Source organism: Leucoraja erinacea, chromosome 23, assembly GCF_028641065.1.
Source record: "Leucoraja erinacea ecotype New England chromosome 23, Leri_hhj_1, whole genome shotgun sequence".
NCBI classification, from domain to species: Eukaryota; Metazoa; Chordata; class Chondrichthyes; order Rajiformes; family Rajidae; genus Leucoraja; species Leucoraja erinaceus.
In genome coordinates, this window is record NC_073399.1 from 8787508 (window position 1) to 8859596 (window position 72089).

The 72089-nt window shown below is 45.4% G+C and overlaps 2 protein-coding genes across 3 annotated transcripts in view; one reads left to right on the forward strand and one right to left on the reverse strand.

Moving 5' to 3' along the window:
• Window positions 1–7798: 7798 nt before the first annotated feature.
• Window positions 7799–42440, forward strand: LOC129708182 (platelet endothelial cell adhesion molecule-like). Its single transcript, XM_055653797.1, has 14 exons — window positions 7799–9794; window positions 10634–10657; window positions 16679–16981; window positions 19139–19429; window positions 22024–22302; window positions 23558–23854; window positions 25495–25782; window positions 29719–29802; window positions 32278–32299; window positions 33585–33613; window positions 33726–33782; window positions 35945–35989; window positions 37291–37350; window positions 41136–42440. The coding sequence occupies exons 1-13, from the start codon at window positions 9755–9757 to the stop codon at window positions 37323–37325; spliced, it is 1794 nt and encodes a 597-aa protein (XP_055509772.1). The 5' UTR covers window positions 7799–9754; the 3' UTR covers window positions 37326–37350; window positions 41136–42440.
• Window positions 42441–61279: 18839 nt separating this feature from the next.
• Window positions 61280–72089, reverse strand: part of LOC129708181 (regulator of G-protein signaling 9-like) — a 77931-nt gene continuing 67121 nt past the window's right edge. The window contains exons 10-17 of one of the 2 annotated variants that reach the window (XM_055653796.1): window positions 71062–71091; window positions 70071–70132; window positions 68500–68613; window positions 67701–67816; window positions 66383–66470; window positions 63839–63977; window positions 62646–62731; window positions 61280–61480 (exon numbers count right to left, since the gene is read on the reverse strand). In XM_055653796.1, the coding sequence (XP_055509771.1) occupies window positions 61285–61480; window positions 62646–62731; window positions 63839–63977; window positions 66383–66470; window positions 67701–67816; window positions 68500–68613; window positions 70071–70132; window positions 71062–71091 (831 nt within the window). In that variant the 3' untranslated portion in view covers window positions 61280–61284. Of the gene's footprint in view, window positions 61481–62340; window positions 62732–63838; window positions 63978–66382; window positions 66471–67700; window positions 67817–68499; window positions 68614–70070; window positions 70133–71061; window positions 71092–72089 lie in introns of those variants that run through there. The other variant, XM_055653795.1, reaches the window with a different exon arrangement.

The following is a 72089-nucleotide window of genomic DNA, read 5'->3' on the forward strand; positions in this document are numbered from 1 at the left end:
ATGCGCTTACTTCCTGTTTGCACTGTATATTGATTTTAGATAAAACGCTACCACTTACGGCTGTGATTTTTGGCAATCTTACTCAGTCCCCCTCTGCTGAGCAGGTGCAGAGAATTCTTCCCATCAATGAAAAATAAAAGTGTTATTAGTTTAAAAAAAAATGTTGAGAATCTCTCTCCTGTCAATCACTCCATGAAAGCTACACCTTTTCCGGTGGGTGGGGGGGGGGGGGGGTTATAAAACCCGGAAATGTGTGTGTGGCTCAGTCTCTGCAAGATGGACGAGGGTGAGGTCACGACTCGCTGACTTTAGTGGCTTTGAATGGTACTTCAAATGGTAAGAAACTGCACTTTAATTTGGTGGCCTTATACCCTGCTTGAAATAGAATTTCAAGGATTAGCCGTGTCAACTACCAGCCCACCAGCCGTGCGTGAGTTGCCAGCACAACAGGCTTGACTGACTGAGACGCCAGCCCAAGAATCCATTTGGCGCACAATTTGCGTACTAGCCCTCTGGAAACCAGTCCCTTCAGCCCACAACACCCATACTAGTGCTCCAAGCCCCCCCCCCCCGCCCCCCCCCCCCCCCCCCCACCCCCCCCCCCCCCCCCAACTGGCCACCAATATTAGAATTGGTGGAGAGGTGGAATATTGTGTTGGATGACCAGCCCTCCTGTGTGATGCTGGGACCCAACGGGTCCCACTTAGTCTAGTGTTTCAATAAGATCCCCTCTCAACCTTCTAAACTCCAGAGTGTATAAGCCCAACCCCTCCATTCCCTCAGCATATGACAGTCCCGCCATCCCGGGAATTAACCTTGTAAACCTACGCTGCACTCTCTCAATAGCAAGAATGTCCTTCCTCAAATTAGTGGTCCAAAACTGCACACAATACTCCAGGTGTGGTCTCACGAGGACCCTGAACAACTGCAGAAGGACCTCTTTGCTCCTATACTCGACTCCTCTTGTTATAAAGGACAACATGCCATTTGCTTTCTTCACTGCCTGGTGTACCTGCATGCTTACTTTTATAGACTGATGAACAAGGACCCCCAGATCCCGTTGTACTTCCCCTTTTCCCAACTTGACGCCATTTAGATAGTAATCTGCCTTCCTGTTTTTGTTACCAAAGTGGATAACCTCACATTTATCCACATTAAACTTCTTCTGCCATTAATCTGCCCATTTCCCCAACCTGTCCAAGTCACCATGCATTCTCAAAGCATCCTCCTCACAGTTCACACTGCCATTCAGCTTTGTGTCATCTGCAAATTTACTAATTTGGAATGAATCTGATGAAGCGTCTCAACCCGAAACGTCACCCGTTCCTTTTCTCCAGAGATGCTGCCTGTCCCGTTGAGTTACTCCAGCATTTTGTGTCTGTCTTTGGAATCAATGCTGGGTGGTTCATGGTGTCCGCACTTGCAGTTAAGTCCTTGCAGAACTGACAGATCCTGATGGCTGTTCTCTTTGTCTCATTGAAGCGGGTGAACTGAAGAGCAATGCAGGGACCAAGGCCAGACCGACCTCGAGTGTCGTGGCTTGAGTATCATTTGAATAAACCACACGGTGTATAGCAACTTGAACAGACAAGTCGGGTCAGTGCCCTGTTGTGAATTTTCTGCAGCTTATTTAGTTTAGTTTAGTTTAGAGATACAGCGCAGAAACAGGCCCTTTGGCCCACTTACATGCGACCAGCGATCCCCGTTCATTAACACTATCAACCAAAGTTCTCGGAGAAAACCCACGCGGTCACGGGGAAAACGTACAAACTCCCTACAGTCAAGCATGGGTTATGAACCCGGGTCTCTGGCGCTGTAAGGAAGCAACTCTACCGCTCTACCAAAATGTGATGCTGATTATTAAACAAATCTGTTTCATGTACTGGGTGAGGTAGAAACTAATATATAAAAAAGGATTTGCATTTCAAAGGCACTTTTCCATTCATTTGCATTAATAGTTAATACACTTTATATTCTCCATAATCAGAGGATATAAAGTTTTTTAACAGAAAATCATTTGTAACATAGATTGCAGAAATAAATCCTTCAGAGAACACTTGTTTAATCAATGTAAGGATCATAAGAAAATGGGAGGATCTGATGAAGGGTCTCGAACCGAAACATCACCTATTCCTTTTCTCCAGAGATGCTGTTTGACCCGCTGAGTCACTCCAGCATGTTGTGACTATCTTCGGTGTTAGCCAGCATCTGTACTTCCTCCTTACACACAAGAACATGGGAGCAGGAGTTGGCTGTTCCCCAACAGTATTGAATGGTGGAGCAGGCTTAAAGGGGCCGAGTGGCCTCCACTTGCTCTACATTCTTCCAGTTCCTCCATTGTTTCAATCAAGCATTCTCTGGGGAAAATGTTTTTTGTGCCATCGATGCTACAGGCCAATTGTTGACAGCTCAGTAGAGTGTTTACTGCAACCATTTCCTGCCCCCACCACATTTTGGTTATTAGGTGGTGTTATGTGGGGGGGGGCTGAAACAGGACTTGCTGTCTCTCCCTTCGGGGGAATGCGACTTTTTTGTCGTATCCCCCCTTCCCCCGTCTGAGCTGAGGCCTAATGGCGGAGCTGGCGGCCTCCAACCTGCGACCGACCTCGAGGCTCCGGAGGTAGAGCCAGCCAGGACTTACCAACGTGAGGCTAGCCGTCTTCGAGCTGCGGCGACGTTCGGGTAACGGCACGACTCGGCGCTCCGTTGAGGGCGGACGGCGCGGGGCTGAGACACTCCTGTGTGGTCGGCCCGGCTACTGGCTGGAAGTGCTCCCGTGGGGGCGGCGCGGTGCGGGGCTGAGACGCTCCCGTGTGGCGGCCCGGTGCGGGGCGGAGACGGTGCTCCGGCGGCTGAGGCGGCGGCGACCTGAATCCGGGGCTCAGCCGTGGGCCAGTGGACGATATCGTCGGGAGCTCGCGGGTCACAGGTTGAAGCCTGTTTTCCAGAGCTCCCGTGGCAACAACTGCGTCCGCTGGACTGGAGGGCGGCAGCTTCGACCACCCCCGGGCCGCGGAGCTTGAACCGCGGGACTGACTTCCAATCGCCCGGTGGGGAATCGCCTCAGCGCAGAGGGAGAAGAGGAGGGAAGAGACAGTAACTCTAAGACTTTTGCCTCCATCACAGTGAAGAGGTGCTTGGTGAACTCACTGTGGTGGATGTTAATTTGTGTTTATTGTGTGTTGTTATTATTACATGTATGGCTGCAGGCAACAACATTTCGTTCAGACCGAAAGGTCTGAATGACAATAAAGGATTCAATTCAATTCAATTCAATCTTGGCTGCTTACACTGAGTTCAAATGAAACATTTATTTTCCAGACTTCGGTTGTATATGAAAACAAGTACGAGTAAATGAAGCCTAAAATAAAAGTATTTTATCTTGACTAAAAAAACATGTATATGTGGTTTGCTGCCTACATATGTGGCTTGATGTGAAAGTTGTCACCTTTGTGTGCATTTGGTGAATACATATTCAGTGTGAACTTCCTGTGAAGGCAAGGATGTTGACACCATTTGCAACAGAACATTTGCTACTTTGGAAAGGCGGTTCTACTTTTTTGCAGAACAAGTTTTATCAGCCATGATCACATTGAATGGTGGTGCTGGCTCGAAGGGCCGAATGACCTACTCCTGCACCTATTGTCTATTGTCTATCAGTTGGTCACCTGGACCACAACATTCAAGACATTTGTCATCTTCACAACCAAGGTCAGGTACAGTTGTAGTAGATGAGGCTGGAACTATCCCAACGTTTAGGAAACAGTTGCACAGGTACATGTGCAGGAAGGAACTGCAGATTCTGGTTTAAACCGAAGATAGACACAAAAAACTGGAGTAACTCAGCAGGACAGGCGGCATCTCTGGAGAGAAGGAACGGGTGACGTTTCGGGTCGAGGCCCTTTTTCTGCAGATGAAAATCTCGCTTGCAGCAGCATCTGAGGCACGTAGACTCAGACCAACACACAAACCACATATAAATGACAAAGATTGTGCAAGATGAGCTAAAAGAAAAAAAAGACTGTATAAAAGAAACTGAGCATTAGTGCAAAAACACAATTAGATAAAATCAAGTCTGCAAGAGAGACTGCAGAAGTTTTTGTTAGTTCTTTAGTAAAGATGTGCACAAACTCTTGTACATATTACATCAGAAAGACACCTGGACCATTGAATGTATCGACGGGTTAACAGGCGGCATGTTTCACTGTTTCCATATAAAAGTAGAAAGGTAAACTACAACATAACTGATATACACACATCCTTATATATAGAATGGGGTGGGAGATTGCAATCTTCACATGGTCCGCCCTGTTTCGACGGATGCAATCAACCCGGAAGGAACTGCAGATGTTGGATTAAACTGAAGATAGACACAAAATGTTGGAGTAATTCAGCGGGACAGGCAGCATCTCTGGAGGGAAGGAATGGGTGACGTATCCCTCTAAACCTGTCCTATCCATGTACCCGTCTAACTGTTTCTGGAATGTTCCACTAGTCCCAGCCTCAACTACCTCCTCTGGCAGCTTGTTCCATACGCCCACCACACATAAACCCATTCACCTCCTCTGGGCAAAGACTCTGTGAGTCTACCCGATCTATTCCTCTCATGATCTTATACACCTCTATAAGATCATCCCTCATTCTCCTGCGCTCCAAGGAATAGGGACCCAGCCTACTCAACCTCTCCCTATAGCTCGGACCCTCTAGTCCTGGCAGCATCCTCGTGAATCTTCTCTGTACCCTTTCCTGCTTGACAACATCTTTCCTATAACATGGTGCCCAGAACTGAACACAATACTCTAAATGAGGCCTCACCAACGACTTTTGCAACTGCGACATGACCTCCCGACCCAAAATCCATTTCCCTCCACAAATCCTGCCTGACCGGCTGAGTTCCTCCAGCAGTCGGATGTTTTCCTCAGGATTCCTGCATCTGCAGTTCCTTGTGTGTCTCTTTTTTTCTCATCCTTTAACACACACAGTATTGTTTTCTGGCTGAAATAACAAAGACGCCTTTGAGGATCATGCGTCTTATTTTAAGCAGCAGAAGATGCTGGAAATACCTGGCTGGTCAGAATGGAGACAGAAACAGAATCAACACTCTGTTCTTGACCTATCATCTGATGAACATCGACTATCTTTATCTCTGCACAGATGCTGCCTGATCTGATGAACTTTTCAGAAGGTGGACATAAAAAGCTGGAGTAACTCAGCGGGACAGGCAGCATCTCTGGAGAGAAGGAATGGGTGGCGTTTCGAGTCTTCAGACAGAATCAGGGGAGGAGGAGATACAGAGATAAGGTGAAGTAAGGTGTGAAAATGAGATAAAGAGGATGGTGATCCAGGACAATGTAGAATAGATCATTGTTAGCTAGGAGAAGTTAACAACAAAGCAAACAAATAAAATAAAATGTAAACGAGGACTGTTAGGCTAGTCGGAGAAGTGGGAAGGGGGAGGGATGGAAAGTTAGGGTTAGTTGAAGTTAGAGAAGTCAACGTTCATACCGCTGGGTTGTAAGCTGCCCAAGCGAAATATGAGGTGCTGTTCCTCCAATCTGCGCTGAGCCTGACAATGGAGGAGGGCGAGGACAGAAAGGTCAGTGTGGGAATGGCAGCGGGAGTTAAACGGCTTATATATGCAATCGCACAATGCTGCTCGGGAGTTTGCTGTTTGCAAAGTGGTTGTTGACAAATACTTCAACTGGGGAGCTCCTAAAAAGAGATGCCAAAAAGGCAATAGATGTACAGAAAGTAGACAAAAATGCTGGAGAAACTCAGAGGTTGAGGCAGCATCGTTGGGGCAAAGAAATAGACGATGTTTCGGGTCGAGACCCTTCTTCAGACTGATGTCGGGGGGAGTCAGTGGGTTTACTACAAATGCACTGACTCCCATGGCTATCTGGACTACACTTGTTCCCAACCTGCTTCCTGTAAGGACTCTATCCCCTACTCCCAATTCCTCCGTCTACCCCACATCTGCACCCAGGGTGAGGTGTTCCAAACCAGGGCATCGGAGATGTCCTCATTCTTTAGGGGACGGGGGTTCCCCTCTTTGACTAAAGAGGCTCTCACCAAGGTCTCCTCTATATCCCGTAGCTCCGCTCTCACTCCCCATCCCCCCACTCGTAACAAGGAGAGAGTCCCGCTTGTCCTCACCTTCCACCCTACTAGCTGTCGCATACAACATATAATCCTCCGACATTTTCACCACCTCCAACGGTATCCCACCACTGGCCACATCTTCACATCTTTTCCCGTTTCTGCTTTCTGCAGAGACCACTCCCTCCGTAACTCCCTGGTCAATTCGTCCCTTCCCAGCCAAACCACCCCCTCCCTGGAACTTTCCCTTGCAACCGCAGGAAATGCTACACTTGTCGCTTTACCTCCCCCCTTGACTCCATCCAAGGACCTAAGCAGTCTTTCCAGTTGAGGCAGAGGTTCACCTGCACCTCCTCCAAACTTATCTAATGCATCTACTGTTCCAGGTGTCAACTGCTCTACATCGGTGAAACCAATCGCAGGCTTCGCCCAACGCCTCCGCTTGGTTCGCAATAACCAACCTGATCTCCCGGTGGCTCAGCACTTCAACTCCCCCTCCCATTCCGAATCTGACCTTTCTGTCCTGGGCCTCCTCCATGGCCAGAGTGAGTCCCACCGCAAATTGCAGGAACAGCACCTCATATTTCATTTGGGTAGCTTACACCCCAGCGGTATGAACATTGACCTCTCCAATTTCAGGTAGTCCCTGCTTTCTCCTTCCTTCCCCTCCTCTTCCCAGCTCTCCCTCGGCCTACTGTCTCCTCCTCTTCCTGCCTTTCCCCCACCCCCCTGCCACATGAGTCTGAAGAAGGATCTTGACCCGAAACGTCACCTATACATGCGCTCCAGAGATGCTGCCTCATCTGCTGAGTTTCTCCAGCTTTTTTGTCTACCTTTGATTTTTCTAGCATCTGCAGTTCTTTTGTAAACATAGATATACAGAAGTATTTTTTTTGTCTCTGAGCAACTTGAGATTTGAACTAGTCCCTGGCAAATGGGTAAAGGTAAAACAGTTATAATGGGCGACTTCAATCTACATATAGAATGGGTGAATCAAATTGGCAGGGGTGCTGAGGAAGATGATTTCTTGGTTGTATGCGGGATAGTTTTCTAAACCAACATGTAGAGGAACCAACGAGAGAGCAGGCTGGGAATTGAGTAATGAGGAAGGGTTAGTTAGCAGTCTTGTTGTGCGTGGCCCCTTGGGCAAGTGTGACCATAATATGGTTGAGTTCTTCATTAGGATGGAGAGTGACATTGTTAATTCAGAATCAAGGGTGCTGAACTTAAAGAAAGGTAACTTTGAGGGTATGAGACGTGAATTGGCCAAGATTGACTGGAAATTGATTCTTAAAGGGTTGACGGTGGATATGCAATGGAAGGCATTTAAAGACTGCATGGATGAACTACAACAATTATTCATCCCAGTTTGGCAAAAGAATAAATCAGGGGAGGTAGTGCATCCGTGGATAACAAGGGGAATCAGGGATAGTATCAAAACAAAAGATGAAGCGTACAAATTAGCCAGAAAAAAAAGCCTACCAGAAGACTGGGAGAAATTCAGAGTCCAGCAGAGGAGGACAAAGGGGTTAATTAGGAAAGGGAAAATAGATTATGAAAGAAAACTAGCAGGGAACATAAAAACTGACTGCAAAAGTTTTTATAGGTATGTGAAGAGAAAGAGATTAGTTAAAACAAATGTAGTCCCGTGCAGTCAGAAACAGGTGAATTGATCATGGGGAACAAGGACAAGGCAGACCAATTGAATAACTACTTTGGTTCCGTCTTCACTAAGGAAGACATAAATAATCTACCGGAAATAGCAGGGGACCGCGTGTCAAATGAGATGGAGGAACTGAGTGAAATCCAGGTTAGCCGGGAAGTGGTGTTAGGTAAATTGAATGGATTAAAGGCCGATAAATCCCCAGGGCCAGATAGGCTGCATCCCAGAGTACTTAAGGAAGTAGCCCCAGAAATAGTGGATGCATTAGTGATAATTTTTCAAAACTCTTTAGATTCTGGAGTAGTTCCTGAGGATTGGAGGGTAGCTAATGTAACCCCACTTTTTAAGAAGGGAGGGAGAAAGAAAACGGGGAATTACAGACCAGTTAGTCTAACATCGGTGGTGGGGAAACTGCTAGAGTCAGTTATTAAAGATGGGATAGCAGCACATTTGGAAAGTGGTGAAATCATTGGACAAAGTCAGCATGGATTTACGAAAGGTAAATCATGTCTGACGAGTCTTATAGAATTTTTCGAGGATGTAACTAGTAGAGTGGATAAGGGAGAACCAGTGGATGTGATATATCTGGACTTTCAGAAGGCTTTCGACAATGTCCCACATAAGAGATTAATATACAAACTTAAAGCACACGGTATTGGGGGTTCAGTTTTGATGTGGATAGAGAACTGGCTGGCAAACAGGAAGCAAAGAGTAGGAGTAAACGGGTCCTTTTCAGAATGGCAGGCAGTGACTAGTGGGGTACCGCAAGGCTCAGTGCTGGGACCCCGGCTATTTACAATATATATTAATGATTTGGACGAGGGAATTGAATGCAACATCTCCAAGTTTGCGGATGACACGAAGCTGGGGGGGCAGTGTTAGCTGTGAGGAGGATGCTAGGAGGCTGCAAGGTAACTTGGATAGGCTGGGTGAGTGGGCAAATGCATGGGAGATGCAGTATAATGTGGATAAATGTGAGGTTATCCACTTTGGTGGCAAAAACAGGAAAGTAGACTATTATCTAAATGGTGGCCGATTAGGAAAAGAGGAGATGCAACGAAACCTGGGTGTCATGGTACACCAGTCATTGAAAGTAGGCATGCAGGTGCAGCAGGCAGTGAAGAAAGCAAATGGTATGTTAGCATTTATAGCAAAAGGATTTGAGTATAGGAGCAGGGAGGTTCTACTGCAGTTGTACAGGGTCTTGGTGAGACCACACATGGAGTATTGCGTACAGTTTTGGTCTCCAAATCTGAGGAAAGACATTCTTGCCATAGAGGGAGTACCAGACTGATTCCTGGGATGTCAGGACTTTCATATGAAGAAAGACTGGATAGACTCGGCTTGATTTCGCTAGAATTTAGGAGATTGAGGGAGGATCTTATAGAAACTTAAGGGGTTGGACAGGCTAGATGCAGGAAGATTGTTCCCGATGTTGGGGAAGTCCAGGACAAGGGGTCACAGTTTGAGGATAGAGGGGAAATCCTTTAGGACCGAGATGAGAAAAACATTTTTCACACAGAGAGTGGTGAATCTCTGGAACTCTCTGCCACAGAAGGTAGTTGAGGCCAGTTCATTGGCTATATTTAAGAGGGAGTTAGATGTGGCCCTTGTGGCTAAAGGGAGAGAAGGCAGGTACAGGATACTGAGTTGGATGATCAGCCATGATCATATTGAATGGCAGTGCAGGCTCAAAGGGCCGAAATCCTGCACCTATTTTCTATGTTTCTATGTTTCTATGAATAACAATATTTTTATATCATCACCGGTCTTCCTCAGCTCTATTTAACCTTAAGAAGTTAGCCGAGTGGAAACTGTGCTTGTTCTTCTAATTCTAAGAATCCCTTCAGCTGGACAGATATGGTATATTCCTGTTTTGTTTGATAATCTACGTTGCTTCCTTAAAGGCGCATTTATCAATCTCATTTTGAACCCTGCGACGAACTTTGGTAGCTTGAAAAACATTTCCTCTTTCAAAGCACTGGGAAGAACATGTCGAAAACCACCATCCTGTTTTTCACCCAGCTGCTATGTAAGTTAAATACTATTTTATTGTTTCAAAAAGTTGGACATGTGAAATTTGCTCCGTATACTGAACATAATATTACAAATCCTATTGCAGAAGACATTTAGAATATCTTAATACAGTGGGAAAATATAAAAATTGTTCCTTCTCCATGTTCGACATTGAGTAAAACAACACGGTGCCTGTAATTTACACAACACAACGTTGTGTTATATAATTCTGAACATGGACTTTTAACTGAGTGGTTGTAAAGACTTAGTTAAAATTCACTCAGAATTATATTAAACAAATAAATCCCTCAAAATGAACAAAATTCTGCAAATAACTTTGAACTGAAAATATCAACTCATGTCTTCTCATATCATAGTTCTTAGTTCTGCTATTCTTACAAAACACAGTGATTGATTGAAGTGTAGAAACTCATGAGAGGTTCAGATAGAGTGGACAGGGGGATTCTATGTCCTTTGACAGAGAGGTGAAAATCCACGGACATAAATGTAATTGTCAGAAGGGTGGTAGCAAGACATGGAATCATATTTTTAACTGGCGGGTGTTAGGGACGTGGAACGCACTGGCTGAAGGCAAGATAGTGGTGCAAATGCTTGTCACATTTAAACAGTATGGATGCACTTGAAGAGCAGTGACTTTAAAGGTCTGGACTTTGTGCTGAAAATTGACTGTCGTGGACTTTTTCAACCAACGTAGACATGATGGGCTAAATGGCTTCCACGCAAACTTTCAAAGGCTCTATAAAGCATGATTAATTGTCGCTATTCCCTGCATTTTGAACTGAAGTGAACACACATCTGAATTGTCTGAACAATATTTTATTTTTGTTATTTCAGGTGGGATTGGGCATGTCCAAACAGGTAAGAACTGTTTTCAATTAATTCTTAAATCTCTTCACGTGAGACAAACAAAAACTGCTTAACTTCAGAAATCGTGGCGTTGATCTTCGTAAAGGAAGTCTTTAAACTCCACTTTCAATCAATGTTGGTGGCAGAAGGAAACGTCTCGTGGATCCCACAACCTAAAATTGTTACTCCGATCCATTGATTAAATGGATACAAATAGCTGGAGTAACTCAGCGAGACAGACCCGAAACGTCACCCATTCCTTCTCTCCAGAGACGCTGCCTGTCCCACTGAGTTACTCCAACTTTATGTGTCTATCTTCGGGTTAAACCAGCATCTGCAGTTCTTTCCTACACACTCTGATCCATTAGATCAACAAATTAATTACAACAATAATTAATCATTGACGACGTATAATTTTGGTGACTGATCCGGTCACTCATTTCTGACGGCAGATCAAACTCCTGATGCCTTCTGGTGATTGCTCACGCTACAATCCCTCTGATTCAGTGAGGACTTTCTTTCAAAACTTTCCTTCAGTTGTCTCCCCAACATCCCCAGTAATCTCAATAGACAATAGGTGCAGGAATAGGCCATTCGGCTCCTCGAGCCAGCACCACCATTCAATGTGATCATCCACAATCAGTACTAAGTCAGTCTAAGGTTCACATTACCGCCCCCACTCCTGTGTCTTTGACAACGTAGGAAATCACCTTAAACTATCTTTGCCTCTCTTTTGTCAGTCTTACATTTTGCCTTAATACAATCTCAGTAGATCGCATATCTACAATTAAATTGCAGTTGATGCATGAATATATATTGATTCTACGTATGACTGAAACATTTTCAACTTGTTTGTCTTTTATCCATGATTTAAGCAGTCCACGATCATCATGGAAAATTAATTCAGTCTGACAATGACCATTATGATACAGAGATGTTGAGGTGGGAAAATACTGGGTTTATGGGCATATTGAAAAGAAGATTCATAGGATTTAAATCAAGAATAAGTTGATCATCTGTGGAATTCTTTGCCACAGAAGGCTGTGGAGGCAATGGATGTTTTTAAGGCAGAGATAGATGGATAGATTCTTGATTAGTATCGGCATCAGGGGTTATGGGGAGAAGGCAGGAGAATGGGGTTAGGAGGGAGAGATAGATCAGCCATGATTGAATGGGGGAGTAGACTTGATGGGCCGAAAGGGCTAATTCTGCTCCTATCACTTATGACCTTATGACCATTAACATTTCCAAAGACCTAGATGAATCTAGTCTGTTGGAGTCAAGGATATTACTTTGTGAATTACAGGGTTTTGTGAATAACAGGGTTTCACAAAGAACAGAGAGCCTACGACGCCCAGAGAATTGTGAAGCCGAGCTTGAAAATGCTGAAGGGGGAGGGGAGAGGAATATGTGTCTGGTAGTGGAATCTTGTTGGAGCGAAATTGTTGGTCGAAATTGCAAAAGACGATTTGTTGAAGTCTGAGGCAAGTGAGGAAATCTTTCCTTGCACTGTCTGGGAAAGTGGGTGTGTGCACGATCTTTCACAAAAGTTGTCTGCAGCTGCACTGAATGCAGCGGAGAATTAAGTGAAACGGCAGTGCATGACAATGTTGAGATAGACTGAGTCGGTTTTGTTGCTGGGAGAGGTGAAGTCCATGCGGGCTCGGAAGCATGACATTAAGTGTAAATCACAGAATGCAATGGAGATACATTAATGTACATCAAATTACCAGAGGCTTTGAGAGAGTGAATACATAAGAACTATTTCCCGCAGCAGGGACATTAATAACCAGAGGACATAGATTTTAATTAATTGTTTAAGAAGGAACTGCGGATGCTGGAAAATCGAAAGTACACAAAAGTGCTGGAGAAACTCAGCGGGTGCAGCAGCATCTATGCAGCGAAGGAAATAGGCAACGTTTCGTGCCAAAACCCTTCTTCAGACCCTTTAAATTAATTTAAATTAATTACCTGAAGGATTAGGAACTAAAATTTTTTACTCAACTAATGGTGGCATCTGGGACTGTCCTGAAAGGATGATGGTGGCAGAAAAACCTTCACCATATGTCAGTGAAACTTACAGAATAATGAAAGGCATAGATAGAGTGGATGTGGAAAGGATGTTTCCACTGGTGGGAGTGTCCAGGGCCAGAGGTCATAGACTCAGAATTAAAGGGCGCTCTTTTGGAAAGTAGGTGAGGAAGAACTTCTTTAGTCAGAGGGGAGTTAATCTGTGGAACTCATTGCCACAGTCAGTGGATATTTTTTTATTATTATTTATTTATTTAAAAAACTTTTTTTTTTTTTTAATTAGTACAGTAAATTACAATAGTACTTTTTTTTTTTTTTTTTTTTTATTTTTTATTTTTATTAGAAGTACGGTAAATTACAATCCTACACAACACATATATCTTAATACATTTTTTGTACCGCTTCATTTTTTTTGAGCTTTAAGAAAAAGGTAGAAGTAAGGAAAGTAAAGAAAGTGCAAGAGAGTCGTGCAGTGCAAGAGTGTTGGGAAAAGAAAGCCCCTTAGGAAAGAAGTTAGAGAAGGAAGTAAAGTGAGAAAATAGACCCTAGAAAAGAAAGAAAGAGAAAATAGAAACAATCGCTCTATTATAACATTAAACTCCGCAGAAAGGGGACTACCAACCAAGTCTGTTTTTGTTGTTTTACCTCCCGTTACCAGGTCCTGATACCACTTATTTATATATTTGTTTTTTTTTAAATTACTATTGCACCTCATACTTGTAATAGGTCCAGAAACATAGACCACGTCTTTTGGAATTGGTCTGCTTTACCTGCTAGGAGGAATCTCATCTCTTCTTCCAGATGTAATGTTTCAAACATATTTGATATCCACATTTTTATTGTTGGTGTCGGCGCATTTTTCCAGAATTTAAGTATAAGCTTTTTTCCCATTATTAGCCCGTAATTAAATAAATTCTTCTGAAACACGTTTAATTCAGGGTTACCTTCCGATATTCCGAAGATAATCCATTCTGGTTTTGGTACCAGTTTTATTTTGATCAATTTTGAAAAAATATCAAATATTTCATACCAGAATTTTTGGATTTTTGTACAAAAAACAAAAGAGTGCGCTATGGTAGCTTCTTGACACAGGCATTTATCACAGATTGGTGAAACATTAGGGAAGATTTTATTTAATTTAGTTTTTGAATAATATAATCTATGTAATGTTTTAAATTGGATGAGCGTATGTCGTACGTTGATCGAACATTTATGCACCTGTAGTAAATGATTATCCCAGGTCTCTTTTGAGATTTTTATAGCTAATTCTTGTTCCCAATCTTTTCTAATTCCATCTGTTGTGGGTATTTCTATGTTTGAAATGATATTATATAGGTACGATATTAAATTAGCTGATTCCGCCTTGGTCTTCATTGCTTCATCCAATAAGTCGGAAGGCATATTATGATTGTCTTTTGTGTGTTTTTTCAGATAATCACAAATTTGAAGATATTTAAAATATTGGTTATTTTTCAAATTATATTTCAGTTGTAGTTGTTGAAATGATAGTAAATTCCCCAATTCATACAGATCTTCGAGCGTTTTAATTCCCATTCTTTCCCATTGTATAAATGATTTGTCTATGATTGATGGTTTAAACGATGGATTATTGACTATTGGTATTAAAAGAGATAGGTTTCTTAATTTTAAATTCTGTTTTATTTGTTTCCATGTTCTTATTGTGTTATGTATAATTGGATTTTTATTATAATTTTTATTATTCAAATTTATTGGTGAGAGGATGGTCGCTCCTATATTACTCGGGGAGCAGTCCCCTTTTTCCATTACCATCCAGTCCGCCTGCTGTGCAGAATTGTCCAGCAGGTGAATCATATTTTTAATATTTACTGCCCAATTATAATACATAAAATTAGGGAGCGCTAGACCCCCCAGCTCTTTTCGTTTATTAAGGTGTGCTATTTGTATTCTATGGGATTTATAATCCCATATAAAATTTGTAATGTCTGAGTCCGATTTTTTGAAAAACTTTTTTGGGAGATATATAGGTATTGATTGAAATAGGTATAGAATTTGTAGTATGAAACCCATTTTAATAGCATTTATTCTGCCTATTAAGGACATCGGAAGTGTTTTCCAGAATTTAATCAGATTACAGCACGGAAACAGGCCATCTCGGCCCTATTCGTGATTATTCAATTGGAGTAAGGGATTATAATTGGCTTTAAACATATCCTGGTAATTTCTAGTAATTTCAATTCCCAAATATTTGAATTTTTCTGTAGCTATTTTAAAGGGAAATTTCCGAAGATGTGTTGAGTCTTTTAGTTTTATCGACATAATTTCACTTTTGTTCCAATTTATTCTATATCCCGAAAAGGATCCAAAGTCCTCAATTAAATTTAATATGTTTGGTATACTGATTTGTGGTTTTGTGATGTACAGTAGTACATCATCGGCATATAGGGATATTTTATTCTTTGAGTATTTTGTATTATAACCATAAATATCCGGATGTGTTCTTATTTTTTCAGCAAGGGGTTCAATTACCAAAGCAAATAACAGCGGTGATAATGAGCATCCTTGTCTATTGCCCCTTGATAGTTCAAATTTCGAGGATAAAATATTATTAGTTAATATTCTAGCCGTAGGTTTGTTATATAATAGTTTTATCCATGCGATAAAGTTTTCTCCCAATTGGAATTTTTGCAATACTTTAATCATATAATCCCATTCTACTTGATCAAACGCTTTTTCTGCGTCCAGTGAGATAATAGATAACTCTTGGTCGTGAGATTTATGTGAGTGCATTATGTTAAGCAAACGTCTCAAATTATTGAATGAGTGTCTCTTAGGTATATATAATTACAATAGTACAAGCCAGATATACCTTATTACATTTATTGTACCCCTTCATTTTTTAAGCTTTAAGGAAAGATATAGATAAAGTAGAGAAAGTGGGAGAAATAAAGATGTGTTCGTGTAAAAGAGTGACCAGTGAGAGAAAAACAAAGAGGCCCATTGGTTAGAGAAAAGAATTAAGAAATAGACCCTAGAAAAGAAAGGAGGAAAAAGGAAAAAAACCCCAAAGAAAAAAACAAAGCTCTATTATAAAAACCGCGCAAAAGGGATATACCAACTTCATATTTTTCCTCCACCCTTACCAGATCTGTCAGTGGATATTTTAAAGGAAGAGATAGACAAACTCTTGATTAGAACGGGTATCAAGGGTTATGGGTAGAAGGCAGGAAAATGGGATTAGGAGGCAGAGATCAGCCAGTGGACTTGTTGGGCCGAATGGGAGTGGACTCGTTGGGCCGAATGGCCTAATTCTATTCCTATCATTTGTGAACTAGTGAACTAGTATCGGAATGAGCACTTAAGTCATAACATGCCAAACATCTGTCCAAGAGCTAGAAAGTGAGATTAACGTAAAGTCCATTTTGACCAGCATTGAAATGGTTGATGGAATGATCCATTCTGTATCATCTCTGGGGGCAGGGAAAAGGAAATCTATGTAGAAACAAGGAACTGCAGTTGTTGGTTTACCAAGCAAGGACACAAAACACTGGATTAACTCAGCAGATCAGGCAGCATCCTTGGAGAACATGGACATTTGATCTTACGGGGTGGAATGGAACTGGAATGGAAATCTATGCTTGATCTGTATTTCTAGAATGTTTTGACATTACCAGTTTGGAGATACAGCTTGGAAACAGGCCCTTCGGCCCACTCAGTCCACAACAACCATCGATCAGTTCCATGTTATCCCCCTTTCACATCCACTCCCCACACATTAGGGGCACTTTACATAGGGCCAATTAACCTACAAACCTGCACTTCTATGGGATGTGGGAGGAAACCGGAGCACCCGGAGGAAACCCACGCGGTCACATGGGAGAACATGCAAACTCCACGCCGACGGCCGCCGCGGTCACGATCGAACCACGGGTCGCTGGCGCTGTGAGGCAGCGGCTCTACCCGCTGCGCCACTGTGCACATTATGTAGAATTAAAACTAATTTTCTGTTTTATGTTCTCCCAGATGTGACGATACAAAAGACAGAAATAAAATCCGACCCCGAGGCATCAGCACAAGCGGGAAGCTCCATTACTCTGACATGTTCAGTTAGTATCGTGGCAACGCCTGATCTCCTAAATCAAATTTCATACAGTTTATATAAAGGATCACAAAAGAACGTCCTGCTGAATACCTCCATGGCTCCTGAGCCAAAATACTCTTTTACAATACAATCTGCTCGAGCAACACATACTGGATACTATGTCTGTGTCGTGAACGTGGGAGATAAAACAGCTACGAGCGACACCTTATACATAGAAGTTACAGGTAATGTGAAACATGAAACATATTGCGACATCACATGAGGCATGAAAAATAAAACTCAGGACTTCCCAAAGTGCCAAACAGCCAATGTGAAGCCTAAAGACAGACACAAAGTGCTAGAATAACTCAGCGGGTCAGGCAGCATCTCTGGAAAAAGAGGATAGGTGACGTTTTCGAGTCGGGACACTTCTTCAGTCTCAAAAACATGGTGATGAAAGTTGGAAAGTAGTAGGAATCACAGAGGAGGAGCAGTGAGACCGGTGAGGAACTCTTTCCTGTTTCCGCCTGTTCCTTTCTTCTTAAGCCCCCCCCCCCCCCCCCCCCCCCCCCAACCTACTCCCACCAGTCTGAAGGAAGGTCCCGACCCGAAATGTCACCCATCCTTTGTCTCCGGTGACTTATCCCAGCACTTTGTGTCTATCGTTGATATGAACCAGCATGTGCACTTGTTTGTTTCGACCAGCCGATGAAGCATTCATGCAACCTAGCTCCAGAAATAAAGCCTCATGTTCATTTCAGAAAATCCCTTGAACACCATTATGGTGAGTACATGATCATCTATGGTCGACAAAAATGCTGGAGAAACTCAGCGGGTGAGGCAGCATCTATGGAGCGAAGGAATAGGTGACATTTCAAGTCGAGACCCTTCTTTAGACTGGTGGGAGTGGGGGGCTTTTAAGAAGGAAGGAAGAGGCGGAGACAGTGGGCTGTGGGAGAGCTAGGAAGGGGAGGGGAAGGAGGGAGAAAGCAAGGACTACCTAAAACTGGATGGTAGTCAATGTTCATACCGCTGGGGTGTAAAGTACCCGAGCAAAATATGAGGTGCTGCTCCTCCAATTTGCGCTGGGACTCACTCTGGCCATGGAGGAGGCCCAGGACTGAAAGGTCGGATTCGGAATGGGAGGGGGAGTTGAAGTGCTGAGCCACCGGGAGATCAGGTTGGTTATCGCGAACTGAGCGGAGGTATTGGGCGAAGCGATCGCCAAGCCTGCGCATGGTCTCACCGATGTAGAGCAGTTGACACCTAGAACAGCGGATGCAATAGATGAGGTAGGAGGAGGTGCAGGTGAACCTCTGCCTCACCTGGAAAGACTGCTTGGGTCCTTGGATGGAGCCTCACCTGGCCAAGCGTAGGCTTGGCGATCGCTTTGCCCAACACCTCCACTCAGTTTGCAATAACTAACCTGATCTCCTGGTGGCTCAGCACTTCAACTCCCCCTCCCATTTCGAATCCGACCTTTCTGTCCTGGGCCTCCTCCATGGCCAGAGTGAGTCCCTAGTTTGGAGAAGGGCAAGTTATCGTCAGATGGCCCAAGCAATATTTATCCTTTAATCACATTGCTGTTTGAGAAAGCTTGGTGTACACAACTCTCTGGCTGTATTTCCTCCATTACTTCTCCCCCTTCTGTTGTGGGGTAGACTGACCCCTTGCCGTGTCTCAGCTACTGTTGAAATCATTAACTAATTAGCACCCAACTCCATTTCAGTTTCCACCCCTCCATCTCCACTATTGGCGGCATGACTTCAGTTGTTTAGGTTCTCGCCTCTGAATTCCTTGACCAATTTAATATGCTCCTTCAAGATTACCTCTTGATCCCGACTTTTGTTCATCTGTTCTAATACCGGTTGTGTTTGGTTCCAATGCAAATGGTTACTAAATCACTCAACTGGAAAGAGAATTGATCGCTATGGTGTAGCATTGTGCTGCCAAGCAAATGATGTGTTGTCCAAAGTGACCCAACTGCAAATGAATCTAGGGGGGGGGAAGCATTGTTCACTGATGCAAGAACTATCAAGGCAGGATTGTACGAGGAGAAATGATAAACTGCGAATACCACAAGCTGAACAGGAACCAGGTGCAGAAAAACGCATTGGTTATGGTTTGTGAAAAGGATGTAGGCAGTCCCATGGCTGAATCATGAATAGAGTAACATCTATTAACTAGAGAAGCAGCAGAGAGATCTTTGTGGTGCAAAATATATGCCATTAGCAAACAGTACAAGTTGTACTAACCATGTGGTGAATTTGTGGTTGGAAGCTCTTGCCAAATGTCAAATTCATAACTATTTGCTTCAGAGAAATGGTGACAAAACCATAACGTTTATACCTTTATATGTACTTTTGTACCAAAACTATAAAATCCTATGCTTTTTACTTTAGGACAAATACAGAGGCCGCGACTTGCCATACAACCAATGACGGTGATAGTAGGAAGTCAAATTGAGTTGCGCTGCGATTCTGCTGAAGAAATTCCTCCTCTTGACTTTACGTTCTACAAATATAAAAATGGAAGACCTTCCCCTGCGGGACAAAAAGCATCCGATACAAACTTTGTAACACACACGCTTAAAGTTACAGAAACAACAGATCAAGTCTACAGCTGTAAGGTCAAAGGAAGAAGCTCGGCAACAACCTCAATCAACAGTGAACCTGTCACCATAACTGTGCAAGGTAGGTTAAACCGGCACAATCACATACCTGCAAATTATAGATATTGTCACAATGTCGTGCAACAAGGTATGTGGTATGTAGCAGCGGTGGAGTTGTTAAATTGCCAGATCAATAATCCCAGAATTTAAAATAATCGAGTCGAAGGTAGACAAAAATGCTGGAGAAACTCAGCGGGTGAAGCGGCATCTATGGAGGATAGGAATAGGTGACGTTTCGGGTCTCGACTGTCTACCCTATCTTAGGCCTCCTTCGGTCATGTCTGACCATGGATGTCTCCAGGGTGCTATTCCCTATATGGAGGACACCCGTGCGTGACTTTAAATTGCCAGATCAATAATCCCAGAATTTGGATTAATAATCAAGTGATTTGAATTCAAGTCCCGCCATAGTAACCATGAAATGTAAACTCAATCAATAATCTTTAAATAAAAACACTCATCTTGAGTAATCATGACTACAAAACTGTTGGAATGGCACATAAACCCATCTGGTTCACTATCACTCTTCAAGGAAGAAAACCTGCCCCTTATCTGGTTTGTCCTCGATGTAACTCCAGTCTCACCAATATGGTTGACCCTCCTCTACCCATTACGGACATAGGACTTTGTCTCTGGGACTGTTGTGCTATTTGCTGAGAACTTTATTCTGCACTCTGTATGTTCCCCTTTGCTCTACCTGTTGTACTTGCGTTTGGCTTGATTGTATTAATTTAATTTAATTTTTATTTAATAAACTTTATTTTGGACTCAAGGTCCAGACAAGGGGCAACATTACATAAAAATACATCTGTATACACAAAACTCTGATCTTGGTGGATGTATTTGTGTATTTGATGTGTGTGTGTGTGTATTTGTGTGTTTTTCTGTGATTCACATCTCCTCGAAAACACGATTCGCTAACGGTGAAATATTTACATAGTCCGATAGAGATTTACCTCATGATCTCAAAAATCGCCTCACCTGAAAATTTGATTCATTATTTCTTGAGTTTTTAATTAAAATTGTTCACAAATCTGAGATCTTTTTTTAAAGCTATCAAGTTGATGACATCACAATGGCTCTGCTCCTCGCACAGCTTGCTGGGCACTGTTTTCCACGAGCTGCGAGTTACGTAACATCCCCCCCCCACCCGACTCTGTCATTTTGTCGTCTCCCACTCGCAGTCGACTCGCATTCAGCCGGCCATCAACAGCGCCCTGCCCGCAGCCCAGCCGCCCTCCCCCCCAGGGCTCTGGATTGAAGCCGCCGAACACGCAGGTTGGGCTTCCGAGAGCTTCAAAGGTCCCATGAGCTGCCGAGGGCCCACCCGCTCGCCGAGTTCCAGTCCACCCTCTCCCTCTCTCTCCCCCTCCCTCCCCCTCTCTCCCCCACTGATCCCCCTCCTTCCCCTCCTCTCTCCCCCCCTTCCCCCCCCCCCCCCCCCCCCCCCTCTCTCCCTCTCCCCTCCCTCCCCCCCTTGGTCTAGTTGCACATAAAAACACATAAAATAGATATCAAATCTTAGTATATCACTTATAAAAGCATAATCAATTATATATTTTTTGCAAACACATGATTTAAAATTCAAAATAAAAAAGAAAGATCAATGTCCTACAACGAGACGGCGATACCAGTGTCTCCACAACTGGTATTTGTAGCGTCTAGTGATCAACCTTATGTTTGACAAAGCCACGATAATTACATTTTCAGTAATTTATCCTGCAAATGAATTTGTACATATGATGTCATGGGATAGCTTCTAAAGTACTGACTCCTGCAGCCACAGGAGTGTATGTATCGTATTATCTGGTTTGATGGAAGAGCATCTAATAAAAAGTTTTATCGCAGTACCTCGGTAAATGTGACACAAATAAACCGAAGCCAAACCCAAGGGCCTTCTGAAATGTATGGCAAGACACTTAGTTCAAGGACAAGTAGAAATGTACAATAAGCATCAGTTGATGAGTCCAAACTAGAGTATGGTGTGCAGTGCATTTATACAAGTTATAGGAGGAGAATTAGGCCATTCGGCCCATCTGGTCCATTCTGCCATTCAACCATGGCTGATCTCTGCCTCCTAATCCCATTTTCATGCCTTCTCCCCATAACCCTTGACACCCGTTCTAATCAAGAATTTGTCTATCTCTGCTTTAAAAATATTCACTGACTTGGCCTCCACAGCCCTCTGTGGCAATGAGTTCCTCAGATTAACTATCCTTTGACTAAAGAAGTTCCTCCTCACCTCCTTTCTAAAAGAGCATCCTTTAATTCTGAGGCTATGACCTCTGGTCCTAGACTCTCCCACCAGTAGAAACATCCTCTCCACGTCCACTCTATCTATGCCTTTCATTATTCTGTTAAGTTTCAATGAGGTCCCTCCTCAACCTTCTAAACTGCAGCGAGTTGAGGCCCAGTGCTGTCAAACACCAATCACACGCTAACCCGCTCAATCCTGGAATCATTCTTGTAAACCTCCTCTGGACCCTCTCCAGAGCCAACACGTCCTTGTTGTCTGCATTAGCACATATTTTGGAATTTAGAATGATCCAACAAGAAAAAATGAAATAAAAAATCAACTGTTCGCTTCATATTGTGATCAACTATTTCTCATTCCAGATCCATTTTCTAGTCACCTCTTTACGATTGAACCACAATCTAGAATATTTGAAGGCGATGACTTTACCATGAGGTGCACAGTTCAGATGTCATCATTAATTCCATCCTCTACAAAAGCTGAATTAACAATCACGAAAGGTACAACTTCGATAGCCAACAGCGTTACTGGCGAAGCTAAGATTTCTAAAAAAGCAACTGCTGATGATACGGGACAATACACTTGCCACGCAATGTGGAAGGAGACATTGAAAATTCTTGTAAAACAGGTGACTGTGGCAGGTAAGACTAACTCTGCTGGACAGCTGAAAACTAGGCAATGTTTCTTGGAGTAAGGAATTAAAATGTGCAGTAAAACCGGTTTACAGATGGTGAGGATACATTTCCTCAAGGTTTCTCCTGCTCCCCTGAGACCCCTGTCAAAGATACAACAGTGGGGCAGCAAAAGACTGAGGAATCACTCCAGTTATTTACTTACTTGTGCTAGATTTCTAGAAATCTGTAGATTACTTTCTACTTTTTACTGACATCCATCCAAAGACTTGGAGCCTTCAGTAATACCGCATATTGTGCTTTTTATCAACATCTAAATGATATTATAGGAACATAGGTTTGAATAAATATTTTCAGTAGATCTAAAGTAAGCTTTGCTGGTAATTGTTCTGGCTTAGAAGTACTGTGGCACTTGCAAAGACAAGTAAAAGGTGCAAGGTGACCAGTGAGCCAATAAATATTTGTTGGCAGGATCCATTACTACTATAAGTTTGTGGACATTGACCGAACGTCATGAGCCAGATTCCTTAGACCACATAATCCCCTGCAAGGAATGCCAAAGCAGGACTTGTCTCTTTTGTAAAGGCCTACTCCTGTATGAGGAGCCTTTCACACCTGTTATCAAAATTCATAGAATTTTTGTACTGTTTTGCACTACATGTGTACAATTGCACATCTGGGCACCTCTGTGAATTAGCATGTCACATGCACGGAAGATTCAGAAGAAAATTATTTATTTATTATCATATAAATTCTATGGTGGGATGACATAGAATTTAAAGACCAAAGTGGTAGAGCCGGCATCTGATATCAATAGGCTGGAAAGTCCGAGTGTACCCCTGTCTGGAGTGATGAGAGTTGGAGGCACAGTGGCGTATCTGGTGGAGTTCCTGCCTCACCTGTGCCAGGGACCTGGGTTCGATCCTGACCTTGGGTGCTCTCTGTGTGGAGTTTGCACATTTTCCCAGTGACCGCCTCAGTTTCCTCCAGGTGCTCTGGTTTCCTCCCACACCCCAAAGACAAGTAGGTCTGTAGGTTAATTGGCCTCTGAAATTGCCCCCAGTTTGTGAGAGAGTGGATGTGGAAGTGGGATAACAAAAAATGGGTGATCGATGGTCGGCATGGGCTCGGAGGGCCGAAGGGCCTGTTTCCATACTGGATCTTTCAATCAATCAATCAATCATTTTAATAACTGACCCCTCCCCCGATAATGTTTGGTAAAAGGACATATCTAATTATTTCATTTGTTCTTCTTTTAAAACAGTACCAGTTTCCAAACCAAGTCTAAATTCAACAGCCTTTAATAGTATTGTGGCTCAAGGTGATCGTTTGAATCTCACATGTGCTGTGGTGAGGGGATCTTGGCCAATAATTTACACATTTTACAAAGGAACACCAGAAAACTCTTTGCATCGGTCAATTTTAAATGCTACTGCCGGAGTCTATACTATTCCATCGGCTGACACTGCAGACAGTGGAGAGTATTTCTGTCAAGCAGAAAACAATGCAGGTGTAAAACATCGAAGTGAAAGAAGTCAGAACATTAATATAAATGTAAAAGGTAAGATCAATATATCTATATGTTTGCTTTGTGAGATATTCCAATTCACATTTTACCTAGAACCTATCAAAATGATTCCCATAGAAGCCTGCTGTGTAACACAGTTAAATCTAAGAATTGTATTTAAATCATTGCATTTCCATTTTTTATATAAATTCTGCTTCACTTGTTACATGCTTTTAGGTGTTAATGTTTTATATTGAAACGTCTTTAAATCTGACTGTTACTAAATGTATTAAGTGAAGGGCTGAGTTCAGAGAGTGTCTTATTACTAAACAGAATGTTCATTTAGCTATCAGATGGACCACTGCCTAAGCGGAACGTTTTGGAACAAAGATATGTTTGAAGAAATGGATAAGAAAAGATAATATTCCTGTCTCAATGGAGAGGCGTGTGTTGTTGGGAACTAACGGATTGTGCCACGTTTCAAAATACAAGCCTATCTACATCCACCCAAATAAATACTCATCATGTTTGATTTTTTTTTAAAGTTGGTAAATCTTTAGATTCAGAGGGATATCATATGCCCATATCCTAATCCCAATCCTAATGTCCACCTGTAGTATGCACAGTTAAAATCTGCCGCCGTAAACAGGAGGGTCTGACAAGGTGGTCTTAGACCCAAACATTAACTCTACTGCCGTTTCCATGATTGTTGTCGGCTCTGCTGAGCGCTTGCAGCATTTTCTGCACTGTGACGGGAGAAATGTAGAATCCCTTGTTTTATTGATTAGGTCTATTGAGGGAGACTCCACCGACACCACAAAATCTCTGGTTGAGATTGGCTAACCTAAGGAACGGCAGGAATCAAATCTGGAAATATTCTCAACTCTGACTCGGTTATATGTCTAACTACAAGCTAGCGGTGCAGTTCAGCGCAAAATTGTTTTGACTCGTCTTCTGCTGTGCAGCGACCTTGAGCAGAATCCCGGTTTCTGCTGGTGTCTGTTTGGAGTTTGCACGCTCTCCCTCAGACTGCCGATCTTTCCACAGTTGCTCCAGTTTCCGCACACATCTTCAAGGTGCATTGATAGGTTAATAAACTAGCATAAACCATCCCTAATGCAGCCCTAGTGGCAGAAGAAACAAGGTAGACATCAAAACATTTCTTCCATGCGTGGTTCTACAGGGATGAGCACTGATTCATCAGCTGAGGGTGAATGGCAGGTGGTAATCGTATTGCATTTCACAATCTATGTTAGACCTGGTCTATGAGATGTCAGAGAGTTTGGCCACAATGCTGAGGACTCTAAAGGCTCTCCCTCCTGTGCCACTGCCTGGCAAGTCTGTTCTGCCAGAGAATAATCAGGAATTGGGATGGTTGAATTTGTCACATTGCCTGCAAGATAAACTGTAATCCTGTGAGTACAATTGTGTCAGGCTGTTGCTTGCCACATGGCAAACAGCGCTATCAAATTAGACCTCAATCCCCAGAGTTTGGGACGAGCACATTGCAAGGTTGGTTGTGCTGCACTGTGCTGGATTTCATGCTTAATCGCGACTTGAGCCAACAAGTAATTAGTCAGGTAGCTGCTAACTTGACACGTTGTTCAGACTGACTGAGGCAGTTGACTTTATTTTAACCCCTATATTATAGATTTGTTACTCTTTCCAAAGTTTACCTGTTCTTTTGGTTTCAGTTCCAGTCTCAGAGCCAAAAGTAAATCTCCTCACTTCAGGAACCACATATGAAATAGGAAAACGCATATCCATTCGATGCCACTCAACAAATGGGAGCTCTCCTGTGACTTACTCGCTATTCTTAAACCAAAGATTCATCCACTCTGTCAAGAACTGTACTACAGAGCCTGCGGTTTTTAATATTCTCATAAATAATACCAAAGATGGCGGCGTGTACAAGTGCAAAGCTGAAAATGAAATTCCAAACTCATTCAAATTTAGTGAAGGAATCAACTTTACCATATTGGGTAAGATTTCTCGTTACTTAACTTAGCAGCATGAAGAGGATATTGCAGCATTTCTCTTTGATGAAGTCCACATTGAAACAGAATTCTGCAATCATTTCCTACTTATTGTTGCAATCATTTCCCCTCATCTATACATATAATCACCTTGGGTATTTTTTTAAATATAAGCACAAAATGTGATGCATGGGTTCAAGAGTTTATTGTCACGTGTCCCTTCGGGGACAATGACATTCTTGCTTTGCTTTAGCACACCAGAACACAGTAGGCATGGATACTGAACAGATCAGTGTGTCCATATACCATTGTATAAATATATACACACATGAATAAATAAACTGATAAAGTGTAAATAAACAGATTATGGGCTATTAATGTCCAGAGTTTTGTCCGAGCCGAGTTTAATAGCCTAATGGCTGTGGGGAAGTAGCTATTCCTGAACCTGGTCGTTGCAGTCTTCAGGCTCCTGTACCTTCTACCTGAAGGTAGTGGGGAGATGTGTGTATGTCCCGGATGGTGTGGGTCCTTGATGATGCTGCCAGACTTTTGGAGGCAGCGACTGTGATAGATCCCCTCGATGGAAGGGAGGTCAGAGCCGATGATGGACTGGGCAGTGTTTACTATTTTCTGTAGTCTTTTCCGCTCCTGGGCGCTCAGGTTTCCGAACAAAGCCACGATGCAACCAGTCAGCATGCTCTCTACTGTGCACCTGTAGAAGTTAGAGAGAGTCCTCCTTGACATACCGACTCTCCGTAATCTTCTCAGGAAGTAGAGGCGCTGATGTGCTTTCTTTATGATTGCATCAATGTTCTCGGACCAGGAAAGATCTTCGGAAATGTGCACGCCCAGGAATTTGAAGCTCTTGACCCTTTCCACCATCGACCCGTCAATTTAAACGGGACTGTGGGTCCCCATCCTCCCCCTTCCAAAGTCCACAATCAGTTCCTTGGTTTTGCTGGTGTTGAGGGCCAGGTTATTTTGCTGCCACCATTTGGTCAGTCAGTCTATTTCACTTCGGTACTCTGACTCGTCCCCATCAGTGATACGTCCCTCAACAGTGGTATCGTCAGCGAACCTGATGATGGAGTTCGCACTATGACCGGCTACGCAGTCATGAGTATAGAGTGAGTACAGCAAGGGGCCATGCACGCAGCCTTGAGGTGCTCCCGTGCTGATTGTTATCGAGGCTGACACTTTTCTACCAATACGAACTGACTGTGGTCTGTGAATGAGGAAGCCTAGGATCCAATTGCAGAGGGATGCGCAGAGACCCAGTTCTGCGAGTTTGGTAACCAGCTTGGAGGGGAAGATTGTATTAAATGCCGAGCTGTAATCAATGATTAACAGCCTGACATTTGAGTTTTTGTTGTCCAAGTGGTCCAGAGCGGAGTGGAGAGTCAGCGAGATCGCATCCACCGTTGATCTGTTATGGCGGTAAGCGAACTGCAGAGGGTCCAGGTTTTTGTCGAAGTAGGAGTTGATTTGTGCCATGATCAACCTCTCAAAGCACTTCATCACCACAGACGTTAGTGCTACTGGTCGATAGTCATTGAGGCACGTCACCTTGCTCTTCTTGGCCACTGGTATAATTGATGCCCTTTTAAAGCAGGTGGGAACCTCAGACCTCAGAAGTGAGAGGTTGAAAATGTCCGTAAAAACTCCAGCAAGTTGGTCCGCACAGGTTTTTAGAACACGACTGGGTATACCATCAGGTCCAGGCGCTTTTTGAGGGTTCACTGCTCTGAAGGATTTTCTGACCTCGGCCTCTTTGACTGTGACTGAAATAACATCACAGCAAATGGGGGCTCAAGAAGGCACATCAATGTTCTCCCTATCAAAGCGTGCGTAAAACGCATTGAGCTCGTCAGGGAGTGATGTTTCGCCGACATTCGAGCTGCCTCCTGACCTCGCCTTGTAGGAGGTGATTGCATTCAAGCCCAGCCACATCTGCCGAACATCTGTCTCATCCTCCAGTTTGGAACAGAAGTCCCTTTCGGCCTTTTAGATGACCTTACCAAGGTCGTATCATCAGACATGAATGCCCGGTGTCTGGTCTTCAGAAGAGTGCGGATCTCATTGTTCATCCAAGGCTTCTGATTGGGAAACACTCGGAAGGTTTTTGTAGGGATGCAGTCCTCCACACATTTCTTTATGAAGTCTGTAACGACTGTGGTGTACTCATTCAGGTCCGTTGCCGAGTCCCTGAACATTGCCCAGTCTACAAACTCCAAACAGTCCTGTAGTTGTTCCTCAGCCTCCCCCCCCCAGCTCTGCGCAGTCCTCACCTCGGGGGGTGCGCTCTTCAATTGCTGTAGGCAGGAAGAAGCAGCACCGCGGAATGGTCGGATTTAACAAAGTGAGGGCGAGGGATAGAGCGATAGGCATCCTTGATGGTGGAGTAGCAGTGGTCGAGGGTGTTTGGTCCTCTGGTGCAGCAGGAGACATGTTGGTGGAAGTTTGGGAGCTATTTCTTCAGGTTGGTTTTATTGAAGTCCCCAGCAATGGTGGTAAACGCCTCGGGGTAAGATGTCTGGTGCTTGTTGACCACGGCGTGCAGCTCCTCCAGTGCCAGACAGATGTCTGCCTGGGGTGGGATGTAGACCACGGTCAGGATGATGGAGGTGAATTCCCTTGGGAGGTAGAAGGGACGGCACTTAACTGCCAGATGTTCGAGGTGTGGAGAGCAGGAGTTTGACAGAACTGCCACATCTGAACACCACGCAGAGTTGACCATGAGGCGGACGCCCGCTCCTCTCCCTTTCCCAGATGCCAGTGTATGGTCCATACGGTGGATGGAGAACCCTTCAGGGTGGACCGCTGAGTCTGGGGAGCTGGGGGTGAGCCATGTCTCAGTGAAACAGAACACAGAGCATTCCCTCAGCTCCCTTTGATAAAGCAGCCTTGCCCTCAACTTTGTTTCCAAGGGACTGTACATTGGCCAGTAGGATAGTAGGGAGAGGGGGCCGAAGTCCCCTGCGCTTCAGTCTGACCGGAAGTCTTGCCCATCGACCACGTTTCCGGACACGGTGGAGGCCTCCTCTTTGTTTCCAGGTACTGAATTTACTGTACCTGCTGTTTCTGCGGACCTGCGCTGGAACGGGGATTCCTTCAAAGTCGGCAGCTCCAGCTCCATTGTTCCTGGAAGATCCAGCCCGTCAGCTCTGGAGGTCATCCCGGAGTTTCAGGTACCGTACCTGCGTTCCTCCGTCGGGTCGGATGTTTTACAGCGAGCTTGGGAAAGTTTAAAGTCCGGGGCTCCCGCAGCTGCGGGAGATCGCGAAATTGCAAGAGCCTTCAGTTGCCCAAGCAGCTTGTCCGAAACGGCACCGATTTCTGCTGTTTTCCAGATCCCGGTGAGTTGATGGGAGTTGTAGATAATCCTTTTCTGTTCTTGTGCATTGCACAATATATGACAATAAGCACTACTAGACACTTTGAACATTTTCAGGTCATCTGCACACAGTTTTCTTCCAAAAATTCTTTCAAAATATGGAAGATTGCCAGTTTCCTAGTCTACCTGAATGATCAAAGATTAAAGCTTTTTTTTCCAAATGATGTTCAAATGAATAAATAAATATTTCCAAATTGTTCCTGGATAGTGGTTGAAATACTATTTATAGAACCATGTTATTGGACACAGTGAGAAAATTATGATCTTCCTTATGAATACTGCAGCACCATTGTTCACCTGGCTTCATGATATTCCAGCATATGTGACTATTTTGAAATATCATTTTTTTCACAATTGTGTTATTAACAATACAAACAGTATCATAAAAATGTAACATAAATATTTCGGGAACTGTTATAAAAGTGAGTGAGAAAAAAACAATTTACAACAGATTTGTATTTGGTATTTTTATGAATGCAAAACAAAATGCAAAAAGCAATGCAAAAACTTTTAAAATCTTCTGAAATAAAACATTTATTTCCCTTCAGGTACCAAACCAATGTGGTTGGAATATCACATGCCACGTATACTTGCTTTTTTATTATTATTTCTCATATGTTGCTATGTTCATGGTAAGTATCAATTATATAAGACCATAAGACACAAAAGCAGAATTAGACCATTCGGCTCATCAAGTCTGCTCTGCCATTCGATCATGGCACATCTATTTTTCCCTCTCAATCTCATTTTCATGGCATCTTCCTGTAACCTTTGACGCCCCTACTAATCAATAATATATCTTGTCTATAGTGTGTGTGTGTGTGATTTTGCATGTGAAACGTATCTCCTCGAAAACCAGACAGCAAAAACGCAGAGACTTTTACAATTTCAGTAGGGATTTAACTTATGAGTTCAGAAATCCACTCGTTGGTCAATTATTTCCCCAGATTTTGAATAAAATTGATCACAAAACTAATTTTTTAAAATATAAACGCTGCTCACCAACTGCTGGTCACAATGTCCACATGCTCACCAATCCAGGCCCACCTACCTCCAGGCCCCGCCCCCCCGCCGCTTTGGATTATAGGCCCAGAAAGATCGAGAAAGTTCTACAGAGCAAACATTCTGCAGCTCCGTTCATCTATAGCTTCTTTGTTCTACAGATCTCGGGGCAGCGACTCCTCAAGCGCTGAATCTACTCCTCATAAGTTCTCCTCATACAGCTTCCTTCCCCTATAGGATCACGCGCTGAACCTTCTCATGACTGTTGGCGCAGCTCGTGAAGCCATGCGCGCTCATTCCAGCTGTGGGTTTCCAGAGTCAGAAGCTGCTTCTCTCTCTCTCTTCATTTGGCAGCCTGGCTCTCCTCCACCCCCCATCCCACCCACTCCTCTTCCCCTCTCCTTCCTCCCTATCTCCCCTCTCTTCCAAAAGATTCTGTACACGATCGTCTGTAACCCCCCTCGACCCGGCCAGGCTCTGTCACGCTGGCGGAAGCCACGATCGGCTGGTCCCCCCGCTGCTTTTCACCGTCCTCAGATCGCTCCGTGTCTCGCGCTCGGGCTGCCGCCCCGCCCCTCTCTTCTCTCTCACTCTTTTTCTCTCTCTCTATCTCTCTTTCTCTCCCTCTCTCGTTCCTCTTTTTCTCTCCCCTCTCTCCTTCTCCCTCTCTCTCTCTCCCCTCTCCTCCCCCTCCTCTCTCCCCCCCCCCCTTCTCTCTCTCCCCCCTCCCTCTCTCCCCTCCCCCCTCCCTCACTCCCCCCCTACCCCCCCCTCCCTCCCCTTACCCCCCCCCTCCCTTCCCCCCCCACCTCTCCCCCTCCCTTCCCATCCACTCTCCCCCTTCTCAGGCCCCCTCCCTATCTTCCCCTCTCCTCCCATCTCTCCCCTCCCCACCCACCCTCCCTCCCTTCTTCTCCCCTCCACCACCCCCTCTCCTGCCCTTCTGTCTCTGCCTCTCTCTCTGTTTCTCCCCCCATTCTCTCTCTGCCCTCACTCTCTACGCCCCCTCCCTCTCTAGACGCGCCTGCAAGTTGGGGGCTATGCGTCAGTGGATAGGGCGTTTATGGGGTAAAAGGTGCAAATTAATAATATTAATATAATATCAAGGGGGTAGTTAGTGTGTGTGTGTGAGTGGTTAGTGTGTATGTCGCCGGATGCCGCCCCGCCCCCTCCCCCCCCACATAAACACGCATTGGGGGAACAGACCCAATGGGTCTGCACTTGGTCTATTAACTATTAAAAGTCTGATCTTGGATGTGGGTGTGTGTGTATAATCATACTGCTCGAAAAAATGACGCTCTGACGGTAACATTTTTACAAAAATCCTGTAGTTTTATTCCGTGAAGTCAAAAATCGGCTTACATGAAAATTTCGCCTTTATTTCTTGAGTTATTTATGAAAATGTTCAAAAATTTCAAATAACTTAGGAAATAAACGAGCTGACGATGTCACAATGGGTCGGCTCGCGCAGCCTGCTTCGCACTATTTTCCACGCGCTGCGAGTGACATCATGCCCACACCCTCTCGACTCGCAGTCCTTTTATCACTCCCGCTCACCGTGGCCCCAGCAGCCCGCTCGCTCGCTCGCAGCTCACTCGCCTGCAGCCCGCTCGCCCGCCCACCCGGTTCTCCTACTCCTCTCCCCCCCCCCCCCTCCTCCTCCCCTCCCTCCCCCCCCTCTCTCTCCCCCCCCCCCTCCCCCTCCCTCCCCCCCCCCTTCCTCCCTCTCTGACCCTCCTCTCTCCCCTCCTCTCTCTCCCCCTCCTCTCCTCTCTCCCCCTCCCTCCCCCCTCCCTCTCTCTCCCCCTCTCTCTCTGTCTCCCCCTTCTCTCCCACATCCTCTCCCCCTCCACGCTCCCCTAACCCCTCCCCCTCCCCTCCCCTCACACACACACCACCACAGCCCCCCCACCCCCGAGGGGATGGGACGCAACGGATCCCACTTGGTCCAGTTAATCTTTAAAAATCCCAATGTTTTGTCTTGCACCACCATCTGTGGCAATAAATTCCCCAATTTTGTTACATTTATTGCTCTATTTTATTTTAATATTTTGCTAACATAGTGATTTAAAATTTATCTTTATTGCATTTTCTCCTTTCACCAGTTAAATACCGAAAGAATAAAAGGTACGATTTCTTAATCCGTCATTTATAAACTTGTTCCCCAATGATCTGTTGAACTTTTTTTCTTTTGTGAATGTAAATGTAAAGAGGTATTAATAGACTGGCACAATTATAGTGTTTCTTCATAATAAGTAAGTAGTCAGAGTGGAAACAGGCCCTTCGGCCCAACCTTCCCTCACCGGCCAACATATCCCAGCTACAATAGTCCCACCTGCCTGCGTTTGCTCCATATCTCTCCAAATCTGTGCTATCCATGTACCTGTCTGTTTCTTAAATGTTGGGATAGTCCCTGCCTCAACTACCCCATCTGGCAGCTTGTTCCGTACACCCACTACCCTCTGTGTGGAAAGGTTGCCGCTCAGATTCCTATTAAATCTTTTCCCCTTCACCTTAAACCTATGTGCTCTGGTCCTCGATTCACCTACTCTGGGCAAGAGACCTTGTGCATCCACCCGATCTATTCATCTCATGATTTTATACACCTCTATAAGTGTATTATCCCTCAAGTATCCAAGTAATTCTATGTCATTGCAGAGTTGCTTAAAGTCATTAAAGTTATTAAACACTCATGTTGTTAAAAAATGTTCCCATATTTTCTTATGACGTAGGAAGTTGCCATTCAGTCTCTCTCAGAGCAATCCCATCAATTCCATTCCCCCCTTTACTCCCCTTCAACAACTCCTTTCTCACATGACCATTGGTTTCCACTCTCCCCCAATTCTCCTTTCAACCATCTGCAGAAGTGGTAATTTACAGCAGCCAATTAACCTACCGACCAACGCGTGTCAGACTGAGGGAGGGAACCACAGCATCCAAGATAAACCCAAGGAATCTCAAAGAGTCATAGAGTGATACAGTGTGGAAACAGGCCCTTGGACCCAACTTGCCCACGCATGTCCCAGCTACATCCAACATGTCCCAACTACACAAGTGATCATCTAAATCCACCAGGCAGCACCCGAGGTCAGGATTGAAGCAGCAGCAGCTTTACTATCTGTGCCACTCTGTGAATGATGTTAAGAAATGGAACAGAAAGAGTGGACGAGCAGATGTACCAGTGATGACCATCTGTAAAGCAGTTCATTACCAGCAAGATCAAAATACTTTACAGAACAAAAATAGACTAGTTCCATGATCAATGTTAAGTTACTTGATCCATTCAAGTTATCTTTCCCTTAAATTTACACATGCCCATATTTAGATTTCACAGATAAGAAATAAAGATTTTCGTGAATGGCAGTCGTCTAAATCTCATCTCTTGTTATTCAATTTTAAAATCTGATTTCAGACGCAAAATAGTGAAACAACAAAATCAAGGTAAATTTACTTGCTTCTTATTATGTCATAGCTCAGAAATAATTCTAAATCATGTTATTGAGCTAAGACCTTTGATTTTGGAAATCTTAAAATTATTGCATTTTGTTTCCAGGATCTGTGAAAGATAATACTGTGCTTTACAGTAAAGTAAAAGGAACGGCACATCCAAGTAAGAATTACAACAAGCTCATTCTATTTTCCTCATTGTACTCAATTTAATAGAACATAGTGTGGCGGCTCCTAAGGGTCGTGCCATTATACTGCCGAACCCCTCGGCACAGGAGTGGCGCAGTCCAGAGGCGGTCCTTAGCCGGAGGGTATAAAAGGCAGGGTTTGGGTGCCATCTTTTCCTGGTTTCGTCTTCCCCTGATCCGGGAGGAATTAAAGTAAAGTGCTTCTCAAACTTCAGACTACTTGCCTCATTTTGAGACCCACGCACTACAATAGAACAGTATGGTCAAAGAAAAGGCCTTCGGCCTACAATGTCTGCCAAACATCACGTCAAGTTAAACTGATCTCCTCTGCCAGGTTAGACACAAAATGTTGGAGGAACTCAGCGGGACAGGCAGCATCTCTGGAGAGAAGGAATGGTCTTTCTTCGGTCTGAAGAAGGGTCTCGATCCAAAACGTCGCCCATTCCTTCTCTCCAGGGATGCTGCCTGTCCCCCTGAGTTACTCCAGCATTTTGTGTCTCTCTTTGGTTTAAACCAGCATCTGCAGTTCCTTCCTACACATTTCCTCTGCCTGAGTGACCCATATCCTCCATTCCCTGCATATCCATGCCTTTAGCTAAAGGCTTCCATCACATCAGCTCACACCAACCCTGGCAGCTGTTCCAATTCTCTGTGTAAAACACATGCCCGGCACATCTTCTTCAAACTTTCCCTTTCTGACTTTAAAGCTGTGGCCTTAGTCAGAGGGTGGTGTGGTGGAATTCAAAGTCAGTGGATATATTTAAGGCAGAGATAGATTCTCAATTAGTGAGGATGTCAGAGGTTATGGGGAGAAGGCAGGATAATGGGGCTTGGAGGGAGAGATAGATCAGACATGATAGAATGGCAGAGTAGACTTGATGGGTAAATTTGCCTAATTCTACTCCTATCACTTATGATCTTACAATATACATTAATCAACACCAATTCAAGGTTAACATTGTTATCATATTGCTCTACAAATCATCTAAAGAAGTATATATTTCTTGATCATGAAGTCAGCATCCTCCAATGGTGTACATTATTTAACATGCAATGCTGCTTCTATAGACAATAGGTGCAGGAGTAGGCCATTTGCCCCTTTGAGCCAACCCCAATCTGTACCCCGTTCCTGCCTTCTCCCCATATCCTCTGACTCCGCTATTTTAAAGAGTCCTATCTAGCTCTCTCTTGAAAGCATCCAGAGAACCTGCCTCCACTGCCCTCTGAGGCAGAGAATTCCACAGACTCACCACTCTCTGTGAGAAAAAGTGTTTCCTCGTCTCCGTTCTAAATGGCTTGCTCCTTATTCTTAAACTGCGGCCCCTGGTTCTGGACTCCCCCAACATCGGGAACATGTTTCCTGCCTCGAGTGTGTCCAAGCCCTGAACAATCTTATATGTTTCAATGAGATCCCCTCGCATCCTTCTAAACTCCACAGTGTACAAGCCCAGCTGCTCCATTCTCTCAGTGGCATCTGCAAGGACATGTTACCCAAATACAAGTATAATGGTTTGAATCAGATATATTAATTTTATCCATCTTCTGTATCAGGGAAGCTCAATTTCTTAAAATCCTGATTAGCCAAATACACATAGGTGACTCCATTCTGGTAGAACATAAAATGACCAGATTTGCAATGATTTGAACAACACCTTCCTTGGAGGATCTTGCAGCAAACCAGCCATGCAAAACATACACAGTGGTCACATTCTTTACCAAACATTCTCCAAAAAGGGTTTCATAAGATCATGTGATAGGAGTAGAATTAGGCCATTCAGCCCATCAAGTCTACTCTGCCATTCAATCATGGCTAATTTATCTCCCCCTCCTAACCCCATTCTCCTGCATTCTCCCCATAACCTCTGACACCCGTTTTGCAACTGTTGAATACTTCCAAGTACCAACATCACTCAAGAATTAAAAAAAACATTTAATGAATAGGTTTAATTAGCTGACACCATTTGACTATGTTATTTTAGTATAGGTTCTTTCACAATTTTATTATTAGTCAGTTAATAAATGACAGATGATTTTAACAAAGTGCTATAACTGCTTAATTACCCGAGTAGAAACAATTTTTTAAAAAACATTGTACTTGCTTATATCTGATAATTGGCTATATATTTGCAAACCACAGATGAGGAGAAGGACTACGTTAACATCCCATCATTAAAAGGAACCGGTAATATGTTTTACATTTGATTTGTCAATATAATTTAGAATGCTTAATTTGATTTACTTTTGATATATCAAAACTATCGTATTAGACTTTAAACTATATGTTAGTTTCATATTTTACTATTTCCTGAGAACTTAAGTGATTGTGATGCCGATCAAAATACTTTAATAAATATTTCAATGCAGTCTAAAGGTTGCCTACTTCAAATGGTGGGAACCATAAGATCAGCCAATCAGTTATGTGAGAGTTGATACTAGTCACCACTGCCCTGTTAAAAGTGCCGTATGGGTTATTTAAATATTGGATGAAAAGTTACCAAAATGAAATGAGATTTACTGTAATTATTCCCTTGTACAATCACCTGCTGACTATTAGATGAAGTGCTTAATTTTTTTCTGTTTTTATTTTTGCCATTCATAATCCCATGTCACATTCAGAGAGAGATGCAGCAAACAGCCCCTTCGGCCGACCAAGTCTGTGCCGACCGTCAGCCACACTTTTACACTAATTCCACATTAATACTTAAAAAAAAATTCTCCCCAAATTCATAGTGACTCCCCGCATGGTCTACCACTCACCTGCGCACTCGGGGCAATTTACAGTGACCAATTTACTTACCAACCCACAGTCTTTTGGATGCAGCAGGAAATTAGAACACATGGAGGAAACCCAAGTGACCCAAAGAAGAAAGTACAAACTCCATATAAACAACGTCCCAGGTCAGGATCGAACCAGGATCTCTGACACTATGAGGCAGCAGCTCCACTAGTTGCACCATTCGGCTGCCAAAATGATTTGGCTTTTATACAAAGTAAAGCATTTAACTGCATACATGGCGACATTTCACTAAATCTTAATCCAATCATTTTTTGGAGATGAAGAAATGTTATACATTTGTGATATTATATATTGCATTCATAAAAATCAAGACATTCAGCATTACAATTCCACATCATACAAACAAATGACAAGATATTAGAAAAATAAAAAATCCTTTAACATAAGGCTGCTTAGAAGAGACGCCAGCTATGTTAAATCCATGAGAACATCTATACCAAACCTGAAATCTTTTTAGGCAGCATCTCTGAAGAGAAGGAATGGGTGGTGTTTCGGGTCGAGACCCGTCTGAAGAAGGGTCTTGACCCGAGTAGTCACCCATTCCTTCTCTCCAGAGATGCTGCCTGTCCCACGGAGTAACTCCAGCTTTTTGTGTCTATCTTCAGTTTAAACCAGCATCTGCAGTTCCTTCTTACACAATGAAATCTTTTTAAGCATTTCTCATACATATCATGTTTTTTTTGCAGGAACTGATTCAGAGTGTGATTGTGAAATGAACTAAGTCAATATTGTAAGAAAAAAAGCAGGTAATATCTGTTATTTATTTTACTCACTCCAAGTTAACAGTGATCATAAGATGGACTCATTTAATTTATACAGGTCTGCCATTTATTGTCACAGAGGGAGCACACTGACCCTTTATATTTTATCTCTTGGATTTTATTAGAGAGTGGTGAGTGTGGAATTCTCCACCTCAGAGGGCGGTGGAGGCTGGTTCTCTGGATGTTTTCAAGGGAGAGCCAGATAGGGCTCTTAAAAATAGCGTAGTCAGGGGATATGGGGAGAAGGCGGGAACGGGATTCTGATTGGGGATGATCAGCCATGATCACTGAATGGCGGTGCTGGCTCAAAGGGCTGAATGGCCTACTCCTGCACCTATTGTCTATTGTCTATTTATTAAACATTATATTTAAAAACATATTTTTAAGCAAGAATCATACATATACTTTCATGTTGATTTCATGTTGTGCTGAAATGTTTGAATAGCCCAGTAAAGTTATTGAAGTATTCTAAAACCACCTGAATACTGTAGATCATTGGGTCAATTTGGATAACAACCCAGTGGTATGAATATTAATTTCACCAACTTCAAGTAACCCACTCTCACCATCCCTCCCCCACCCGTCACACCAGCTTCTCGTTTTCACCAACAAACATCTAACAAAGGCCTGTTTCCTTTATCATCATTACTTTTTTGCATATCTTTCATTCAATTGTTCTATATCTCTCCACATCTTCTATATTTCTCGTCTATCGTCTATATCTCTCGTTTCCCTTTCCCATGACTTTGAGTCTGAAAAAGGGTCTTGGCCTGAAACGTCATCCATTCCTTCTCTCCAGATATGCTGCCTGTCCCGCTGAGATACTCCAGCTTTTTGTGTCTACCTTCGGATAAATTGATCAATGTATCACCAAACTGTTCCTCCAAGATTATAACCTGCTGACATTGCACATTTACTTATCTGAACTTTTTAAAGAACTTCATAAATCAATGGTGAGGATTTGACTTTCAATCTTACCTTTGCCTATCCTCCCTGCTGGAACTGCTGGGATGTTTTGCCAAGGTATGGCCCTATAGCTCTAAATGGATGTCTACATAGTCACCGAGCTTGGAACTGTCTGATCTCCAAATATATCTCCAACTTGGTCCTTTTCATTAGACCATGTTTTAACTCTGTCAAGTCTGTGTACCAGCTGGCATGCAACATCCAACACTCTGGGCTCATCCTTAAACTTAAGGGACGGCCTAAATTGATTAATACAAGAGAAATAAAACAATCATTGAGTTATTCAGCACAGAAACAAGTCCTTTGGTCCATCATGTCCACACTGACCATCCAATACCCAACAACACCAAACCCATTCATCAGTATTTGGTCCAGAGGCATTTAACATCTTGACAATTCAAGTGACCATGCAAATACCTTTTAAATGCTTCAATGTCAGATTTTATAAAAGGGTATTTTTTATACATTTTGGTTTCACCATGTCAAAATTACAGCTATGTTTATACATAGTCCCTCCCATTTCAGGGCACCATAATGTTTGGGACACATTGCTTCACAGGCGTTTGTAATTGCTCAGGTGTGTTTAATTGCCTCCTTAATGCTCTCAGCACCTAGTCTTTCCTCCAATCTTTCCATCACCTTTGGAAACTTTTCTTGTTGTTTATCAACATGAGAACCAAAGTTGTGCCAATGAAAGTCAAATAAGCCATTATGAGACTGAGAAACAAGAATACAAATGCTAGAGACATCAGCCAAACCTTAGGCTTACCAAAATCAACGGTTTGGAACACCATTAAGAAGAAAGAGAGCACTGGTGTGCTTACTAATCGCAAAGGGACTGACAGACCAAGGAAGACATCCAAAGCTGATGACAGAAGAATTCTCTTTACAATAAAGACAAATCCCCAAACACCTGTCCGACAGATCAGAAACACTCGTCAGGAGTCATGTGTGGATTTGTCAATGACCACTGTCCGCAGAAGACTTCATGAACAGAAATACAGAAGCTACACTGCAAGATGTAAAGCACTGGTTAGCCGCAAAAATAGGATGGCCAGGTTAGTTTGCCAGGAAATACTTAAAATAGCAACCACAGTTCTAGATGAAGGTCTTGTGGACAGATGAGATGAAGATATCTTATATCAGAGTGATGGCAAGAGCAAAGTATGGAGGAGAGAAGTTAACTGCCCACGATCCAAAGCATACCACCTCATCTGTGAAACACTGTGGTGAGGGTGTTATGGCCTGGGCATGTATGGCTGCTGAAGGTACTGGCTCACTTACCTTCATTGATGATACAACTGCTGATGGTAGTAGCATAATTAAATCTGAAATGTATAGGCACATCCTATCTGCTCATGTTCAAACTAATGCCTCAAATCTCATTGGCCGACGGTTCATTCTACAGCAAGACAATGATCCCAAACATACTGCTAAAGCAACAAAGGAGTTTTTCAAAGCTAAAACATGGTCAATTCTTGAGTGGCCAAGTCAAACACCTGATCTGAACCCAATTAAGCATGCCTTTTATATGCTGAAGAGAAAACTGACTAGCCCCCAAAACAAGCATAATCTAAAGATGGTTGCAATACAGGCCTGGCAGAGCATCGCCAGAGAAGACACCAAACAACTGGTGATGTCCATGAATCACAGACTTCAAGCAGTCATTGCATGCAAAGGATATGCAACAAAATACTAAGCATGACTATTTTCATTTTCATGACATTGCTGTGTTCCAAACATTATGGTGCCCAGAAATGAGGGGACTATGTATAAACACTGCTGTAATTTCTGCATGGTGAAACCAAAATGTATAAAAATGGCCTTTATTGAAATCTGACAATGTGCACTTTAACCACGTGTGATTTTTTTCTATTACACATCTCAAATTGTGGAGTACAGAGGCAAATAAATAAATGAAGGGTCTTTGTCCCAAACATTATGGAGGGCACTGTATGTAAAAAGGAAAAGATATAAGTGAAGCTGAATTAAGCAGAATGAATGAAGATGAATTTACAGCAGCCCTTTAATCAACCGCACATCCTCAGGATGTGGGAAAGATTTAAAAGAGACTTGAGGGAGAACATTTTCACACAGAGTGTGGTGAGTGATGGAAACAAGCTACTAAAGGAAGTGGTAGAGGCAGGTACAATGAAAACATTTAAAAAAACATTGGACAGGTTGGAAAGGATGAGAGGGATGTGGGCTAAATGCTGGTAAATGAGACTAGCGCAAAGAGATATATTGGTCAGCATGGAGGAACTGGGCCAAAGGGCCTGTTTCTGTGCTGTATGACTCAATCGACAGATTGCTTGCGGTGCTGAATCTGTTCCCTGGCAAGAATCTGCCTTTACAGAGACAGACTAAGAAGAGGAATTTGAGGAGTAAATGGTTAATAAGCAAAACCCTCCAACACAGGGGCAGTCATGGTGGCGCAGCGGTAGAGTTGTTGCCTTACTGCGATTGTAGCGGAGACCCGGGTTCGATCCCGACTACGGGCGCTGTCTGTATGGAGTTTGTACATTCTCCCTTTGACCTGCGTGGGTTTTCTCCAAGATCTTCGGTTTCCTCGCACACTCCAAAGACGTACAGGTATGTAGGTTAATTGGCTTGGTAAATGTAAAAATTGTCCCTAGTGGGTGTAGGATAGTGTTAATGTGCGGGGATCGCTGGTCGGCGTGGGCCGAAGGGCCTGTTTCTGCTCTGTATCTCTAAACTAAACTAAACTAAACCAATAAACTTATCCTGAATGGGCTCTGGGGTATATCTCAAGCGTTTGTTCTCTCTGATTTCTGATCCTGCAGCTTTTTCCAAATAAAGGTAGACGGCCGGTCCGTTTGCAGAATTTATCCCATTGACTCGGAGGAGGAGGAGGAGGAGAAGGAGGAGAGCCAGCACAGCGGCAGTTACTCCACAAAGGAGCTTATCTGTCCTTGGGAGCAAGTGGTGGAGGAAAGCAAAGCTGTGTGAGGGGCGGTGGGCTTGAGGCCCATGGATCCCTGACATTCCCAAGATCTCCAGCGGCCTTCATGTTGGTAGAAGCAAGCCGAGTTCTGCAGCTTCATTGGTGACTAGTTCAAAGGACCAGCCAGGCACGGAGCATCATTTATGTCTCTAATCCTGCAGTCACCTCTTCGTTTAACAATTATAAACTTTCAAGTTTTATTCCGCTCGATAGAGCAGCTTCTGCTCCTAAATTTAGTTCACCTGGGATGACCAAACTGCAGGTCACACTCTCACTGAAATAAAACAGTTGTTAAACACTTTAACTCCCGTTCCCATTCCCACGCAGACCTTTCTGTCCTGGGCCTCCTCCATTGTCAGGGTGAGGCCCAGCGCAGATTGGAAGAACAGCACCACATATTTCGCTTGGGCAGCTTACACCCCAGCGGTATGAACATTGACTTCTCTAACTTCAAGTAACGCTTGCTTTACCCCTCTCCATCCCTCCCCCCTATCCAGTTCTCCGACTAGTCTAACTGTCCTCCTTTACATTTTATCTCTGTTTGCTTTGTTGTTACCTTCTCCTAGCTAACAATCGTCTATTGGTGCGTGTACAGATGTGGTGAAGATGTCGCTGTTTAGAGCATATTGCACACCACTCTATACTGTGCACCTGTGGTCGAACTATGGATAGACAAGTTTGCAGAGACTAAAGGTGGCCTATAACGATGCCATGAGAACACTGCTAAAGAAATCTAGATGGTGTAGTGCTAGTAACATGTTTGCGGCTGCAGGAGTCAGTACTTTAGAAGCTATCCTAAGAAATCATATGTATAAATTCATTTGCAGTATAAATGACTCAAAAAATTTAATTATTGTGGCCTTGTCAAACATAAGGTTTAGCACTACACGCTACGAATCCCAGCTGTGGAGACACTGGTATCGTTGTCTCATTGTAGGACATTGATCATTCTTTTTAAATTCTGGATTTTAATTCATGTATTGTGGGGTTTTTTAATATAACATTTATAATGCTTTTATAAGTGATATACTCAGATTTTATATGTACTTTATGATGTTTTTAATATGCAATGTATTTTTATGTAATGTTGTCCCTTGCCTGGACCTAGAATCCGAAATAAAGTTTACTGTTATTATTATGCTACATTTTCCTTGCTCACCACCCACTTTGTCTTGTTTTCACACCTTACTTTTCCTTATCTCTGTATCTCCCCCTCTCCTGATTCAGTCTGAAGACCCAAACTGTTACCCATTCCTTCTCTCCAGAGAAGTTGCCTGTCCCGCTGAGTTACTCCAGCTTTTTATGTCTACCTTCAGAAATACTCATCAGATCAGGCAGCATCTGTGGAGAGATAAAGAGAGTCTATGTTTCTTCAGATGATAGGTCAAGAACCTGAAGTGTTAATTCTGTTTCTGTCTCCATTCTGACCAGTCAGGTATTTCCAGCATCTTCTGCTGCTTAAAATAAGACACATGATCCTCAAAGGCGTCTTTGTTATTTCAGCCAGAAAACAATACTGTGTGTGTTAAAGGATGAGAAAATAGAGACACACAAGGAACTGCAGGTGCAGGAATCCTGAGGAAAACATCCGACTGCTGGAGGAACTCAGCCGGTCAGGCAGCATTTGTGGAGGGAATTGGATTTTGGGTCGGGAGGTCATGTCTCAGTTGTATAAGTCGTTGGTGAGGCCTCATTTAGAGTATTGTGTTCAGTTCTGGGCACCATGTTATAGGAAAGATGTTGTCAAGCAGGAAAGGGTACAGAGGATGATTCATGAAGGGTACATTCATGAGGATGCTGCCAGAACTAGAGGGTCTGAGCTATAGGGAGAGGTTGAGTAGGCTGGGTCCTTATTCCTTGGAGCGCAGGAGGATGAGGGGTGATCTTATAGAGGTGTATAAGATCATGAGAGGAATAGATCGGGTAGACTCACAGAGTCTCTTGCCCAAAGTAGGTGAATAGGTTTAAGGTGAAGGGAAAAAGATTTAATGGGAATATGAGCGGTAGCTTTTTCACACAGTTGTGAAGAGTGGTGGGCGTATGGAACAAGCTGCCAGAGGAGGTAGTTGAGGCAGGGACTATCCCAACATTCAAGAAACAGTTAGACAGGTACATGGATAGGACAGGTTTGGAGGGATAGGGGCCTAATGCTGGCAGGTGGGGCTAGTGGAGCTGAGACATGTTGGCTGGTGTGGGCAAGTTTGACTGAAGGGAATGTTTCCACGTTGTATCACTCTATGACTCTTCTTCAGTCTGATGCTGCCTGACTCACTGGGTTCCGCTAGCTGATGAAGGATGTTTCTACCCTGGGCTGTCTAACGCAGTCAATAGATCACCTCCATCTTTCAACAGAGTGGAGAACATGAACATATGCTGTTAATGACATTGTAACAATGCTTGGATTCTTATAACCTTTGTTTTAGCTAAACTGGGAACACTTGGATTTATAGACACAAAATGCTGGGGTAAATCAGCAGGACAGGCAGCATCTCTGGAGGGAAGGAATGGGTGAATGGGTCTCGACCCGAAACATCACCCAATCCTTCCCTGCAGAGATGCCGCCTGTCCCGCTAAGTTATTCCAGCTTTTTGTGTCTATCTCCGGTTTAACCCAGAATCTGCAGTTCCTTCCTGCACATGTACCTGTCTTGCTGTTTCTTAAACGCTGCGATAGTCCCAGCCTCAACTACTACAGCTGTACCTGGCCTTGGTTGTGAAGATGGCAAATGTCTTGAATGTTGTGATCCAGGTGTATGACTGATAAAGCGTGCTCTGCAAAAAAGTACCACTGCTTTTCCAAAATAGCAAATGTTCTGGAGCAAATGGTGACAACCAATCCTTGTCTTCACATGAAGACAACACTGAATATGCATTCATTAAATACACACAAAGGGACAACTTTCACATCAAACCACATATAAAATGACTAGGCAGCAAACCACATGTATATGTTTTTTAGTCAAGATAAAATACTTCTATTTTAGGTTTCATTTACTCATACTTGTTTTCATATACAACCGAAGTCTGGAAAATAAATGATTCAGCTGGAAGTAAATGACGATGGCACAAAAAACATTTTCCCCAGAGAATGCTTGATTGAAGCAATGGAGGAACTAGAAGAATGTAGAGCAAGTGGAGGCCACTCAGCCCCTTTAAGCGTGCTCCACCATTCAATACTGTTGGGGAACTCCTGCTCCCATGTTCATGTGTGTAAGGAGGAAGTGCAGATGCTTGCTAGCACCGTAGACTCAGCGGGACAGACAGCAACTCTGGAGAACAGGAATAGGTGACGTTTCGGTTCGAGACCCTTCATCAGCTTCTACCTCACCCAGTACATGAAACAGATTTGTTTAATAATCAGCATCACATTTTGGATATTTATTACATAAGCTGCACGGTGGCGCAGCAGTAGAGTTGCTCCCTTATAGCGCCAGAGTCCAGGGTTCATAACCCGTGCTTGACTGTAGGGAGTTTGTACGTTCTCCCCGTAACCACGTGGGTTTTCTCCGAGAACTTTGGTTTCCTCCTACACTCCAAACACCTACAGGTTCACAGCTTAATTGGCTTGATATAAATGGTTTAAAAAATTTGTCCCTAGTGGAGGATAGTGTTAATGAACAGGGATCGCTGGTCGGCTCGGATTCGGTGGGCCGAAGGGCCTGTTTCCGCGCTGTATCTCTAAATTAACAAGCTGCAGAAAGTTCACAGTAGAGCATTGACCCGACTTGTCTGTTCAAGTTGCTATTCATCGTGTGATTTGTTCAAATGATACTCAAGCCACGACACTTGAGGTCGGTCTGGCCTTGGTCCCTGCATTGCTCTTCAGTTCACCCGCTTCAATGAGGCAAAGACGACATCCATCAGGAGCTGTCAGTCCTGCAAGGGAGTCAAGGAAAGAGCGTTCACGTCGCGGCCCTGTTTTCACCAACCCCCCCGCCACCACGCACAAGAAGCAACAAGACAGACACCATTGTATGCAGATGCCGAGAAGTGTGTTCAGCTCTGGCTGAAGAACTTCTAATCTTGTGTGCGGACTTGATAAGAAGAAATTCTGCAAGGACTTAACTGCAAGTGCGGACACCATGAACCACCCAGCATTGATTCCAAAGACAGACACAAAAAGCTGGAGTAACTCAGCGGGACAGGCAGCATCTCTGGAGAGAAGGAATGGGTGACGTTTCGGGTCATAGAAACATAGGTACAGGAGGAGGCCATTTGGCCCTTCGTGCCAGCACCACCATTCAATCTGATCATGGCTGATCATAAAAAATCAGTTCCCTGTTTTCTCCCCATATCCCTTGATTCCATTAGCACTGAGAACGTCAGACTGAAGAAGGGTCTCGACCCGAAATGTCAGCTATTCCTTCTCTCCAGAGATGCTGCCTGCCCCGCTGAGTTACTCCAGCATTTTGTGTCTATCTTCGGTTGAAACCAGCATCTGCAGTTCCTTCCTCCACAGTATTTTAATACTAACAGACGACCCTGCGCCATCATGTGGGTCACGGTGGCGCAGTGGTATAGTTGCTGCCTAACAGCAAAATGCAGCGGCAGAGACCCTGGTTCAATCCCGACTACGGGCGCTGTCTGTATGGAGTTTGTACGTTCTCCCCGTGACCTGCGTGGGTTTTCTCCACACTTCAAAGCCGCTTGATTAATTGGCTTAGGTACACAACTGTGCTGGAGAAACTCAGCGGGTGCAGCAGCATCTATGGAGCGAAGAAAATAGGTAACGTTTCGGGCCGAAACCCTTCTTCAGGCTGATTAATTGGCTTGATGTGCAGTGCTGAGTGATGCTCTAGATCCAGGTTTCGGAAGGAGTTTGGAAACAACTTAAACTATGTTCACGTTTATGAGTTAGGTTTTTTATCTTTGTTTGACGAAATATGATAATCTATTTTCTTCTTTCACTTTTGTTCCTTGCGTATAGACGTATTGCGAAGTCTCTTTTTCAGCATAACAGTAAAACACACTCACTGGACTATATATCATCGTGTCAAAATGTTGAGAGCTATCACCATGATTTTAATGCTGCTGCTGCTGCTATGTAAGTTTATTGTAAAAGTCCTTTTAGTATTTTGACAATGTAAATGTGGGAAGTACTGCACAGAATACATCAGCAGAAGGCGTGAGGTCCTACATGCATTTCGGGAACTAGAAAAGAGTAAGAAAGCAGTTCATTGAACATACTACAAAAAGACAAAGTGCTGGAGGAACTCAGCAGGTCAGGCGGCATGTGGGGGAGTGAAATTAACTAAAATGCATAAATAATTAAACAGAACTCGAGTTTTCGTGTGGTGCTCACATGTCCTGTTCTGGTTTGCTCTTTCTCTTGCCGATCGCCTTATGTTTTTGAATTATTTATTTCAAGTGACTGTGGTTTCTTTACCATGTACCCCCCCCCCCCCCCCCCCCCCGTCATTGGATATTTAATTAGGCTATTTGATGGGAAACATTTGATAAGGTCCCACATAGGCGATTAGTGGGCAAAATTAGAGCACATGGTATTGGGGGTAGAGTGCTGGCATGGATAGAAAATGGGTTGGCAGACAGGAAACAAAGAGTAGGGACTAACGGGTCCCTTTCAGAATGGCAGGCAGTGACAAGTGGGGGAACCACAAGACTCGGTGCTGGGACCGCAACTATTTACAATATATATTAATGATTTAGATGAAGGGATGAAAAGTAACATTAGCAAATTTGCAGATGATAGTGTGAACTGTGAGGAGGATGCAGGGTGACTTGGACAGGTTGGGTGAGTGGGAAGATGCAATTTAACGTGGGTAAATGTGAGGTTATCCACTTTGGTGGCAAAAACAGGAAGGCAGATTATTGTCTAAATGGTGGCAAGTTGGGAAAAGGGGGTCAGGGCTCTCACTTAACTTTTTTCCCAGTTGCCAGCCGGGCAGCAGCTTTTTAGGTTGCCAAATGACAGTTTAGACGGTCATTTAAGATGGCTTGCATGACACGTGCGATAATGTGCTCGGACGAAGTGCGTAGTTACCAGTCGGAATTATGGTCAATGAAGCATTCACTTATTATTTCTGCTTCAAATAAAGTCACACACTAAACATATTCAACAATCAAGACATGATATATACCACAATGACATGCAGCAAAATTACAATACAGTATCTCATCTCTTTTTACACTTGCAATGAATGCAATTTTTATTATTTCAATCCATTTCCAAACAAAAATCTGGTTGGATTATTCAGCATATGATCAACCTCGGTGAGATTAAGTGCTGGCTTGGCGATCGCTTCGCACAACACCTACACTCAGTTCGCAATAACCAGCCTGATCTCCCGGTGGCTCAGCACTTCAACTCACCCTCTCATTCCGAATCCGACCTTTCTGTCCTGGGCCTCCTCCATGGTCAGAGTGAGGCCCAACATAAATTGGAGGAGCAGCACCTTATATTTTGCTTGGGCAGTTTATACCCCAGCGGTATGAACATTGATTTCTCCAATTTCAGGTAGTCCTTGCTTTCTCCGCTCCTCCCCTTCCCAGCTATCCCTCAGCCCACTGTCTCCACCTCTTCCTTTCTTCTTCCCACCTCCCCCACCCTCACATCAGTCTGAAGAAGGGTCTCAACCCAAAACGTTGCCTATTTCCTTCGCTCCATAGATGCTGTCTCACACGCCGAGTTTCTCCAGCATTTTTGTCTACCCAGGCACGGAGCATCATTTATGTATCTAATCCTGCAGTCACCTCTGCGTTTAACAATTATAAACCTTCAAGTTTTATTTTGCTCGATAGAGCAGCTTCTGCTCCTAAATTTAGTTCACCTGGGATGACCAAACTGCAGACCACGTCTTTGGTCACACTCTCACTGAAGTAAAACAGTTGTTAAACACTTTAACTCCCTCTCCCATTCCCACACTGACCTCTCTGCCCTGGGCCTCCTCCATTGTCAAGGTGAGGCTCAGCGCAAATTGGAGGAACAGCACCTCATATTTCACTTGGGCAGCTTACACCCCAGCGGTATGAATATTGACTTCTCTAACTCCAAGTAACCTTTGCTTTCCCTCTCTCTCTATCCCTCCCCTTTACCAGTTCTCCGACTAGTCTGACTGTCCTCGTTTACATTTTATCTCTGTTTGCTTTGTTGTTACCTTCTCCCAGCTAACAGTGATCTATTCTACATTTCCCTTGATCTCCATCCCCTTTGTCTTGTTTTCATACCTTACTTTTCCTTATCTCTGTATCTCCCTCTTCCCTGATTCAGTCTGAAGACCCGAAACGTCATCTATTCCTTCTCTCCAGAGATGCTGCCTGTCCCGCTGAGTTACTCCAGCTTTTTATGTCTACCTTCAGAAATACTCATCAGACCAGGCATCATCTGTGGAGAGATAAAGAGAGTCGACGTTTCATGCTACCGACCAATTGTTGACAGCTCAGTAGAGGGTTTCTGCAACCATTTCCTGCCCCCTCCACATCTTGGCTGCTTACACTGAGTTCAAATGAAACATTTATTTTCCAGACTTCGATTGTATATGAAAACAAGTACGAGTAAATGAAGCCTAAAATAAAAGTCTTTTATCTTGACTAAAAAAACATGTATATGTGGTTTGCTGCCTACATATGTGGCTTGATGTGAAAGTTGTCCCTTTGTGTGCATTTGGTGAATACATATTCAGTGTGAACTTCCTGTGAAGGCAAGGATTGGTTACCATTTGCAACAGAACATTTGCTATTTTGGAAAAGCTTTTTTGCAGAACAAGTTTTATCAGCCATGATCACATTGAATGGTGGTGCTGCCTCGAAGGGCCGAATGGCCTACTCCTGCACCTATTGTCTATTGTCTATCTGAACCACAACATTCAAGACATTTGCCATCTTCACAACCAAGGCCAGGTGCAGTTGTAGTAGTTGAGGCTGGAACTATCCCCACGTTTAGGAAACAGTTGGACAGGTACATGTGCAGGAAGGAACTGCAGATTCTGGTTTAAACCGAAGATAGACACAAAAAGCTGGAGTAACTCAGCAGGACAGGCGGCATCTCTGGAGAGAAGGAACGGGTGACGTTTCGGGTCGAGACCCTTTATCTGCAGATTAAAATCTCGCTTGCAGCAGCATCTGAGGCACGTAGACTCAGACCAACACACAAAAATACAAAGCATGCATCTCTGGCAAAAAAAGGAAAAGAAACTGAGCATGGGTGACGTTTGCAAGGGACTGCGAAACTCCATGTGCACAAACTCCCATTCCTTCCCTCCATGTATCGACGGGTTAATATGCTGCCTGTTTCCTGCAGACTTTACCACACATCCTTATATATTTGTGGGAGATTATCTTCACAAGTCCGCCCTGTTTCGACGGATGCAATCAACCGGCGTGCACAATCAAATAGTTTAGTCCTACAAGTTTATAAACAAAGGTTATAAGAAATCGAAGGCGAGCATCGTTACGAAGATTGTAAAATGCTGGAGTAATTAGCAGCATCTCTATGGGTGACGTTTCGGGTCGAAACCCATTCACCCTCTCCCTTGAAAGATGCTGAGGTGACTCTATTTTGTGACTGTGTTTAGACAAAACAGGGTATAAGAAAGCATCGTTACATTGTCATCAGCATAGCATGGAACTCTGTTGAAAGATGATCTATTGACTGTGTTTCAGGCAGCATCCTTCATCACTGACCCAGAAGAGTCATGAAGAAGAGTCATAGAGTGATACAGCGTGGAAACATTCCCTTCAGCCCAACTTGCCCACATCAGCCAACATGTCCCAGCTAGACCAGTCCCACCTGCAAGTGTTTGGTCCATATCCCTCCAAACCCGTCCTATTCATGTACCTGTCTAACTGTTTCTTGAATGTTGGGATAGTCTCAGCCTCAACTACCTCCTCTGGCAGCTCATTCCATACACCAACCACCCTTCACATCTGTGTGAAAAAGCTACCCCTCAGATTTCTATTAAATTGTTTCCCCTTCACCTTAAACCTATTCACCTACTCTGGGCAAGAAACTCTGTGAGTCTACCCGATCTATTCCTCTCATGATCTTATACACCTCGATAAGATCACCCCTCATCCTCCTGCGCTCCATGGAATAGGGACCAGCCTACTCAACCTCTCCCTATAGCTCACACCCTCTAGTCCTGGCAGCATCCTCGTAAATCTTCTCTGTACCCTTTCCTGCTTGACAACATCTTTCCTATAACACGGTGCCCAGAACGGAACACAATACTATAAATGAGGCCTCACGAACGACTTATACAACTGAGACATGACCTCCCGACGCAAACTCTATTTCCCTCCACAAATGCTGCCTGACCGGCTGAGTTCCTCCAGCAGTGCAACTGTTTTATTGTAGAAAGGAACTGCAGGTGCTGGTTTAAACCGAAGATAGACACAAAATGCTGGAGTAACTCAGCGGGACAGGCAGCATCTCGGGAGAGAAGGAATGGGTGACATTTCGGGTCTCCAGACTAAATCAGGGGAGAGGGAGATACAGAGATAAGGAAAGGTATGGTGTGAAAACGTGACAAAGGAGATGGGGATCAAGAAAATGTAGAATAGATCACTGTTAGCTGGGAGAAGGTAACAACAAAGCAAACAGAGATAAAATGTAAATGAGGACCATCAGACTAGTAGGAGAATTGGGAATGGGGAGGGATGGAGAGAGAGGGAAAGCAAGGGTTACTTGAAGTTAGAGAAGTCAATATTCATACCGCTGGGGTGTAAGCTGCCCAAGCGAAATACGAGGTGCTGTTCCTCCAATTTGCGCTGGGCCTCACTATGACAATGGAGGAGGCCCAGGGCAGAGAGGTCAATGTGGGAATGAGAGAGGGAGTTAAAGTGTTTAACAACTGTTTTACTTCAGTGAGAGTGTGACCAAAGACGTGGCCTGCAGTTTGGTCATCCCAGGTGAACTAAATTTAGGAGCAGAAGCTGCTCTATCGAGCGGAATAAATCTTGAAGGTTGACAATTGTTAAACGCAGAGGTGACTGCAGGATTAGAGACATAAATGATGCTCCGTGCCTGGCTGTTTAAGAAAAAACTGCAGATGCTGGAAAAATCGAAGGTAGACAAAAATGCTGGAGAAACTCAGTGGGTGAGGCAGCATCTATGGAGCAAAGGAATAGGTGACGTTTCGGGCCTCGACCCGAAACGTCACCTATTCCTTCGCTCCATAGATGCTGCTTCACCCGCTGAGTTTCTCCAGCATTTTTGTCTACCTCCGTGCCTGGCTGGTCCTTTGAACTAGTCGCCAATGAAGCTGCAGAACACGGCTTGCTTCTACCAACATGAAGGCCGCTAGAGATCTTGGGCATGTCAGGGATCCATGGGCCTCAAGCCCACCGCTGCTCATCCAGCTTTGCTTTCCTCCACCACTTGCTCCCAAGGACAGATGAGCTCCTTCGTGGAGTCTCTGCCGCTGTGCTGGCTCTCCTCCTTTTCCTCCTCCTCCTCCTCCGAGTCGATGGGATAAATTCTGCAATCGGATGGGCCATCGACCTTTATTTGGAAAAAGCTGCAGGAACAGAAATCAGAGAGAACAAACGCTTGAGGTAAACCCCAGAGCCCATTCAGGATAAGTTGTTCAGTTTAGTTTAATTTGGAGACAATAGGTGCAGGAGCTATATTTAACTCTCCCCTGAAAACATCCAACAAATTCGTCTCCACTGCTTTCTCTGGCAGAGAATTCCGCAGATCCACAACTCTCTGTGTGGAAAAGTTTTTCCTCATCTCAGTCCTGAATGGCTTACCCCTTATTCTTAAACTGTGACCCCTGATTCTGGACTCCCCCCAACATGGGGAATATTTTTCCTGCATCTGGCCTGTCCAATCCCTTAAGATTTTTATTTTGTTTCTGGCAGCTAAGCCCAGAGTCCATAAGATATAGACCTTTATAAGATATCGATTTTTGAGCTCTCAGTCGGGGTGACCGTTCTAATTTTCAGGCCCAAGAGGGTGAAGGTAGAAAACAGCAGAAGTGAACAGCAAACATTTGCCGTGGAGATTTAAAGATCCAAAATAGAATTATCGCGTTTGCTCGCTGAATTTCATCAAAAGTGGAATTAACTTACTTTTGATGTCAGCGAGCAAACCCGATAATTCCCGATAAGCTCAGAAATCGGCCGTTTTCCATGTTTTTAACGGGTGGGAAAGAGCGTGTTTCCCCATTGACTAACATGTACCGATCTGACATATGTCCTCCAGTTAAAACTTTCGGTCACGTGAGGGGGGGCTCTACGATTATTTGACCTTTGGTGAAATCACCCTATAGACCCTTATAAGATATCCTCTCATTCTTCTAAATTCCCGTGAATATAAGCCCAGTCATAGAAGCATGGAAACTAGGTGCAGGAGTAGGCCATTCGGCTTCGAGCCAGCACCGCCATTCAATATGATCATGGCTGATCATCCAAAATCAATACCCTGTTCCAGCTTTCTCCCCATATCCCTTGATTCCGTTAGCCCAATGAGCCATTCTTTAATCTGTGGCTATACTAAAAGGTTAAACAGTGCAAGGTAGACAAAAAAAATGCTGGAGAAACTCAGTGGGCGAGGCAGGATCTGTGGAGGGAAGGAATTGGTGAGGTTTTGGGTCGAGACCCTTCTTAAACAGTGGATGAAGGAGAAGCAGTTGCTTACTTGGACACTCGCCTTGGCTTTAGCTGTGGTCGTTTCTCGTCACCGTTCAAGGGTTGGACCTTGCCGCTGCTCAGTGAGATGCTCCTCGGCGACAACGTGGCAAAGACGGGCGAGTTGCTGCAACCCCGTTTCAGAAACCTGCTGAGGGACGCGGCCATCTTGGATTTCGGAGGGGCCTTGGTTGCCACGGGCGACGGTCCAGCAGCTGAGGGCAAGTGACTGGAGGCGGCAGTGTTTGGCTTCCACCTTCCGTGCGGTGTTGGGTTGGCGACCACGGCGTCACCAATGGGTGAGGAGCGGGGGGCGCTGTTGGGCAACGGGACGTATCTGGGTGAGTAGCGGGAAATGTCCCCATTGCCCAGGTCAGAGGAGAAAGGGCTCGGGAAACAAGGTGAGCTGCACAATCCCGTGTACACTGTCAGGTTGGCAACAGGTGCAGTGAATCTACATATCTACAAGAGAAGAGACAAATGCTAGAGAATAACAAAGATCAGTCAAAAAAACCCACAAATTCAAATCTTATTGCCTTTTGATGATAAAACTATTTCCATGATGCGTCGACATGGCTTTTGAGAGGAGTAGACAATAGACAATAGGTGCAGGAGGAGGCCATTTGGCCCTTTGAGCCATTCACTGTGATCATGGCTGATCACCCCAATCAGTACCCTGTTCCTGCCTTCCCCCCATATCCCCTGACTCCGCTATCTTTAAGTAACTGCCGTTGTACACAAGACGGTCAAGGGCTTCTGCGTCCCACTCAAGTAACATCACCAGGGTCACGTTGATGAGACCACATTTGCAGAACTGTATGTGTGGGAAGGAACTGCAGACGCCGGTTTACATCGAAGATAAGACACAAAATGCTGGAGTAACTCAGCGGTTCAGACAGCATCTCTGGAGAGAAGGAATGGGTCGGGCCTGAGGAAGGGTCTTGACCCATAAACGTCACCCATTCCTTCTCTCCAGAGATGCTGCCTGTCCCGCTGAGTTACTGCAGCTTTTTGTGTCAACCTTCGAGATGATGATGGGCTTGTCTCTTTGTTGTGTGACCCCCATGGCCCAATCCACGCCTAGGTGCAGAGCTCGTGTGCAATATCGCGGCAGCTGTTATCTGGGCCCGTCTGGGAGACTTGGTGAAGGGGTAGTGTTCGACCTAACTCCCAATCATCCATTGAGTTGACATCGCCCTCAAGACCCAAAGTTGACCTCTGGCCCTTGCTACGGGCTGATCTTAACCAAGGCTGAAATCTAAGGACAGCGTGTAGTGGTAGGAACTGTAGATGCTGGTAAAATAAATCGTAGGTAGACACATAATGCTGGAGTAACTCAGCGGGACAGGCAACATCTCTGGAGAGAAGGAACGGGGGAATGGGTCTCGACCCGGAACGTCCCACTGAGTTACTCCAGCATTTTGTGCCTATCTTCGGTTTAAACCAACATCTGCACTTACTTCCTACACATGACCATTCACCTTATCTATGCCACTCTTCATTTTGTATACCACTCTAAGATCACCTCAGCCTCCAGGGAGTTAAGCCTATCCAGTCTCCCTACTCATACACTGAACTGGCCTCTCTGTAGGTAGGTGCCTGTGCCTGTCAAATGCTTCCATTCTCTCCTTATCCAAGCCTCTATATCCTTCCACGTTGAGAGCACTTGCTTCCCTCCTTTTCCCCTGGCAGGTACAAGTTCGTGGCACGGTGACGCAGCGGGAGAGTTGCTGCTTCACAGCGCCGGAGATCCGGGTTCGATCCAGACTCCGGGTGCTGTCTGTACGGAGTTTGCACGTTCTCCCCGTGACCGCGTGATGTTTCTCCGGGTGCCCTGGTTTCCTCCCACACTCCAAGAGACGTGCAAGTTTGTAGGTTAATTGGCTTCTGTAATTTACCCCTGTGCATCGCCGGCTTGTTGGGCCGAAGGGCCTGTTTCTGCCCCGTATCTCTCAACTAAACGCTTGCTATCCCGCTTTTGTGTGCTTCCCCATCTGCAGCTGTAGACATACCTGCAAGTGGTTGCTCCCAATCTAACCCAGCCAGGTCCTCCTCGATGGAACCATGAACATCCGAGCTTGGCCTTTCAATTCCAGCAACAATTTAATGACTGTCCCCTTCACCATGGGGAGATGTCCAAAATATGTGAAAGGGCAGGTGGTGTTTAATCCAAGCAGGTGCGAGATGTTGCACTTTAGGTCGAATGTGAGTGGGGATGTTTACAGTTAACGTTAAAACCCTTTACAACATTTATATACAGAGGAATCTTGGGGTCTAAGTCCATAGAGCATTGAAAGTGGCAAAGCATAGAGTGTTAAAGTTGTAAAGAATAGAGTGATAAAGAATGCTTTCATTTTGCTAGTCTTTATTAGCCAGGGCATCAAGCATAAGAGCCAGGAAGTCATATTGCGGCTTTATAAATCTATATGTAAGAAAGAACTGCAGATGCGGGTAAAATCGAAGGTAGACACAAAATGTTGGAGTAACTCAACGGGTGAGGCAGCATCTCTGGAGAAAAGGAATGGGCGACGTTTCGGGTCGAGAAGGAGTCGCCTATTTCCTTCGCTCCATAGATGCTGCCTCGCCCGCTGGGTTTCTCCAGCATTTTGTCTATCTTCGATTTTTTTCAGCATCTGCAGTTCTTTCTTGAAGATATTCAGGAATAGCTTTAAGGTGAGAAGGGCAAAGGTTAAAGGGAATGTTTGGGACAGGATATTTTAAACACCTAGTCGCGGGTGTCTGGAAAGGACAAGGCGATACACTCTCAGAACCAAACTTGGAAGGACAGATACAGATGGTCAGAAAATCCTCATGCAGAATATGGTCTCATAGAGAAGGTGCAGAGGACAGATGAGAATGAAAAACTGAATGCGGTGTAAACATTGAAGCAGAAAGTGGATCTGCAGTCCCTTCCAACTTGGGCTTATCTGGATCAAACTGTCGTACCCATTCTTCTACAAGTTCTATCATCTCCCCATATCCCCTGACTCCACTTCCTTTAAGAGCCCTATCTAGCTATCTCGTCAAAGTATCCAGAGAACCAGCGTCCACCTGCCTGAGGCAGAGAATGGGGTTGGGAGAGAGAGAGACTGATCTGCCATGATTGAACGGCGAAGTGCACCTGATGGGCCGAATGGCCTAATTTTGCTCCCATCATTTGTGACCTCATGACCATGGTGATTGAGTTACTCTACAATGAGTCAACTAACAAGGTGCTTGTTATTCAGGCCTCAGTAACAAGCTGCCTGCAGAGTGGGAGGTTTGTCACAGTGGTGAACTATTAGACAAGCTGAGACAAGCAGTGATCCCGTGGAAAGTGGGAGGACGTGCGGAGGGAACTCAGTGCGTATAGGGTGATTTCACGAAAGGTCACTGGAGCGTAGATCCGCACCCACGTGACGGAAAATCTCAAGTGGAGGACATGCTAGACATCCAGTGCATGTTAGTGGATGGGAAAACGTCAATAATGCCTTACTTTTGATGAAATTCAGCGAGCAAACGCGATAATTCCCGATATTTTGGACCTTTAAATATCCACGGCAAATGTCTGCTGTTCATTTCCGCTAGATTGGCACCTTCAGCTCCCTCTTTAATTTACCTTAGTTTCTATCTTTTTTTTTAACTGTAAATCTAGGTAGCTGTGCCTCAGGTCACCCAGACTGGTACAATAAATTGCAGCTCAAAACCTGGCCGTTTTCAATGTTTTTAACGGGTGGGAAAGTGCGTGTTTTCCCATCCACTAACATGTACCGGATGTCTAGCATGTCCTCCACTTGAGATTTTCGGTCATGTGGGTGCGGATCTACGCTCCAGTGACCTTTCGTGAAATCACCCTATTTTGAGCCTCAACTTATCATCCGTTCGTGTTGCAGACGCTCGATGAGTTTGGCGGTGAAGATGTGTGATGTGTGACGGACGCGGTGAGAACGAGGACGAGGGTTGCCAACTGTCCCGTATTAGCCGGGACATCCCGTATATTGGGTCAAATTGGTTTGTCCCGTACGGGACCGCCCTTGTCCCGTATTTGGCTGCTACTACTCGGGTCGAGGGGACTGTCTGGTCGAAGCGCCGCACCGGCCCCGCCTCGACTGTCCCGATGTAGTGCAGCCCATGGAGTGCAGCAGCAGCAGCAGCAGTCACCTCGCCCGTGGCCCCGTCGGTCGGCAGCCCGGCCAGCTTTTGGACCGCCGCAACCACCACCCCTCCCTTTCATCGGTTCATGAGTTGGATGGGACGCGTGTGACATTGTGCGGCCTGGGCCGAAACTCTTCAGCTGGCCCGCCGGCTGGGCTTTGTGTGCTGTCCAGCGCCCGGGCCAACTCATCATCCACCCAGCCACGGCCAAGTCAGTCAACGAATTGCCTTCGGGGATTTGTCCCGTATCTTGACCTTTCGTCCCTTATTTGGGAGTGAGAAAGTTGGCAACCCTAATGAGGACACACTTGGCGATTTACATTGCAACACACACCACATGGGGTGGGGGGACGGGGGGGGGGGGCAGCCCAGAGCTCGGCACGAGATGGCAACATGCGACCAGATGCAACAGAAAGACATCAAGCAGATGTGCAATGACTTACACCACTTTATTCATTAAACGAACAGCAGCTGGAGTGATCGACCAAGAACACTGGCCGAGAATCCACCCATCACGCCTCACAGGACGACCGCTTGGTGGAATTCCGGTCTTCAAACACACAAGATGTACAGTTTGTGACCATGTGAGCATTTGTCGGCGCTGGGCCTGTACTCGCTGAGGTTTAGAAAAATGAGGTGGGACCTCATTGAAACGTGCAGAATAGTGAAAGACTTGTACAGAGTGGATGTGGAGAGGATGTTTCCACTAGTGGGAGAGTCTCGGACAAGAGGTCACAGCCTCGGAATTCAAGGACGTTCTTTTAGGAAGGAGATGAGGAGAAATTTCTTTAGTCAGAGGGTGGTGAATCTGTGAAATTCTTTGCCACAGAAGGCTGTGGAGGCCAAGTCAGTGGATGTATTTAAGCCAGAGATAGATTTTTGAATAGTACGGGTGTCAGAGGTTACGGGGAGAAGGCAGGAGAATGGGGTTGGGAGGGAGAGATAGATCAGCCATGATTGAATGGCGGAGTTGACTTGATGGCTTAATTCTGCTCCTTTCACATGACCTTATGAACCGTGAATGTGCTGTAGGACTGGGTCAGTCCTGTGTCAGACTGTTGTTCCCTAGGTTACTCCCCCAGGGAACATTCCTGTGGGGCTGGTTGTGTCATGCTCCGTGTACCCAGGGCGGGGCTGTGTGTTACTTTAAGTAAAGGCAGACACTGTAATCAGGGGTCGGCTGTCCTGGTGAAAGGTTTGAGATGGAGATGATGTTCCCAGAGCCAAGCCCCCTCCCATTAGAATCATAGAGTGATACAGCGTGGAAACAGGCCCTTCGGCCTATCTTGCCCACACCGGCCAACATGTCCCAGCTACACTAGTCCCACCTGCCTGCGTTTGGTCCAAATCCCTCCAAACCTGTCCTATCCATGTACTTGTCCAACTGTTTCTTAATCTTTGGGGTAGTCCCAGCCTCAGCTACCTCCTCTGGCAGCTTGTTCCATACGCCCAGCACCCTCTGTGTGGAAATGCAATCGCTGCACTCCTCCGCTCCCGGCTTCACTGCAGTAGACCCTGGAGCCCTGTGACGAGGGACGCAGTCACATCTCACAGCCCCGTGTCAGCAGCCACTCACAGAAAGCACGCTGCAGCATCGTGAAGGTGTCGGAGTGTAAAATCAGTGCCTAACACTCCTGACCTGCTAACTTCCTCATTGGTGACCCTCAGACTATCCTTGATCGGACTTTGCTGGCTTTGCTTTGAACTAATCGTTATCCCCTTTTCATATATCGAACATTAGAACATAGAAACATAGACAACAGGTGCAGGAGTTGGCCATTCGGCCCTTTGAGCCAGCACAGCCATTCAATATGATCACGGCTGATCATCCAGAATCAGTACCCCATTCCTGCTTTATCTCCATGTATCCCTTGATTCCGTTAGCCCTAAGACTTATATCTAACTCCCTCTATCTATCGATATCTAAACATCCAGTGAATTGACCTCCACTGCCTTCTGAGGCAGAGAATTCCACAGATTCACAACTCTCTGGGTGAAAAAGATTTTCCTCATCTCAGCCCTAAATGGCCTACCCCTCATTCGTAAACGGTGACCCCTGGTTCTGGACTCCCCCAACATAGGGAACATTTTTCCTGCATCTAGCCTGTCGAATCCCTTATGAATTTTATATGTTTCTATAAGAATGCCCTTTCATCCTTCTAAATTCCAGTGAATATAAGCCCAGTCGACCCATTCTTTGAGTCGATTGTAATCATATAGTGTCTTTCTGCTGACTGGATAGCACGCAATAAAAGCTTTTCACTGTACACGTAACTAACTAAATTGGACTGAACTGAACTAACATCTTCCCTAAACTTTAGAAATTATAACGGCAAGAACACATTTCAACATCGAGCACTGCAGGTGAACTGTTGGAGCCTGCTGTGCCTGCAGTTTGTTCCCTGAATCCACAATTACTCCCGCTGTGAATAGACATAAAAAGCTGGAGTAACTCAGCGGGACAGGCAGCATCTGTGGAGAGAAAGAATGGGTCGGGAAAACTTCTCCAGACCCGAAACGTCACTCACTCCTTCTCTCCGGAGATGCTGCCTGTCCCGCTGGGTTACTCCAGCTTTTTGTGTCCATCTTCAGCTTAAACCAACATGTGCAGTTCCTTCCTACACATTACTCCACTGTACCAGGCTACACACAATCAGCCCTTGTATTTGTTGTTGCCGTTGTATTTTATATACAATTCTCTAATTACTTGTGCGCCTTATCTATCAATCCCTGACTACCTGAGTGTTACATAAACTCTCCCCCTCTTCCTACCTGTATATATAGATCACTTTATTATATAATATAGTTCCCAAACTACCTTGCTGTTACCTGATATTAAGCTGCCTAGTTACCTGTGAGTTGCCTTATTAATAGCTCCCCAACTAACTGAGTGTGATTTTACATATGGCTTCTCCATTGTGTGTAACTGAATTCAGCTTCCTAACACCCATGTTAAATAAAGTCCCTTAAAATAACCCATGTGTCACTATATTTTATATATATATATATATAAAATATTACGTCACCTTACACAGGCGCAAAATGCTGGAGTAACTCAGCGGGACAGGCAGCATCGCTGGAGAGAAGGAATGGGTGACGTTTTGGGTCGAGACCCTTCTTCAGACTGAGTCAGTGTAATGAAAACGAGAGATATAGAGGGCGATGTGGAGAGATAAAGAACAATGAATGAAAGATGTGCAAAAAAGTAACGATGGTAAAGGAAACGGGCCATTGTTAGCTGTTTGCTGGGTGAGAACGAGAAGCTGGTGCGACTTGGGTGGGGGAGGGATAGAGAGAGAGAGAGGGAATGCTGGGGTTACCTGAAGTTGGAGAAATCAATATTCATACCGCTGGGCTGTAAGTTGCCCAAGCGAAATATGAGACTGTGTGTCACCTCGTCCATAGCTACCCGTATCATACTGTAAATAACTCCCTGGCCACCTCAATATCAGTTTATTACAGTTCCCTGCTACCCACGTACCATTGTATTCATGGATTCCACAGATGGCAGATGTGTTTTCTAACTTGCCTGTATCTGATTCCTATCTGCCCACTGTCCATCTTGCTAGGCCAAGCTAAGATTTGAACTCTCGGTTCAGTGGGCTTTGCATCAATTGTAACGTTCATCCGCCTCCTCCCCACTCTGCGCGTAGAAGTGTTGCCCTAATCTCACTCTGAAAACCGACACAAGAGGCTGCAGATGCCAGAATCCCAAGCTAAAAACACACCAAACAACTTGCTGAAGTGACTCAGTGGGGCAGGCAGCGTTCCTCTTAGAGTCACAGAGTGATACAGCGTGGAGACAGGCCCTTCAGCCTAACTTGCCCACACCGGCCAACATGTCCCAGCTACACTAGTCTCACCTGCCAGCGTTTGGTCCATATCCCTCCAAACCTGTCCTATCCATGTACCTGTCTAACTGCTTCTTAAACATTGGGATAGTCCCAGCCTCAACTACCTCCTCTGGCAGCTTGTTCCATACGCCCACCACCCTTCACAACTGTGTGAAAAAGGTTGCCCCTCAGATTCCTATTCAATCTTTTGCCCTTCACCTTAAACCTGTCGTTTCTTCTTCTCCAGTTTTTTCTCCCTACTTGAATCAATCCAAAACGTCACCTGTCCATCCGCTCCGGAGATGTTGCTAGAATCGCCAAGTTCTTCGGCACTTTGTGTGTTGCTTGCTCTGAAAGGACTGGGTCTAATTTATAGACTACTGCCCACCCCCCACCCACTACCTCCCACCCTGGCGGAGCTGGGGGGGGTTGGTTACTGAGCCTCGGCTTTGGGGGGCTCCTGTTTGAGTTGGTGCTTGCGTTCTAATCTGTTCATCACCTGCGTGATGTCGACTGCCTTGCCGGCTCCGGCTCCGGCGGCCCTGGCGGCCCTCGCCTCTTCCTCGAGCTGCCGCAGGATGACGGGGCTGGGGCTCGAGCGCCTCTGCCGCCGCATGAAGGGGAAGTTGCTGCAAAAACAACGGGCACGCTGAGAGGCCGAGAGGATGCAGCGCAACCAGCGCGGCCATCAAACCCACCGGCGTCACACCCACCCCATCCCCACCACCACCCCCCCAGCTCCCACTGAGCTCTATGCCCAGGAAGTCCACCCCCCCCCCCCCCCCCCCCAATCTAACGCACAGCATGATCCCAAATTAGACGAAAGCTGCTGGAGTAACTCAGCTGGTCAGGCAGCGTCTCTGGAGAGAAAGGATGGGTGATGTTTCAGGTTGGGACTCTTCTTAGAATAAAGGGGAGGCCATTTAAGGTGAGGTGAGAAAAAACTTTTTCACCCAGAGAGTTGTGGAGGCCAAATCACTGGATGGATTTAAGAGAGAGTTAGAGAGAGCTCTAGGAGCTGGTGGAATCAAGGGATATGGGGAGAAGGCAGGCACGGGTTATTGATTGGGGACGATCAGCCATGATCACAATGAATGGCGGTGCTGGCTCGAAGGGCCGAATGGCCTCCTCCTGCACCTATTTTCTATGTTTCTATGATTTTTCAGAAGAAGGGTCCCAACCTGAAACGTCACCCATCCTTTCTCTCCAGAGATGCTCCCTGACCCGCTGAGTTACTCCAGCAGCTTTTGTCTAATTTGACATAAACCAGCATCTGCAGTTCCTTGTAGCTGCAGAATGCCAGATTATATTAACGTCCCGCAGAAGCTGGAAGCCTAGAATTTAAAGCAGGGCATGCTGGATATACACTGCAGGTTGGGCAGCATCTGTAGAGAATGAGGCACAGTTGGATTGATGACCATTCCTCAGACTCGGCGGTTGTGATGGAAGGGACTTGTAAATCTTGTTTCCCTCTCTCCCTCCACAGATGCTGCCTGGTCTGATGATCCAGTGGAGCCCGGCGAGCAGAGGACTGGGGTGATGGAGTCTGTGGGGAGGATGGATCGGGCCAGGGATGGAGGTGGACACGAAAATCGGGCTGTCCCTCCAGCTTTACCAGCCCCATCTCCGCCACGTCACGGACGCATTACCTCAACCACGTTTGCACCTCAACTCCTTTGAGCGATAACTATTGAACTTCCCTCCCCTGTTAAGGAATCGGCTTGGATTCTGCCGTCACACTATACCCCACCTCTCCCCTAACCAGCTGGAGAGATGAGACCATGCAACACTCACCTCTTTTGTTTCGTCTCTTCGGGAACCAGTGCCACATTTTGCAGATCCTTGTAAATGGGGGACCTCAGGAAACGAGGGTACGAGTCCTGCCAGAATGATCAAGAAAGAGACATGGTGGTGAATAACCAGGAGTTGCAATCGAATCTTGACAAAGCTGGGGCGGGGATTATGAGTTTTATTCCTGTGCCCCAGGCAACGTCACCAATAACCTTCTCCCAACTAACAACGATCTATTCTACATTCTCCTAGGTCTGCATTCCCTTTGTCCTGTTTTCACATCTTGCTCTTCCTTATCTATGCACCGCCCACTCCCCTGACATCAGTCTGAAGAACAGTCTCGAGCTGAAACCTTACCCATTCCTTTTCCCCAGAGATGCTGCCTGTCCCTCTGAGTGCTGAAGAAAGGTTTCACCCCGAAACGTTGCCTATGTCCTAGAAGCTGCTGCACCCGCTGAGTTTCTCCTGCACTTTTGTCTACCTCTGAGTTACTGTAGCATTTTGTGTCTATCTTCGATTTAAATCAGCATCTGCAGTACCTTCCTTTACTTTAACTGTCCTTCCCTGAATGCCCTCAAGGGGGTGATGCTGAGCCAAAGAAATGACTTGCAGCAATAAAAAGGAACTGCAGATAGATACAAAAAGCTGGAGTAACTCTGCGAGCCAGGCTGTTATGTGGGTATGATGTGGAGAGACAGCAAGTGAATCCCAGCATCTCTGGAGAAAATATAGCTGGCTAAGATTTTTACAAACTAGAGGATTTTGCAAACTAGAGAAAAAATGTATAAAGCATGAGGCGAAACAGTGCAAGAGGAAATAATATAAACACAGATCGAGAGGGAGAGATGGCTAAAGACGATAAGATGGGTAAATAATAATGGGGAATGGAGAAAGGTTTCGGGTCGAGACCCTTCTTCAGTCTTGACCCGAAACGCTGCCCATTTTTCTGCCTGTCCCGCTGAGTTACTGGGTGTCCATCTTCACTGTAAACCAGCATCTACAGCTCCTCACGACTAGCTATTAACTTTTGTTTCCTCGTCCGTTAGCCTTGTCACGTTACTCCCAGGTTTAGCGTGCGAGGAGGAAACAAAGTGACACTGGACCCACACACACCTCGTGCTGACCAGGCCCTGAAGGACAATGAGTCGGTGGGACTAGGTGGGGACTGAAAGGCAGTGAAATCAGCAAAGGATGACCTTTTTCATCAGCATGTAGATGTGTGTCTGGGCAGCGTCCAGCACGTAGCGATGAGGATACTGCAGACCCTTCACGGTGATTTCCATCGTCTGGCCATCAATATTTATCCAACGCCTTGCACCTTGTGCCAGGAAGGTCCTGAATTCATAAGAGAGAAGGTATTTTCACATGGTGGAGAGCAAAGGGTGGCTTAGTGATACAGGCCCCTGGTCCGCCATGCCAACCATTGGTCACCCCTTTCATACTAGTTCTATGTTATCCCAGTTTCTCATCCACTCCTTCAGGGCCTGTCTCACTTACGAGATTTATTCCGCGACTTATCAGCACCCGTCACAGTCGCAGCAGGTTGCCGAAATTTTTCAACTTGATGAAAATCCAGCGGCGACCAGAAAAAGGTACGACTCTTTGGGCGACTACTCACCTCCAAACAGGCGTCACCCCGTGACCGCGATGAGTAGTGGGCGTGTGGGCGGCGCGACTCACGTTGCAGCAGCCTCTGCAGTCCGTCTGTCTTTTTATTATTTTTTGTCTCGTTTGAATGTAGTTTTTTTTTTTTGTGTATGTGTGTGGGTATGTGTGTGGGTATCTGTGTGGGGGTGGGGGCGGGGGTGGGGAAACTTTTAAAATCTTTCCCCTGCACGGAGAACCCGACCTTTTCCCTGGACTACACTTCTTCCCACCCTGCTTCCTGTAAGGACTCCATCCCCTACTCCCAATTCCTCCGTCTACGCCGCATCTGCTCCACGGATGAGGCGTTCCACACCAGGACATCTGAAATGTCCTCATTATTCAGGGAACGGGGGTTCCCCTCCTCCACCATAAATGAGGCTCGCACCAAGGTCTCTTCCATACCCCGCAACACTGCTCTCTCTCCCCATCCCCCCACTCGCAACAAGGGCCGAGTCCCCCTAGTCCTCACCTTTCACCCCACCAGCCGTCACATACAAAAAGTAATCCTCCGTCAGTTTCGCCACCTCCAACGTGACCCTACCACTCGCCACATCTTCCCATCTCCCCCCATATCTGCCTTCCGCAAAGACCGCTCCCTCCATAACTCCCTTGTCAATTCTTCCCTTCCCTTTCGTACCACCCCCTCCCCCGGGCACTTTCCCTTGCAACAGCAAGAGATGCAACACTTGTCCCTCCCCCCTCGACTCCGTTCAAGGACCCAAGCAATCGTTCCAGGTGCGACAGAGGTTTACCTGCATCTCTTCCAACCTCATCTATTGCGTCCGCTGCTCTAGATGTCAGCAGATCTATATCAGTGAGACCAAGCGTAGGTTGGGCGATCGTTTCGTCGAACACCTCCGCTCGGTCCGCAATAACCAAGCTGACCTCCCGGTGGCTCAGCACTTCAACTCCCCCTCCCACTCCGTCTCCGACCTCTCTGTCCTGGGTCTCCTCCATGGCCACAGCGAGCAGCACCGGAAATTGGAGGAACAGCACCTCATATTCCGTTTGGGGAGTCTGCATCCTGGGGGCATGAACATCGAATTCTCCCAATTTTGTTAGTCCTTGCTGTCTCCTCCCCTTCCTCAGTCCCCCTGCTGTCTCCTCCCATCCCCCAGCCTTCGGGCTCCTCCTCCTTTTTCCTTTCTTGTCCCCGCCCACCCCCACCCCCGATCAGTCTGAAGAAGGATTTCGGCCCGAAACGTTGCCTATTTCCTTCGCTCCATAGATACTGCTGCACCCGCTGAGTTTCTCCAGCTTTTTTGTGTAACCTCTGACCTTTTCCCTGTCGGGTCTCCGTTGTCGTTGGGGCCTAGCACCGTGGAGCGGCCTCCAACCGGAACGACCTGGGGCTCCAGTCGCGGAGCTGCGGAACTACTTACCATCGCGGAGCTGGCCGAGTTCGGATCGGGTGGAGCTGTGGTGGCGCGCTGCTGCGACCCGACCCCGGAGATTCGGAGGCTTACCGCAGGTCTGGTGGACAGTAACACCGGGAGCCCGCGGGTCCCTGGTGGGAGACCGCTTTTCAGGGCTTCCGCAACGGCGACTTCTCCCGCCCGAGTTGCGGGGTTGAAGAGTACCTGGAGCAGGGCCTTACATCATCGCCCGGCGCGGCTTGGAATTGCTGTGGGACTTTGCTAGCGCACGCCGGGGACTCCAACAACAAGACTCTGACATCGGGAGGGGAACGAGGAGTGCAGGGGAGAGATAAGTCTTTGCCTTCCATCACAGCGAGGAGGAGATGCGCTGTGGTGGATGTTTGTGTAAATTGTGTTGTGTCTTGGTTCTTTCTTGTGTGTATGGCTGCAGAAACAACATTTGCTCCTCAATGACGTTCAAATGACAAATAAATTGTATTGTATTGTTTTGTATTGTATTGTAGTCGCCCAAAGAGTCGTACCTTTTTCTGGTCGCCGCTGGATTTTCAACATGTTGAAAAGTTTCGGCAACCTGCTGCGACTGTGAAGCCTGCCTCACCCATCTCAGCAAATATTGGTTGGTGTATTTTATACGGGTCGACTTGGGACATCCAGCTAATCAGAGGCACCATCTATTGACAGGGCGAGTGTTAAGGATGTGTCACACCAACTTACTTGTAAACCTCCTCTGCTCTCTCCTTGACCTTTGACTGATCTCCATACTTTAATTCTTCACAAGCTTCCCAGAAAGCCAGGTTTTCCACTATGATGTAAAAAAAACCCATCAGTTCACTGGTTCACACAGTTGGGAGGTCATGTTGCAGTTGTATAAGACGTTGGTGAAACATCATTTAGAGTATTGTGTTCAGTTCTGGGCACCATGCTATAGGAAAGACGTTGTCAAGCTTGAAAGGGTTCAGAGCAGATTTACGAGGATGTTGCTAGGACTAGAGGGTCTGAGCTCTCAGGAGAGGTTGAGTAGGCTGGGTCTCTATTCCTTGGAGCGCAGGAGGATGAGGGGTGATCTTGTTGAGGTGTGCAAAATCATGAGAGGAATAGATCGGGTAGATACACAGAGTCTCATGCCCAGAGTAGGGGAATCGAGGACCAGAGGACATAGGTTCAAGGTGAAGGGGGAAAAGATTTAATAGGCATCGGAGGGGTAACTTTTTCACACAAAGGGTGGTGGGTGTGTGGATCAAGCTGCCAGAGGAGGTAGTTGAAGCTGGGACTAGCCCAATGTTTAAGAAACAGTTAGACAGGTACATGGATAGGATAGGTTTGGAGGGATATGGACCAAGCGCAGGTAGGTGGGACTAGTGGTAGCTGGGACATGTTGGCCGGTATGGGTGAGTTGGGCCGAAGGGCCTGTTTCCAACCTGTATCATCACTCTATGACAACAAATTAGCAGCTTAGACGAAATCAAGCTGCATTCTGGCAGTAAATAGAAATTTGTCCTTACAGAATTCATGTGATTTGAGATACTCGCTGTCCACGAGTTGTGATCTTTAACTTCATGGTTTAGGATTTTGTGACACACATAGCGGCATCGTTCAATTCAGAGAGCTCCCGTAAAGAAGCACAGAGCAGAGCGAGGCCATTCAGCCCATCGCTGCACCACCTGTTCTACCACAGTCTCCAAAGGCTCACCACCAGTCACCACTTGAAGCCACACATAAATCCCCTTGCTTCCCATAGCATCCCACACCCTCGCCCGCCTATAAATATCTGGGCTGGCTCCACACATAACTATAGTCACAGGGTGGTGAATCTGTGGAATTCTTTGCCACAGAAGGCTGTGGAGGCCAAGTCAGTGGATATATTTAAGTCTGACATAGATAGATTCTTGATTAGTGCGGGTGTCAGGGGTTATGGGGAGAAGGCCGGAGAATGGGGTTAGGAGGGAGAGATAGATCAGCCACGATTGAATGGTGGAATGGGCCGAATGGCCTAATTCTGCTCGTATCACTTATGACCTTATGACACACATACCACTGAATTCCTTCTTCAGGAAGAGCTCGAAGTTCAGGCGTCCCATGGGATCTCTCATCAGCTCGGCAAAGCCGAATGTCCAGCGCTCCACCCGCAGCTTGGTCGGGCTGTCCACCCTGCAGTGACCAAGGACAGGCTGGTTATAAGATAGTAAGAGCATGGCACTCGCCGCTGGGCCAGAAGCCCATCCCTTGCTGACCTCCAACTAAAGGAAAGTTATACCAAGCACAGACTCGGCCATCGTTTCGCTGAACGCCTCCGCTCAGTCTGCCTAAACCTATCTGTTCTCCCCGTTGCCAAACACTTTAACTACCCTCCCATTCCCACACTGACCTTTCTGTCCTGGGCCTCCTCCATTGTCAGAGTGAGGCCCAGCGCAAATTGGAGGAACAGCACCTCATATTTTGCTTGGGCAGCTTACACCCCAGCGGTATGAATATTGACTTCTCTAACTTCAAGTAACCCTTGCTTTCCCTCTCTCCCCATCCCTCCCCTTTCCCAGTTCTCCGACTGTCTCTGAATGTATTTTATCTCTGTTTGCTTTGTTGTCACCTTCCCCCAGATAACGACAATCTATTCTACATTGTCCCTGATCCCTATCCCCTTTGTCCTGTTTTCCCACCTTGCACTTCCTTATCTCTGTATCTCCCTCTTCCCTGACATCAGTCTGAAGAAGGGTCGCAACCCGAAACGTCACCCATTCCTTCTCTCCAGAGATGCTGCCTGTCCCGCAGAGTTACTCCGGCATTTTGTGTCTACCTTCAATTTAAACCAGCATCTGCAGTTTTTTCTTACTTACATTGGAGCATTGAGTTCCCAAAGCGTTGTGTCATCGGTAATCCAAGGGTTATTGGGCAGGCAGCCTGACATGATAGGGTCGTGGGTGAAATACTGCTCACAGTATTTCAGAACCCTGATGGAACAGGTACAAGGGATAGCATTAATAGAAACATAGAGAATAGGTGCAGGAGGAGGCCATTCAGCCCTTCGAGCCAGCACCGTCATTCATTTGATCATGGCTGATCGTCCCCAATCAATAACCCGTGCCTGCCTTCTCCCCAGATCCCTTGATTCCACCAGCTCTATCTAACTCTCTCTTAAATCCATCCACTGATTTGGCCTCCACTGCCCTCATTGGCAGGGAATTCTACAAAGTCACAACTCTCTGGGTGAAAAAGTTTTTTTCTCACCTCAGTCGTAAATGGCCTCCCTTTATTCTAAGACTGTGGCCCCTGGTTCTGGATTCGCCCAACATTGGGAACATTTTTCCTGCACCTAGCTTGTCCAGTCCTTTTACAATTTTATATGTTTCTATAAGATACCCCCTCATCCTTCTAAACTCCAGTGAATACAAGCATAGTCTTTTCAATCTTTCCTCATGTGACAGTCCCGCTATCCCAGGGATCAATCTCGTGAACCTACGCTGCACTGCCTCAATCTCAAGGATGTCCTTCCTCAAATTAGGAGGCCAAAACTGTACACAATACTCCAGATGTAGTCTTACCAGAGCCCTATACATAGAAATACATTCAGCCCTTCTAGCCAGCACTGCCACTCAATATGAACATGGCTGATCATCCAAAATCTGTACCCCGCTCCTGCTTCTCCCCATATCCCTTGATTCCCGTTAGCCCTTAGAGCTATATCTAATGCTCTCTTGAAAACACCCAGTGAATTGGCCTCCACTGTCTTCTGTGGCAGAGAATTCCACAGATTCACAACTCTCTGGGTGAAAATCAGTGCCACTGCACAATGTAGACCACAAAATCATTGCGAGGGGAATGGAGAAGAACCCATTGCACTTTCCAACTAAAACAGCTTCTTCCTCTCCATTACTAGGCTTCTGAATGGTCCTTCCATCATCTAGGGTACTGTTCGATTCACCTTTACCCCTGTGGTGGACATTGTCCCTGGTGTGTGTGGGATAGTGTTAATGTGCGGGGATCGCTGGTCGGCGCAGACTCAGTGGGCTGAAGGGCCTGTTTCCGCTCTGTGTATTTAAACTAAACGCCCCTCTTATAATTTTATAAACCTCTACATGTCATCCCTCGGCCTGCGTCACCCCAGGGAAAACCGGCTCAGCCTATCCAGTGTCTCCTTATAACTCACAGCCGATCGTGTTGGCGCTGCATTGTTTAAAACTCATCTGCAGACCCACAAATGCATGAGCTGCAGCCCAGTCTACGATAAACAGCAGCATCCTATAGGGCCTGTCCCACTTACGCAATTTTTTCGGCAACTTGCCGGCACCCGTCATAGTGGCAGCAGGTGGCCGAAAATCCAGTGTCGACCAGAAAAAGGTATGATTCTTTGGGTGACTACTCCTGACCAGACAGGCGTCATGTGTCGACATGTCGCGGGGTTACTCACCCTCCTAATGACACCGAGGACTTCACTCTGGACCTCACCAGGGCTTGTTGATAGTAGAGGATCTAACAAGGAGGAGAGACACGGTCAGTAGAGTGAACAACGACACTCTGTAACATGAAGAAGGTGATCCGAGGAATGTTTCACTGATTCTACAGGCGCAGGGTGTTAAACAGACAACTGCGAGCCGTTTCACTCACAGTCCGGACATTACAATCTCGGCACCACCGGAATGAACTAAACTAAAGTAAACTAAACTAAACGCCACCCTTAATTGTATAAATCACTAACAATTTCCCTCTGGGGATGAATAAAGTTCTATCATATCGTATCATATGATATATCCCACAAGCAGTATTTGATGCTTCGACGTTTAAAAAGAAGCGTTTCTCTCTGTTTCTTTTGGAATTTAAAGATGACCAAGTGGGGACCCTTTGGGTCCTTGTCACACGGGAGGCCTGGTCCAACAACGCAACCCATTCCCCAAAGCAATATTGCACCACTAACCCGTAGCCCCCACGGGAGGTGTGGTCCCGCAAACTCAACCTGTTCCCGAATGTAAGATTCCAGCACTCCCCTGCCTCCCCCAGCACGGGACTTAAAATAAAATTCCAATTGCACTTCCCCTGCCTGCCGCAGCAGTTCCAATTACAATACCAATTCGCCCTCCCCCTCCTGTTGAAGCACTTGCTGTGATATCCCATTGAGGTGAAAAGTTCAGAGTGTTCCTGTCTTGCAACTTTGTATCAAAGTGTGATGGAAGCTGGCAGGAAGGATTTTAACAGTAAAATCATGTTAAAGTTGGCTTTTTTTAAAGCTTTAATCATCAATAACTTGTGAAATATAGCATCAAATCTTGTAAACCTGATTACGGTGTGGAGGGCAAAAATGTGTCAGAATATGTAAAAATGAAAGCGCTAGCGCGTAGCATTTTGAGGAAGATACAAAACCTGCAACACACATACAAGATGAGCATACAAAGCACAGTACTCACCTCTCTCCTGTGAAAATCATGGGTCTTTCTCTGGTGGAAAAAGAAGAGTGAAGTAATTAGTAGGAATCTAACACAGAAACATCTTCACACACAGTCCATGCACTCCCTCAATAGCAAGCACGTCCTTCCTCAAATTAGGAGACCAAAACTGCAAACAATACTCCAGGTGTGGTCTCACTAGGGCTCTATACAACTGCAGCAGGACCTCTTTGCTCCAATACCCAACTCCTCTTGTTATGAAGGCCAACATGCCATTTGCTTTCTTCACTGCCTGCTGTATCTGCATGCTTACTTTCATTGACTGATGAACGGGGACCTAGCCTGAAGCATGTTAGTGATGCAGCACCGAAATGGGTCCTTTGGCACAGACCAGCTGGAAATACCTCCAGGAAATTTGCATCCAAGCCTTTGCTCTACAACGGCGACACAAGGAACTGCAGATGCTGCAATCTTGAGTAAAACGCAAAGTGCTGGAGGAACTCAGCGGGTCAAGCAGCATTTGTGGAATGAATGCACGGGTGACGTTTCATGTCGAGACCCTTCTTCAGACTGATTGCGGGGGGGGGGGGGGGGGGAAGCTGGAAGAGAAGTGGGTGGTCGAACAAAACCGAGCGAATGATAGCTGGATAGAGGTGAAGGAGGGATTTTATTGGCAGATAGGTGTGCACCCATTTATCCCACTATCCAGCCCCTTTTTCATAAGGGCTAGGAGCAGAATTAGGCCATTTGGCCCATCAAGTCTACTCCGCCATTCAATCATGGCTGATCTATCTCTCCCTCCTAACCCCATTCTGCTGCCTTCTCCCCATAACCCCTGACACCTGGATATAATTTTCCCCCTCTCCCCCCCCCCCCCCCCCCCCCCCCCCCCCCCCCCCCCCCCCCCCCCCCCCCCCTGTCCCCTCCACCAATATTCCTCCCCTCCGGCTTTACATTTCACTTCATTTCTCTCCTTATCTGACATCCTTTCGTCTCCTTTTCACGTTTCAACCTTTGGTCACTCCATCCATCTGCCAACCTAGAACTCC

What these genes read in the sequence shown, in the direction of transcription:
- LOC129708182 (XM_055653797.1), top strand. Translation starts at nt 9,755, where the DNA reads ATGTCGAAAACCACCATCCTGTTTTTCACCCAGCTGCTAT. An exon ending in CATTAATATAAATGTAAAAG is followed by an intron (nt 23,855 to 25,494) that starts GTAAGATCAATA and finishes TTTTGGTTTCAG; the next exon opens with TTCCAGTCTCAGAGCCAAAA. An exon ending in CATATGTTGCTATGTTCATG is followed by an intron (nt 29,803 to 32,277) that starts GTAAGTATCAAT and finishes TCCTTTCACCAG; the next exon opens with TTAAATACCGAAAGAATAAA.